Raw genomic sequence first — 72,089 nt, forward strand, 5'->3', positions numbered from 1 at the left:
CCGAACGGACGGCACCTCCGCGTTCAGCACACGTACAGCTCGATGATGATCTCGGCCTTCTTGATCCAGCAAGAGAGACGGAGAGGTAGAAGAGTTCTCCAGCAGCGTGACGGCACTCCGGAGGTTGGTGATGACCTTGTCTCAGCAGGGCTCCGCCCGAGCTCCGCAGAAACGCGATCTAGAGGAAAAACCGTGGAGGTATGTGGTCGGGCTGCCGTGGAAAAGTCGTCTCAAATCAGCCCTAAAACCTCCGTATATATAGGTGGGAGGGAGGGGACCTTGCCTTGGGGCTCAAGGAGCCCCAAGGGGGTCGGCCGAGTCCAAGGGGGGAGGACTCCCCCCCCCAAACCGAGTTGGACTTGGTTTGGTGGGAGGGAGTCCCCCTTCCTTCCCACCTCCTCCTTTTTTTTCTTTCTCTTTGATTTTTATCTCTATGGCGCATTGGGCACTTGTGGGCTGTCTCACCAGCCCACTAAGGGCTGGTGTGCCTCCCTCAAGGCCTATGGGCTTCCCCGGGGTGGGTCCCCCCCCCCCCGGTGAACTCCCGGAACCCATTCGTCATTCCCGGTACATTCCCGGTAACTCCGAAAACCTTCCGGTAATCAAATGAGGTCATCCTATATATCAATCTTCGTTTTCGGACCATTCCGGAAACCCTCGTGACTTCCGTGATCTCATCCGGGACTCCGAACAACATTCGGTAACCAACCATATAACTCAAATACGCATAAAACAACATGGAACCTTAAGTGTGCAGACCCTGCGGGTTCGAGAACTATGTAGACATGACCCGAGAGACTTTTCGGTCAATATCCAATAGCGGGACATGGATGCCCATATTGGATCCTACATATTCTACGAAGATCTTATCGTTTGAACCTCAGTGCCAAGGATTCATATAATCCCGTATGTTATTCCCTTTGTCCTTCGGTATGTTACTTGCCCGACATTTGATCGTCAGTATCCGCATACCTATTTCAATCTCGTTTACCGGCAAGTCTCTTTACTCGTTCCGTAATACAAGATCCCGCAACTTACACTAAGTTACATTGCTTGCAAGGCTTGTGTGTGATGTTGTATTACCGAGTGGGCCCCGAGATACCTCTCCGTAAAACGGAGTGACAAATCCCAGTCTTGATCCATACTAACTCAACTAACACCTTCGGAGATACCTGTAGAGCATCTTTATAGTCACCCAGTTACGTTGCGACGTTTGATACATACAAAGCATTCCTCCGGTGTCAGTGAGTTATATGTTCTCATGGTCATAGGAATAAATACTTGACACGCAGAAAACAGTAGCAACAAAATGACACGATCAACATGCTACGTCTATTAGTTTGGGTCTAGTCCATCACGTGATTCTCCTAATGACGTGATCCAGTTATCAAGCAACAACACCTTGTTCATAATCAGAAGACACTGACTATCTTTGATCAACTGGCTAGCCAACTAGAGGCTTGCTAGGGACGGTGTTTTGTCTATGTATCCACACATGTAAATGAGTCTTCATTCAATACAATTATAGCATGGATAATAAACGATTATCTTGATACAGGAATTATAATAATAACTATATTTATTATTGCCTCTAGGGCATAATTCCAACAGTCTCCCACTTGCACTAGAGTCAATAATCTAGCCCTCACATCACCATGTGAATTACATTGTAATAAATCTAACACCCATACAGTTCTGGTGTTGATCATGTTTTGGCCGTGGAAGAGGTTTAGTCAGCGGGTCTGCTACATTCAGATCCGTGTGCACTTTGCATATATTTACGTCCTCTTCCTCGACGTAGTCGTGGATGAGGTTGAAGCTTCGTTTGATGTGTCTGGTCTTCTTGTGAAACCGTGGTTCCTTTGCTAAGGCAATGGCACCAGTGTTGTCACAGAACAAGGTTATTGGATTCAGTGCGCTTGCCACCACTCGAAGATCCGTCATGAACTGCTTCATCCAGACACCCTCCTTAGCCGCCTCCGAGGCAGCCATGTACTCCGCTTCACATGTAGAATCTGCTACGACGCTTTGCTTGGAACTGCACCAACTTACTGCACCCCCATTAAGAATAAATACGTATCCGGTTTGCGACTTAGAGTCGTCCGGATCTGTGTCAAAGCTTGCATCGACGTAACCTTTTACGGCGAGCTCTTCGTCACCTCCATACACGAGAAACATATCCTTAGTCCTTTTCAGGTACTTCAGGATATTCTTGACCGCTGTCCAGTGATCCACTCCTGGATTACTCTGGAACCTACCTGCCATACTTATGGCCAGGCTAACATCCGGTCTAGTGCACAGCATTGCATACATGATAGAACCTATGGCTGAAGCATAGGGGACGGAGCACATATGCTCTCTATCTTCATCAGTTGCTGGGCACTGAGTCTTACTCAATCTCGTACCTTGTAGAACCGGCAAGAACCCTTTCTTGGACTGTTCCATTTTGAACCTCTTCAAAACTTTATCAAGGTATGTGCTTTGTGAAAGTCCTATCAGGCGTTTTGATCTATCCCTATAGATCTTAATGCCTAGAATGTAAGCAGCTTCTCCTAGGTCCTTCATAGAGAAACTTTTATTCAAGTAACCTTTTATGCTCTCCAAAAACTCTACGTTGTTTCCAATCAGTAATATGTCATCCACATATAATATTAGAAACGCCACAGAGCTCCCACTCACTTTCTTGTAAATACAAGATTCTCCAACCACTTGTATAAACCCAAATGCTTTGATCACCTCATCAAAGCATTTGTTCCAACTCCGAGATGCTTGCACCAGTCCATAAATGGATCGCTGGAGCTTGCACACCTTGTTTGCATTCTTAGGATCGACAAAACCTTCGGGTTGTATCATATACAACTCTTCCTTAAGGAAACCGTTAAGGAACGCCGTTTTGACATCCATCTGCCAGATTTCATAATCGAAAAATGCAGCTATTGCTAACATGATTCTGACGGACTTAAGCATCGCTACGGGTGAGAAAGTCTCATCGTAGTCAACTCCTGGAACTTGTGAAAAACCCTTTGCCACAAGTCGAGCTTTATAAACGGTGACATTGCCATCAGCGTCCGTCTTTTTCTTAAAGATCCATTTGTTCTGAATAGCCTTGCGGCCCTCAGGTAGTATCTCCAAAGTCCACACTTTGTTCTCATACATGGATCCTATCTCAGACTTCATGGCTTCTAGCCATTTATTGGAATCTCGGCCCACCATTGCTTCTTCATAATTTGCAGGTTCATTGTTGTCTAACAACATGATTGACAAGGCGGGATTACCGTACCACTCTGGAGCAGCACGTGATCTCGTCGACCTGCGTGGTTCAACAGAAACTTGAACTGGAGTTTCATGATCATCATCATTAACTTCCTCCTCAACCGGCGTCTCAATGACAGAGGTTTCCCCTTGCCCTGCGCCACCATCCAGAGGGATGAGAGGTTCGACAACCTCGTCAAGTTCTATCTTCCTCCCACTCAATTCTCTCGAGAGAAACTCCTTCTCGAGAAAAGCTCCGTTTTTAGCAACAAACACTTTGCCCTCGGATTTGAGATAGAAGGTGTACCCAACTGTCTCTTTTGGGTAACCTATGAAGACGCACTTTTCCGCTTTGGGTTCCAGCTTTTCAGGCTGAAGCTTTTTGACATAAGCATCGCATCCCCAAACTTTAAGAAACGACAACTTTGGCCTTTTGCCACACCACAGTTCGTATGGTGTCGTCTCAACGGATTTTGATGGTGCCCTATTTAAAGTGAATGCAGCTGTTTCTAATGCATAACCCCAAAATGATAACGGCAAATCAGTAAGAGACATCATAGACCGCACCATCTCTAATAGAGTACGATTACGACGTTCGGACACACCATTACGCTGTGGTGTTCCAGGCGGTGTTAACTGTGAAACAATTCCACACTGTCTTAAGTGAGCACCAAACTCGAAACTCAGATATTCACCCCCACGATCAAACCGCGGGAACTTGATCTTATTGTTACGATGATTTTCCACTTCACTCTGAAATTGCTTGAACTTTTCAAACGTTTCAGACTTGTGCTTCATCAAGCATACATAACCATATCTACTTAAATCGTCAGTGAAGGTGAGAAAATAACGATATCCCCCGCGTGCCTCCACGCTCATCGGACCACACACATCGGTATGTATGATTTCCAATAAGTCACTTACACGCTCCATTGTTCCGGAGAACGGAGTCTTAGTCATCTTGCCCATGAGGCATGGTTCGCACGTGTCAAGTGGATCAAAGTCAAGTGACTCCAAAAGTCCATCAGCATGGAGTTTCTTCATGCGCTTTACACCAATATGACCTAAGCGGCAGTGCCACAAAAATATGGCGCTATCATTGTTAACTCTAACTCTTTTGGTCTCAATGTTATGTATATGCGTATCTCTATCAAGATTCAATATGAACAATCCTTTCACATTCGGTGCATGACCATAAAAGATATTACTCATAGAAATAGAACAACCATTATCCTCTGACTTAAAAGAGTAACCGTCTTGCAATAAACAAGATCTAGATATAATGTTCATGCTCAACGCAGGCACTAAATAACAATGATTTAAGTTCATCACTAATCCTGACGGTAAACGAAGTGACACTGTGCCGACGGCGATTGCATCAACCTTGGAACCATTTTCTACGCGCATCGTCACTTCATCTTTCGCCAGCCTTCGCCTATTCCGCAGTTCCTGTTTCGAGTTGCAAATATGAGCAACAGAACCGGTATCGAATACCCAGGCACTACTACGAGAGCCGATTAAGTACACATCAATAACATGTATATCAAATATACCTGATTTTTCTTTGCCCGCCTTCTTATCTGTCAGATACTTGGGGCAATTGCGCTTCCAGTGACCCATACCCTTGCAATAGTAGCACTCTGTTTCCGGCTTAGGTCCAGCTTTGGGTTTCTTCGTCGGATTGGCAACAGGCTTGCCGCTCTTCTTCGGATTGCCCTTCTTGCCTTTGCCATTTCTCTTGAAACTAGTGGTCTTATTCACCATCAACACTTGATGCTCTTTACGGAGTTCAGACTCTGCGACTTTCAGCATCGCAAACAACTCGCCGGGAGACTTGTTCATCCCTTGCATGTTGTAGTTCAACACAAAGCCTTTATAGCTTGGCGGCAGTGATTGAAGGATTCTGTCAGTGATAGCTTCTTGCGGGAGTTCAATCCCCAGCTCAGCTAGACGGTTTGAGTACCCAGACATTTTGAGCACATGTTCACTGACAGACGAGTTTTCCTCCATCTTGCAGGCATAGAATTTATCGGAGGTCTCATACCTCTCGATCCGGGCGTTCTTCTGAAAGATAAACTCCAACTCCTGGAACATCTCAAATGCTCCATGACGCTCAAAGCGACGTTGAAGTCCCGGTTCTAAGCCATACAAGACTGCACATTGAACTATTGAGTAGTCCTCCTTACGTACTAACCAAGCGTTCTTAACATCCTGATCAGCCGTAGCGGGTGGTTCATCTCCTAACGCAGCATTAAGGACATAATCCTTCTTCCCAGCTTGTAAGATTAGCTTAAGATTACGAGCCCAGTCTACAAAGTTGCTTCCATCATCTTTCAACTTAGCTTTCTCTAGGAACGTATTAAAATTCAGGATGACTGTCGCGTGAGCCATGATCTACAACACAAATATATTCAAAGTGGACTTAGACTATGTTCAAGATAATTAGAGTTTAACTTAATCAAATTATTCGCTAAACTCCCACTCAAAAAGTACATCTCTCTAGTCATTTGAGTGGTTCATGATCCACTTGCACTAGCTCAAGTCCGATCATCACGTGAGTTGAGTATAGTTTCAGTGGTAAGCATCCCTATGCTAATCATATCATCTATATGATTCATGATCGACCTTTCGGTCTCATGTGTTCCGAGGCCATGTCTGCACATGCTAGGCTCGTCAAGCTTAACCCGAGTGTTCCGCGTGCGCAACTGTTTTGCACCCGTTGTATGTGAACGTTGAGTCTATCACACCCGATCATCACGTGGTGTCTCGAAACGACGAACTGTAGCAACGGTGCACAGTCGGGGAGAACACAATTTCGTCTTGAAATTTTAGTGAGAGATCACCTCATAATTCTACCGTCGTTCTAAGCAAAATAAGGTGCATAAAAGGATTAACATCACATGCAATTCATAAGTGACATGATATGGCCATCATCACGTGCTTCTTGATCTCCATCACCAAAGCACCGGCACGATCTTCTTGTCACCGACGCCACGCCATGATCTCCATCAACGTGTTGCCATCGGGGTTGTCGTGCTATTCATGCTATTACTACTAAAGCTACATCCTAGCAAAATAGTAAACGCATCTGCAAGCACACACGTTAGTATAAAGACAACCCTATGGCTCCTGCCGGTTGCCGTACCATCGACGTGCAAGTCGATATTTCTATTACAACATGATCATCTCATACATCCAATATATCACATCACATCATTGGCCATATCACATCACAAGCATACCCTGCAAAAACAAGTTAGACGTCCTCTAATTTTGTTGTTGCATGTTTTACGTGGTGACCGGGGGTATCTAGTAGGATCGCATCTTACTTACGCAAACACCACAACGGAGATATATGAGTTGCTATTTAACCTCATCCAAGGACCTCCTCGGTCAAATCCGATTCAATAAAGTTGGAGAAACCGACACTTGCCAGTCATCTTTGAGCAACGGGGTTACTCGTGACGATGAAACCAGTCTCTCGTAAGCATACGAGTAATGTCGGTCCAAGCCGCTTCAATCCAACAATACCGCGGAATCAAGAAAAGACTAAGGAGGGCAGCAAAACGCACATCACCGCCCACAAAAACTTTTGTGTTCTACTCGAGAAGACATCTACGCATGAACCTAGCTCATGATGTCACTGAAGGGTAACGTCGCACGGGAAACAAAAAATTTCCTACGCGCACGAAGACCTATCATGGTGATGTCCATCTACGAGAGGGGATGATGATCTACGTACCCTTGTAGATCGTACAGCAGAAGCGTTAGAGAACGCGGTCGATGTAGTGGAACGTCCTCACATCCCTCGATCCGCCCCGCGAACAATCCCGCGATCAGTCCCACGATCTAGTACCGAACGGACGGCACCTCCGCGTTCAACACACGTACAACTCGACGATGATCTCGGCCTTCTTGATCCAGCAAGAGAGACGGAGAGGTAGAAGAGTTCTCCGGCAGCATGACGGCGCTCCGGAGGTTGGTGATGACCTTGTCTCAGCAGGGCTCCGCCCGAGCTCCGCAGAAACGCGATCTAGAGGAAAAACCGTGGAGGTATGTGGTCGGGCTGCCGTGGAAAAGTCGTCTCAAATCAGCCCTAAAACCTCCGTATATATAGGTGGGAGGGACGGGACCTTGCCTTGGGGCTCAAGGAGCCCCAAGGGGGGTCGGCCGAGTCCAAGGGGGGAGGACTCCCCCCCAAACCGAGTTGGACTTGGTTTGGTGGGAGGGAGTCCCCCTTCCTTCCCACCTCCTCCTTTTTTTTCTTTCTCTTTGATTTTTATCTCTATGGCGCATTGGGCACTTGTGGGCTGTCTCACCAGCCCACTAAGGGCTGGTGTGCCTCCCTCAAGGCCTATGGGCTTCCCCGGGGTGGGTTCCCCCCCCCCCCCCCCCCGGTGAACTCCCGGAACCCATTCGTCATTCCCGGTACATTCCCGGTAACTTCGAAAACCTTCCGGTAATCAAATGAGGTCATCCTATATATCAATCTTCGTTTCCGGACCATTCCGAAAACCCTCGTGACGTCCGTGATCTCATCCGGGACTCCGAACAACATTCGGTAACCGACCATATAACTCAAATACGCATAAAACAACGTCGAACCTTAAGTGTGCAGACCCTGCGGGTTCGAGAACTATGTAGACATGACCCGAGAGACTTCTCGGTCAATATCCAATAGCGGGACCTGGATGCCCATATTGGATCCTACATATTCTACGAAGATCTTATCGTTTGAACCTCAGTGCCAAGGATTCATATAATCCCGTATGTTATTCCCTTTGTCCTTCGGTATGTTACTTGCCCGAGATTTGATCGTCAGTATCCGCATACCTATTTCAATATCGTTTACCGGCAAGTCTCTTTACTCGTTCCGTAATACAAGATCCCGCAACTTACACTAAGTTACATTGCTTGCAAGGCTTGTGTGTGATGTTGTATTACCGAGTGGGCCCCGAGATACCTCTCCGTCACACGGAGTGACAAATCCCAGTCTTGATCCATACTAACTCAACTAACACCTTCGGAGATACCTGTAGAACATCTTTATAGTCACCCAGTTACGTTGCGACATTTGATACACACAAAGCATTCCTCCGGTGTCAGTGAGTTATATGTTCTCATGGTCATAGGAATAAATACTTGACACGCAGAAAATAGTAGCAACAAAATGACACGATCAACATGCTACGTCTATTAGTTTGGGTCTAGTCCATCACGTGATTCTCCTAATGACGTGATCCAGTTATCAAGCAACAACACCTTGTTCATAATCAGAAGACACTGACTATCTTTGATCAACTGGCTAGCCAACTAGAGGCTTGCTAGGGACGGTGTTTTGTCTATGTATCCACACATGTAAATGAGTCTTCATTCAATACAATTATAGCATGGATAATAAACGATTATCTTGATACAGGAATTATAATAATAACTATATTTATTATTGCCTCTAGGGCATAATTCCAACAATCCGAGGCGCACGGCACCGAGGCGGGAGTAGCCCTTGGCCCAGTCGGGCCTGAGCGCGACGGTGCGGTCGGCGTCGACGAGTGCCTCCTTGTAGCGGCCGAGCGAGGCGTAGGCTGCCGAGCGGTTGGAGAAGAGGACGTGGTTGTCGGGGGCGGGCGCGATGGCGTCGCCGAAGTGGCCCGCCGCCTCCTCGAAGCGGCCCGCCGAGAACGCCACGTTGCCCCTGGCCTTGGCCTCGTCGCGATTGGGCCGGTTGGGTGCTTTCGCTTGGGTTGCGATCGATCGGGATGTGGAGACCCGTGGCCTAGAGGATCTGATGCCTTGTCGTGGCCTAGAAGATCCGATGACGACGGCGCCTAAGGACCCTAGATGGGATCGATGGCTAGCCCCCAACATCGCTGAGATGTGATGCCTCGCCGCGGCTATAAGATCCGATGACGGCCGCGTTCCCATGCCTCGTTGGCGTCAGCCTCGGCGGCGGGCACCTTGGGCGTGGGCAGTTCATCCGCCTGTGGTGGCTGCGGCGGAGATCTTTTTCGCGAGATCGAGAGGGTGGACGGATCGGGGGCGAGAGGTGGGGGAGACTAGGAGAGGGACGCGAGACGTGGGCCAAGAGCGGGCCGTGTGTTTTCTTAATCGTGCGAGGGAAGGCTGCGATGGAACTTGCGGAGGGAATTTTAGTGAACCGGATGTTTTTTGTATTTAATCGTCTGGTTAATCACTTGGTTTATGGAGTGATGAAAAAAATCGATGAGACTGCTAGCGGTGGAACTGCTAGCGAGGTCGAACCATCTGTCGTGGTTGAACCATCACGACGGCACATCATGCTATAATAGTAGAGATAGTTTCCAATCCCAACCATGGTGCACGTAAGCTTAGAAAAGCAGGACAAAGCCGATGGTTAGGCAGACGCCCCGCCCAAGCAGACAAATATCATAACACAGGAGCACGTGGCCATGGAACCAGCAGGAGTAAAAGGCGCCGACGGTCTCAGAACTTGTCTTGTGGATACACTTAAGTCACACTACATGCAAACCAAAAAAACCCGTCACAGAACTTGCGTTGCGGGTGCATCTAGGTCACACTGGCTATTTGGACCGGTCTGCCACCAGGTTTTCTTTTTTCGGAGGTCACGCGAGGCGCACGTGTGGCATGTGGGGGTTGTTTTTTTTTTTGCACAAAAGACCCTCCTCTCTTTGCTAATCACGTATCGGGAAAATAATGCACGCAACAAATCGCACGATCGCAAGGTAATCTGATGGAGAGAACCTAATGGATGACAGTGGTAGGGCGAGGGTTTCTCCTAACACTTGTGCTGATGAAGAGGTGAATTTTATCCGCCAGGCCCAGCGTCAACTCCCTGCATGCTGCACCAACATACGTACACGGTCATCACAGCAGAAACACAGCAGTAGCAGAAGACAGAGCAGCAACCACTAGTAGAAAATAGGGCTTTGGTTCGGGCCTGGCCAGCCCATTAGTCCCGGTTCTTCACGAACCGGGGCCCATGGGGGGCAATAGTCCCGGTTCATTAGCCCAGGGGCCGGCCGGGGCCTCGTGGGCATTGGTCCCGGTTCGTGTGGACCCATTTGTCCCGGTTCTAGGCACGAACCGAGACCAATGGGCCACGCTCCTGGCCCACATCCATTGGTACCGGTTCATGCCTTGAACCGGTTTAGAAGGGGGGGCTTTAGCTCCGGTTTATGCCACGAACAAATGTAATTCTATCATTTGTGTGTTGTGTTTCTATCATTTGTGTTATGTTTCTGCTAGTGTGTTGTGTCCTAGATATAATTCTATCATTTGTGCATTGTTGTGGACTTGAACAAATGTAATGTTCTGCCCAAGATGTAATGGATATCATGTGTTGTGTTAAACTTGTCACCACTGCCAACTAGGAACCTTTTCAGAGTTCATTTCAAATGCTTTTCAATTTCATGGTCTTATAGCTCAAAATAATCAGTAAATGCATGAAAAATAACAAATGAAGTCAGAAATGATTGTAAATTGATGATGTGGCTTTGAATGGTGCATTTTGAACACAGAAAAACTATGGAGTTTAGATAAGTTCAAAAAAATGAAATCCCTTTGTAACAGACGAGTTTCCGAAACCCTGACACTTCGAAAGAGATTGTCCGTTTTATACACGAAGTGCATCCAGTCTTTGTCGTAACCCTCTCAACTTTCTCGCACATGCTATGTGGGTGAAATGATGATACCATGCCAACTTGGAACCTTTTCAGAGTTCATTTCAAATGCTTTTCAATTTCATGGTCTTATAGCTCAAAATAATCAGTAAATGCATGAAAAATAACAAATGAAGTCAGAAAGGGTTGTAAATTGATGATGTAGCTTTGAATGGTGCATTTTGAACACAGAAAAACTATGGAGTTCAAATAAGTTCAAAAAAATGAAATCCCTTTGTAACACACGAGTTTCCGTATGAAACCCTGATACTTCGAAAGAGATTGTCTGTTTTGTACACGAAGTGCATCCATTTTTTGCCGTAACCCTCTCAACTTTCTCGCACATGCTATGTGGGTGAAATGATGATACCATGCCATCTTGGAACCTTTTCAGAGTTCATTTCAAATGCTTTTCAATTTCATGGTCTTATAGCTCAAAATAATCAGTAAATGCATGAAAAATAACAAATGAAGTCAGAAAGGGTTGTAAATTGATGATGTGGCTTTGAATGGTGCATTTTGAACACAGAAAAACTATGGAGTTCAAATAAGTTCAAAAAAATAAAATCCCTTTGTAACACACGAGTTTCCGTATGAAACCGTGATACTTCGAAAGAGATTGTCCATTTTTTACACGAAGTGCATCCAGTTTTTGTCGTAACCCTCTCAACTTTGTCGCACATGCTATGTGGGTGAAATGATGATACCATGCCAACTTGGAACCTTTTCAGAGTTCATTTCAAATGCTTTTCAATTTCATGGTCTTATACCTCAAAATAATCAGTAAATGCATGAAAAATAACAAATGAAGTCAGAAAGGGTTGTAAATTGATGATGTGGCTTTGAATGGTGCATTTTGAACATAGAAAAACTATGGAGTTCAAATAAGTTCAAAAAAATGAAATCCCTTTGTAATAGACGAGTTTCCGTATGAAACCTTGATACTTCGAAAGAGATTGTCTCTTTTGTACACGAAGTGCATCCAGTTTTTGCCGTAACCCTCTCAACTTTCTCGCACATGCTATGTGGGTGAAATCATGATACCATGCCAACTTGGAACCTTTTCAGAGTTCATTTCAAATGCTTTTCAATTTCATGGTCTTATAGCTCAAAATAATCAGTAAATGCATGAAAAATAACAAATGAAGTCAGAAATGATTGTAAATTGATGATGTGGCTTTGAATGGTGCATTTTGAACACAGAAAAACTATGGAGTTCAAATAAGTTCAAAAAAATAAAATCCCTTTGTAACACACGAGTTTCCGTATGAAACCGTGATACTTCGAAAGAGATTGTCCATTTTGTACACGAAGTGCATCCAGTTTTTGTCGTAACCCTCTCAACTTTCTCGCACATGCTATGTGGGTGAAATGATGATACCATGCCAACTTGGAACCTTTTCAGAGTTCATTTCAAATGCTTTTCAATTTCATGGTCTTATACCTCAAAATAATCAGTAAATGCATGGAAAATAACAAATGAAGTCAGAAAGGATTGTAAATTGATGATGTGGCTTTGAATGGTGCATTTTGAAGCAGAAAAACTATGAAGTTTATATAAGTTGAAAAAATGAAATCCCTTTGTAACAAACGAGTTTCCGTATAATATCCTGATACTTCGAAAGAGATTGTCCGTTTTGTACACGAAGTGCATCCAGTTTTTGTCGTAACCCTCTCAACTTTGTCGCACATGCTATGTGGGTGAAATGATGATACCATGCCAACTTGGAACATTTTCAGAGTTCATTTTAAATTCTTTTAAATTTCATGGTTTTATAGCTCAAAATAATCAGTAAATGCATGAAAAATAACAAATGAAGTCAGAAAGGGTTGTAAATTGATGATGTGGCTTTGAATGGTGCATTTTGAACACAGAAAAACTATGGAGTTCAAATAAGTTCAAAAAAATGAAATCCCTTTGTAATAGACTAGTTTCCGTATGAAACCTTGATACTTCGAAAGAGATTGTCTCTTTTGTACACGACGTGCATCCAGTTTTTGCCGTAACCCTCTCAACTTTCTCGCACATGCTATGTGGGTGAAATGATGATACCATGCCAACTTGGAACCTTTTCAGAGTTCATTTCAAATGCTTTTCAATTTCATGGTCTTATAGCTCAAAATAATCAGTAAATGCATGAAAAATAACAAATGAAGTCAGAAAGGGTTTTAAATTGATGATGTGGCTTTGAATGGTGCATTTTGAACACAGAAAAACTATGGAGTTCAAATAAGTTCAAAAAAATAAAATCCCTTTGTAACACACGAGTTTCCGTATGAAACCGTGATACTTCGAAAGAGATTGTCCATTTTGTACACGAAGTGCATCCAGTTTTTGTCGTAACCCTCTGAACTTTCTTGCACATGCTATGTGGGTGAAATGATGATACCATGCCAACTTGGAACCTTTTCAGAGTTCATTTCAAATGCTTTTCAATTTCATGGTCTTATACCTCAAAATAATCAGTAAATGCATGGAAAATAACAAATGAAGTCAGAAAGGATTGTAAATTGATGATGTGGCTTTGAATGGTGCATTTTGAACGCAGAAAAACTATGAAGTTTATATAAGTTGAAAAAAATGAAATCCCTTTGTAACAGACGAGTTTCCGTATAATATCGTGATACTTCGAAAGAGATTGTCCGTTTTGTACACGAAGTGCATCCAGTTTTTGACGTAACCCTCTCAACTTTGTCGCACATGCTATGTGGGTGAAATGATGATACCATGCCAACTTGGAACCTTTTTCAGAGTTCATTTCAAATGCTTTTAAATTTCATGGTTTTATAGCTCAAAATAATTAGTAAATGCATGAAAAATAACAAATGAAGTCAGAAAGGGTTGTAAATTGATGATGTGGCTTTGAATGGTGCATTTTGAACACAGAAAAACTATGGAGTTCAAATAAGTTCAAAAAAATGGAATCCCTTTGTAACACACGAGTTTTCGTATGAAACCCTAATACTTCGAAAGAGATTGTCCGTTTTGTACACGAAGTGCATCCATTTATTGCCGTAACCCTCTCAACTTTCTCGCACATGCTATGTGGGTGAAATGATGATACCATGCCAACTTGGAACCTTTTCAGAGTTTATTTCAAATGCTTTTCAATTTCATGGTCTTATAGCTCAAAATAATCAGTAAATGCATGAAAAATAACAAATGAAGTCAGAAAGGGTTGTAAATGGATGATGTGGCTTTGAATGGTGCATTTTGAACACAGAAAAACTATGGAGTTTAGATAAGTTCAAAAAGATGAAATCCCTTTGTAACAGACGAGTTTCCGTATGAAACCCTGATACTTCGAAAGAGATTGTCCGTTTTGTACACGAAGTGCATCCAGTTTTTGTCGTAACCCTCTCAACTGTCTCGCACATGCTATGTGGGTGAAATGATGATACCATGCCAACTTGGAACCTTTTCAGAGTTCATTTCAAATGCTTTTAAATTTCATGGTTTTATAGCTCAAAATAATTAGTAAATGCATGAAAAATAACAAATGAAGTCAGAAAGGGTTGTAAATTGATGATGTGGCTTTGAATGGTGCATTTTGAACACAGAAAAACTATGGAGTTCAAATAAGTTCAAAAAAATGGAATCCCTTTGTAACACACGAGTTTCCGTATGAAACCCTAATACTTCGAAAGAGATTGTCTGTTTTGTACACGAAGTGCATCCATTTTTTGCCGTAACCCTCTCAACTCTCTCGCACATGCTATGTGGGGTAAATGATGATACCATGCCAACTTGGAACCTTTTCAGAGTTCATTTCAAATGCTTTTCAATTTCATGGTCTTATAGATCAAAATAATCAGTAAATGCATGAAAAATAACAAATGAAGTCAGAAAGGGTTGTAAATTGATGATTTGGCTTTGAATGGTGCATTTTGAACCCAGAAAAACTATGGAGTTCAAATAAGTTCAAAAAATGAAATCCCTTTGTAATACTCGAGTTTCCGTATGAAACCCTGATACTTCGAAAGAGATTGTCCGTTTTGTACACGAAGTGCATCCATTTTTTGCCGTAACCCTCTCAACTTTCTCGCACATGCTATGTGGGTGAAATGATGATACCATGCCAACTTGGAACCTTTTCAGAGTTCATTTCAAATGCTTTTCAATTTCATGGTCTAATAGCTCAAAATAATCAGTAAATGCATGAAAAATAACAAATGAAGTCAGAAAGGGTTGTAAATTGATGATGTGGCTTTGAATGGTGCATTTTGAACACAGAAAAACTATGGAGTTCAAATAAGTTCAAAAAAATAAAATCCCTTTGTAACACACGAGTTTCCGTATGAAACCGTGATACTTCGAAAGAGATTGTCCATTTTGTACACGAAGTGCATCCAGTTTTTGTCGTAACCCTCTGAACTTTCTTGCACATGCTATGTGGGTGAAATGATGATACCATGCCAACTTGGAACCTTTTCAGAGTTCATTTCAAATGCTTTTCAATTTCATGGTCTTATACCTCAAAATAATCAGTAAATGCATGGAAAATAACAAATGAAGTCAGAAAGGATTGTAAATTGATGATGTGGCTTTGAATGGTGCATTTTGAACGCAGAAAAACTATGAAGTTTATATAAGTTGAAAAAAATGAAATCCCTTTGTAACAGACGAGTTTCCGTATAATATCGTGATACTTCGAAAGAGATTGTCCGTTTTGTACACGAAGTGCATCCAGTTTTTGACGTAACCCTCTCAACTTTGTCGCACATGCTATGTGGGTGAAATGATGATACCATGCCAACTTGGAACCTTTTTCAGAGTTCATTTCAAATGCTTTTAAATTTCATGGTTTTATAGCTCAAAATAATTAGTAAATGCATGAAAAATAACAAATGAAGTCAGAAAGGGTTGTAAATTGATGATGTGGCTTTGAATGGTGCATTTTGAACACAGAAAAACTATGGAGTTCAAATAAGTTCAAAAAAATGGAATCCCTTTGTAACACACGAGTTTTCGTATGAAACCCTAATACTTCGAAAGAGATTGTCCGTTTTGTACACGAAGTGCATCCATTTATTGCCGTAACCCTCTCAACTTTCTCGCACATGCTATGTGGGTGAAATGATGATACCATGCCAACTTGGAACCTTTTCAGAGTTTATTTCAAATGCTTTTCAATTTCATGGTCTTATAGCTCAAAATAATCAGTAAATGCATGAAAAATAACAAATGAAGTCAGAAAGGGTTGTAAATGGATGATGTGGCTTTGAATGGTGCATTTTGAACACAGAAAAACTATGGAGTTTAGATAAGTTCAAAAAGATGAAATCCCTTTGTAACAGACGAGTTTCCGTATGAAACCCTGATACTTCGAAAGAGATTGTCCGTTTTGTACACGAAGTGCATCCAGTTTTTGTCGTAACCCTCTCAACTGTCTCGCACATGCTATGTGGGTGAAATGATGATACCATGCCAACTTGGAACCTTTTCAGAGTTCATTTCAAATGCTTTTAAATTTCATGGTTTTATAGCTCAAAATAATTAGTAAATGCATGAAAAATAACAAATGAAGTCAGAAAGGGTTGTAAATTGATGATGTGGCTTTGAATGGTGCATTTTGAACACAGAAAAACTATGGAGTTCAAATAAGTTCAAAAAAATGGAATCCCTTTGTAACACACGAGTTTCCGTATGAAACCCTAATACTTCGAAAGAGATTGTCTGTTTTGTACACGAAGTGCATCCATTTTTTGCCGTAACCCTCTCAACTCTCTCGCACATGCTATGTGGGGTAAATGATGATACCATGCCAACTTGGAACCTTTTCAGAGTTCATTTCAAATGCTTTTCAATTTCATGGTCTTATAGATCAAAATAATCAGTAAATGCATGAAAAATAACAAATGAAGTCAGAAAGGGTTGTAAATTGATGATTTGGCTTTGAATGGTGCATTTTGAACCCAGAAAAACTATGGAGTTCAAATAAGTTCAAAAAATGAAATCCCTTTGTAATACTCGAGTTTCCGTATGAAACCCTGATACTTCGAAAGAGATTGTCCGTTTTGTACACGAAGTGCATCCATTTTTTGCCGTAACCCTCTCAACTTTCTCGCACATGCTATGTGGGTGAAATGATGATACCATGCCAACTTGGAACCTTTTCAGAGTTCATTTCAAATGCTTTTCAATTTCATGGTCTAATAGCTCAAAATAATCAGTAAATGCATGAAAAATAACAAATGAAGTCAGAAAGGGTTGTAAATTGATGATGTGGCTTTGAATGGTGCATTTTGAACACAGAAAAACTATGGAGTTCAAATAAGTTCAAAAAAATGAAATCCCTGTGTAACAGACGAGTTTCCGTATAAAACCATGATACTTCGAAAGAGATTGTCCGTTTTGTACACGAAGTGCATCCAGTTTTTGCCGTAACCCTCTCAACTCTCTCGCACATGCTATGTGGGTGAAATGATGATACCATGCCAACTTGGAACCTTTTCATAGTTCATTTGAGATGCTTTTCAATTTCATGGTCTTATAGCTCAAAATAATATGTAAATGCATGAAAAATAACAAATGACGTTAGAAAGGGTTGTAATTGATGATGTGGCTTTGAATGGTGCATTTTGAACACAGAAAAACTATGGAGTTCAAATAATTTAAAAAAAAATGAAATCCCTTTGTAAGAGACGAGTTTTCGTATGAAACCCTGATACTTCGAAAGAGATTGTCCGTTTTGTACCCGAAGTGCATCCAGTTTTTGTCGTAACCCTCTCAACTTTTCGCACATGCTATGTGGGTGAAATGATGATACCATGCCAACTTGGAACCTTTTCAAAGTTCATTTCAAATGCTTTTAAATTTCATGGTCTTATAACTCAAAATAATCAGTAAATGCATGAAAAATAACAAATGGAGTCAGAAAGGGTTGTAAATTGATGATGTGGCTTTGAATGGTGCATTTTGAACACAGAAAACCTATGGAGTTCAAATAAGTTCAAAAAAATGAAATCCCTTTGTAACACACGAGTTTCCGTATGAAACCGTGATACTTCGAAAGAGATTGTCTATTTCGTACACGAAGTGCATCTAGTTTTTGCCGTAACCCTCTCAACTTTCTCGCACATGCTATGTGGGTGAAATGATGATACCATGCCAACTTGGAACCTTTTCAGAGTTCATTTCAAATGCTTTTCAATTTCATGGTCTTATAGCTCAAAATAATCAGTAAATGCATGAAAAATAACAAATGAAGTCAGAAAGGGTTGTAATTGATGATGTGGCTTTGAATGGTGCATTTTGAACACAGAAAATTTATGGAGTTCAAATAATTTCAAAAAAAATGAAATCCCTTTGTAAGAGACGAGTTTTCGTATGAAACCTTGATACTTCGAAAGAGATTGTCCGTTTTGTACCCGAAGTGCATCCAGTTTTTGTCGTAACCCTCTCAACTTTCTCGCACATGCTATGTGGGTGAAATGATGATACCATGCCAACTTGGAACCTTTTCAGAGTTCATTTCAAATGCTTTTAAATTTCATGGTCTTATAACTCAAAACAATCAGTAAATGCATGAAAAATAACAAATGAAGTCAGAAAGTGTTGTAAATTGATGATGTGGCTTTGAATGGTGCATTTTGAACACAGAAAAACTATGGAGTTCAAATAAGTTCAAAAAAATGAAATCCCTTTGTAACACACGAGTTTCCGTATGAAACCGTGATACTTCGAAAGAGATTGTCTATTTCGTACACGAAGTGCATCCAATTTTTGTCGTAACCCTCTCAACTTTCTCGCACATGCTATGTGGGTGAAATGATGATACCATGCCAACTTGGAACCTTTTCAGAGTTCATTTCAAATGCTTTTCAATTTCATGGTCTTATAGCTCAAAATAATCAGGAAATGCATGAAAATAACAAATGAAGTCAGAAAGGTTGTAAATTGATGATGTGGCTTTGAATGGTTCATTTTGAACACAGAAAATCTATGGAGTTCAAATAAGTTCAAAAAAATGAAATCCCTTTGTAACAGACGACTTTCCGTAAGAAACCGTGATACTTCCGAACAGATTGTCCGTTTTGTACATGAAGTGCGTCGAGTTTTTTCCGTAACCCTATTTACTTTCTCGCACATGCTATGTGGGTGAAATGATGATACCATGCCAACTTGGAACCTTTTCAGAGTTCATTTCAAATGCTTTTCAATTTCATGGTCTTATAGCTCAAAATAATCAATAAATGCATGAAAAATAACAAATCAAGTCAGAAGGGTTGTAAATTGATGATGTGGCTTTGAATGGTGCATTTTGAACACAAAAGAACTATGGAGTTTAGATAAGTTCAAAAACATGAAATTCCTTTGTAACAAACGAGTTTCCGTATGAAACCCTCATACTTCGAAAGAGATTGTCCGTTTTGTACACGAAGTACATCCAGTTTTTGTCGTAACCCTCTCAACTTTCTCGCACATGCTATGTGGGTGAAATGATGATACCATGCCAACTTGGAACATTTTCAGAGTTCATTTGAAATGCTTTTAAATTCATGGTCTTATAGCTCAAAATAATCAGTAAATGCATGAAAAATAACAAATGAAGTCAGAAAGGGTTGTAAATTGATGATGTGGCTTTGAATGGTGCATTTTGAACACAGAAAAACTATGGAGTTCAAATAAGTTGAAAAAAATAAAATCCCTTTGTAACAGACGAGTTTCCGTATGAAAACCTGATACTTCGAAAGAGATTGTCTGTTTTGTACACGAAGTGCATCCAGTTTTTGCCGTAACCCTCTCAACTTTCTCGCACATGCCATGTGGGTGAAATGATGATACCATGCCAACTTGAACCTTTTCAGAGTTTAGTTCAAATGCTTTTCAATTTCATGGTCTTATAGCTCAAAATAATCAGTAAATGCATGAAAAATAACAAATGAAGTCAGAAAGGATTGTAAATTGATGATGTGGCTTTGAATGGTGCATTTTGAACATAGAAAAACTATTGAGTTCAAATAAGTTCAAAAAAATGAAATCCCTTTGTAACAGACGAGTTTCCGTATGAAACCCTGATACTTCGAAAGAGATTGTCCATTTTGTACACGAAGTGCATCCAGTTTTTGCCGTAACCCTCTCAACTTTCTCGCACATGCTATGTGGGTGAAATGATGATACCATGCCAACTTGGAACCTTTTGAGAGTTCAATTCAAATGCTTTTCAATTTCATGGTCTTATAGCTCAAAATAATCAGTAAATGCATGAAAAATAACAAATGAAGTCAGAAAGGGTTGTAAATTTATGATGTGGCTTTGAATGGTGCATTTTGAACACAGAAAAACTATGAAGTTCAAATAAGTTCAAAAAAATGAAATCCCTTTGTAACACACGAGTTTTCGTATGAAACCTTGATACTTCCAAAGAGATTGTTCGTTTTGTACACGAAGTGCATCCAGATTTTGCCTCTAGTATTATCCAAACTAAAATTATATAGAATTTTGTTACAAACTTTAATAGCAAAAAGAATTATCATAAAAGAAAATAAAAAAGTAATTAGAATTTTGTTCAAAACATTAAAAGCAAAAAGAATTATCATTAAAGAAAATAAATAAGTAATTAGAATTTTGTTACAAACTTTAATAGCAAAAATAATTATCGTAAAAGAAAATAAATAAGTACTTAGAAACAAAAAAGAAAGCAAAAAACATGATTTTTTTAAAAAAAAGTGCCACCTACATGGCCACCACGGCCTGCATACGACTAGAAACCCATTACTACGGCCAGGATGCAGGCCCGCAGTAGGCCCAATAGGCCCACAAGCACAGAGAGTGATTTGAGGCCCGTAAGCCTGCAGTAGAGAGGAGCTCGAAGTGGTTGGTTCGGCAGGGCTTATAAACCACTCCGAGCCCCTCTCGGCTAGCGAGGTGGGACTAAACATAGCACCGCACCACGCAAGGCCTTTGGTCCCGGTTGATGGCACCAACCGGGACTAAAGGGAGGCATTAGTACCGATTTGTGCCACCAACCGATACCAATGCCTCTGCTTCCCGCCCTTTGGGCTGCTGAAAAGAGACCTTTGGTCCCGGTTTGTGCCACCAACCGGTACCAATGCCTCTGCTTCCCGCTCTTTGGGCTGCTGAAAAGAGACCTTTGGTCCCGGTTGGTGCCACCAACCGGGCTAAAGGTGGGGCTATATAAGCGTCAGTTTAGAAATTTTGATCACTACCCCTCTCTCCATTCGATCCCGACGCCGCCAGGCTGCCCGTCTCGCCGTCGACGTCGTCGTCGCCCCGCGCCGTCCCGCGTCGCCCCGATGTCGTCCCGCCCCGCCCCGACCCCGTCCCACGCTGCCCCGCCCCGACGTCGTCCCGCGCCGCCCCGCGCCGCACCTCGCCGTCCCCGACACCGTCGCCGTGAGCAATTTTTTTTAAAAAAATAAGGTCAACTCAGATAGGTCCGGTGCTCTTTGTATGTTAACTCACGTAGCAGATCAATCTTCAGACTAGATGTAGGTCAACACAGGTTTACTTTATGGTCCGTGCATGGTATAGATTTAGGCTGCTCAACGTTTATGGTTGATATATTAAATAAATTGACTACAATTTGAGATTTAGTTTAAAATTTATGCTTCTGGCTAGATTATGTTTCTCTATTATTGTGTCTCAAGGTACTTCGATACTTATCCCGCAAAAAAGTATTTAAATACTTTATTTATGGATATATTTTTTATTTTTTTGCAAACGCTATTTTGAAATATAGCACGTTATTAGCGCGCTATAACTTGTGTAGCATTTGGAGAAGGGCCTCGCTATATTTTGTAGCACGCTATTTTTTTCACTGATATATATGCAAAGATCGAATATGTCAAATTTTTATGATTTTTTTCTGTTCATAGAATTTTTATGATTTTTTTCTGTTGTAATTTTGTTCATACAATTTTAATAATTTTTTTGTTCATAGTATTTTCTTTGTCAATTCATGTATATGTTCATATTGTGTATGTATAGGAAAATTATGCATGATCAAAGTCATTTATGAATATGTTCATATTTAGAATAGAGGAAAAAGGAAAAAATAAGAAGAGAAAGTGTTTAATATAATTAGTTAGAAAAATAATAGAACTATAGTTAAACTAGTTTATTTTTAGTAAGTACTACTTTATTTTATTTATAGTAAGTGTTTCATATATAGTTGAACTAGCTAGTTGATTTAATAAACTACTTTATTTTACTATATATAGAAGTAGTTTGTTTTTAGTAAGTACTACTTTATTTATTTATAGTAAGTGCTTAGTAGTTGAACTACTTGATTTAATTAATAAAACTACTTTATTTAACTATATATAGAAGTACTTCCCGCATCGACGTCGACTTGTTGTTATATATAATCGTGACACACTTTATTTAACTATGTATGATGATGATTAATTAGTAGGACTTGTTGTTATATATGATGATGCATGATGCAAGCATGAAGAGTTATTATATATAGATGTTCAATTCTTTCGATATATATAGTGTGTCACGATTATATTATTGTTTACACACATTTACCACATTAAAATAGGAAATGTCTGACGATGGATATTGGGAGTGTGAATATTGCGGCGACTCTCGGGGTATGTGCGACATGCCTCACCTGCGAGACGATAGGTTCTTCAGCATGAAGCTTGACGAGAACGGTGATATGTACCTCCCTTGCCATGCAAGAAGATATGTGTTGGAGAGGCTCGGTTTCGAAGACCACGAGAGAATTGAGACGAGGAGCGCTAAACTGAGGACTATACATGGTCACACATTTGTTATCCAAGTATTTAATTCAGTTTTTCAAACAGAATTTGGGTGCCCAAAGTGGGAAGATATTTGCAAGGCATGTGGATTTCACAAGGGAATGGAAATCACCTTCGATCTTCCTCCTGAAGATAATATGCCAGACAACATCGACATTTGGGTGGTTGTCGATGATATGCTTCCTGTTTTACCTCCATGTGAGTTTCTCGGTCATATTTGTCAAGTAATTTGCATTTATATTTATAAATAGTTGGTGTAGTCAACCTGTTTTCCTCTCGCAATTTACATGTCATGTGGTGTTCATCGTCTATTAAAAGTTTGGCCACACGTTGTAGGTTCCTAGTTATTGGGCCATAGTTTTAATTATATCATGTTACATGTTGTACAAACAACAACACAACCCAAATTGTCCTTTGAATGATCGTAGCACATGTGGTCGTTTTGAATGGTTTATATAATGCCCGCATCTTGTGGACAATTACAAAATTTCTAAGTATTTTTGAAACATTAAATTATTATAAAATTTGGGTGGTTGTCGATGATATGCTTCCTGTTTTACCTCCATGTGAAGTAATTTGCATTTATATTTAAAAATAGTTGGTGTTCATCTATATACTAAATTTGTTAAATTATAATTTACACCTTATTTCGTTGCTTCGATTGAATTACGAAAATTAATTGACACGACACACTACACGTATGGATCACATCTGACTTGGAAGGAGAAGGAAGATCTTCTCCACTTTCTTGTTGTTGGTGTTCTGGCTTCTAGGGATACCTTCCCGTATCATTTTGGAATTGGACAAAATTATTCATTTTACATGCCACTAATGCATAGCTTGAGTCCAGATGACATTCGCCGAAATGTCTTGGTAAGAGTTTCCTAATTAAGTACGCTCCACTATTGCATAAATGGTGTTGATTACATTGCTAACTAGGTTATTATTATATTCTTCAACAGCAATTGCCATATGATGTAGTGCCTCCGTTAATGGACCCAGAAGGTCAAATGAGAATTAGAAGCCCGCTGATGGCTGAGTTCTATGCTCCATACTTCATTAACTTCAAATCAAGATAAAAAAGACTCCAAATTGAAGCATGGAGAGAAATAAAGAAGGTTCGCAAGCCACAAGCTGGAGACCGTTGGATCTCTGTGATTCATCATGGAGCCATAGGTCTTATTATGTTTTATGACATTATATCTAAGAGCGATGACTAGGTCTTATAAGAGACAAGTTATTCTAGTTTACATTATTACTTGACATGATCGATTCATTAGGATGCATGATGCATATGATGACTATATATATATTACTAGATCATGGATGGCGCGCGTTGCTGCGCCCATCCATTTTAACAAAAAGATGGTAGGAATAGATATAAAAAAAGAGGATAAGAATAGATATGAAAAAATATATGGACAAAAAATGTCAAGTTCTTTTTTCAGGAATTCACATTATCGTCCCTCATTATAGGCAAGCAATGTTACCAAACAACCTCAATGTAATCAAAGCTATAAAAAAATCATTGACATAAAATGTTTTTGTTTTTCGTCTAGAAATTAGTTACAAGATTATTGAGAAAACATATAATCATGTAAACATATTTAAAATATATATTGGATGCGCCAATTATCCTATAAAACCCTCAACAACGCGTGAAAATGTGCAAATTCTCAATAAAGTTGAAGTTCATGTGACACTTATCGAAGATAATGAACTTTCCTACCATCTGGCTCCAAACTTTGCTCTGCTTTTGGCATTACCGCTCGGGTCGCCTTCTTCTCCGTATCACCCTTTCCTACACATATAGGATTCCATTCATTTTGCTCCGCACCCCAAAAGTCAAAATAGATGCAATTGAGTGTCAATGGAATGTCTGAATATTCTCCATATCTCCGAGTCAACTGAGTGTCCTGATTAGTAAACTCATCTAAGCTCACTTGTCATAAGTGGGTGGAGCTAGAATATTCAATTGTTTTCTTCCAAATCTGAACAACCAAACCAAGTTGTAAAGTGTCAGCTTGAATTAAAATTACTATAAATAGATTATTTATTTATTTATTTGCAGGGATACATACAAAACATTTCGATCGTGCAAGGAAGTAGTACTGCACCAAGACAAAAAAATGATGCATCTGACCATGAAGCAATGACTATCTGTCACACTGAAATTCAAGTTGCTTACGAATTTTGACACCCTCTTGTATCTTGATTGATTGAAGATTTGTGGTGGCAGTAATTCATTATGTTATATCAAGATGACTGATCCACAGAACAAAATACGGAGCTTTCAATAATTATAACCATAAACTACTTATACAAATACTGGAATATTCTAGGGGACATGGTAAGTAATAAAATTAATGTGGCAGCAAGCATGAATTTAAACAGTAAATCTTGTTCGGACACGGTTCCATTAAAAAAAAGGATCGTATCATGTTAACTTCTAACTCCAACAATGAAGATGGATAAAATAAAGAGAAAAAGATATACTATAATCAATAACAAACCATTTCCCATGTGAACCATTTCAGCTATATGCAAAGAAGTTAATTCAAGCCATATTCCTGAACTCAAAGAAAACTGACTTCCTCCTCTCCACCATCTTCCTCACAAAACAAAATGAAATCCCGATGACACATATGTTTTGAGCTTCTGGTGCACTGGGCAAACATCTTGCCCTTGCAAATGCACTGTAAAAATTATAGAGGTAAAAACTCAATCTAGAAGCAAAAATCATTAATCAAAGTAGAAAGGAAATAAGGAAATACCAAGCTTCCTTGCATGGCACCAACAACAAGACCCTTATATGGTCATAACCAATGAAGATCGACAAAACCAAACTGGCCGACGTACAACCTTAGCAAAAGAACATGGCCGTACATCATTCAAGAGTACATACATAGAACAAATAAATGATGGAGAAAGCTTGTGGTCGGTGTTGAGCACCCGCAACACTTGTTAGATGCAACTCGACAATGCACTTCCACACGTGCCACCTTCTTGAGCGTGTATAGAAATCCTTGCTGAACACCTGGATAGATTGCAAAGGAATTCAATATAAGTATCACAAGAACAAAACATACTGCAACCTGATAGAAACATCCAAAGTACAAAATCGAATTTTTTTATGTCTCTCAGGTTACAACCCAATCGGGGTCCTTTGATTTGAATGTGGAAATAAACCAGTGGCTAAAATATGCTAGATAATCCACAATCTAAATTGTAAGATTGAGACATGAGACATGAGCATACATTTCTATTGACATGGGACGATTCATTTAAAGAAGCTCACAGTCAAAAACATGCTACTGAGAATTAGACTATAGCAATTATCTCAGAAAGACGCGGATGCATGCCTGAGTTATTAATGGAAGTGGACATAATAAATCATATACATGGCAGATTGAATCAGAAAACATGCAAAAAAAGGAACACGAGTAGAAAATCTAGAAAGGTAAAAGCAAGATGACGCTGGACATTAATTTATGATTACTTTCTATTATCCTTGATTTGGTTGTCCAGAATCACCAAAAAAAATTGGTATAACGGCAGCAGGTTTGCGAGCACTATTATTGGCCTCTTTGTGTGTTCGCCATGGGGGATTTCAGCCTAGTGGGTGCTCCCTTACTTGAAAAATTGATGCGGCCGTCTCTCTTCCTCCTTGTTGCCAACATTGTACCACCCCACTCTGTCGCTACAGTTCCTGCGAGAGGGGAGAGAGAGGGGAATGTAGTCCTAGAGAACATATATAATGTTACGGAACCGTCATTTCATGAGTACAAGTGGAAAAGTAGTGACATCCAATGTCATTGACACCATAAACCAACATAATTTCAGTTGAAGACTATAGCAGAATTATGATCATCAATTCATCAGCGATGTTACAGTTAAAATTAGGTAACCAAATGAAACGCGGAAGATTTAGAGTACATAAACAGGAATTGCTACATATGTTCTATTACTTGTAAACCATATCATATATAAGGAGTAAAAGGGTGGGGAGAACATGGAGTTGGTCTCATTCACTGGAATATACTATTCCTATTAAAGGGACTAACATTTGGAAACAGAAGGGGTGCGGGATCACTGAAGGTGCACAAGGAAGCATAAATTTGACCTTGCGAGCAAGCAAGCAAACCAATTTACTTGTGAATAGTAATACTTGTCAGACCAACAATGGTTGCTAAGTTGCACTAACTGTCTACCACTGCAAGTCAAAATTCATTTTCACGCAGCATGCAACAAACATGTAGTGTATTGTTTGATCGGTGTCAGCATGCAAGTTTAACTCCCAGTCATCGTGGAATCATATCATCATAGCCACAAGAAAGTGACAAACCAAAGTGTAAGCGCTAAAACTAAAGATAAAGCGAGAAAACTCACAATATAACTGCTATCATTTTTGCAGCAGAACAACGCCTCAGTGGATCATGGGGAAGAAGCACACCTAGATCAGTAAGGGTATGAAAATAAATTGGGTATCCATCTCAGGAATTCACAAAAAAAGGCATGGCAACAAATCAACCATAGCATACAAGAGTATACAGAACTTCATAATCAAGGCACCGCTAGCTAGCACAAACCTGTAAAGAAATGAATTAGTAGACTAATTCACACACTGCTTTTCTCAGCTCTTTCCCGTCACCTCTCGGCCCCCATCACATCCAGATCCAACGAAAGAGGTAACTGTCAGCGTACAACATCGGACTGAAGCACATTTTAAAACCTGGACAAATCCATGTGTACAGGAAGCCTTGCATCCTTAGGCTAGGTAATTTTATAGGTGAGTGCGTAGTTTTGCCATCTAGGAACTGGCAAGGACAAAGTCGGAGAGGTAGAGCCTATGGGCGGAGGAGTGGACGTCCATGATGAGGTTGAAACCGGCAGCCACAGATACATCTGGAACACAACGGCGGCGGTGTCGGCGGCGGCGGATATGACTCGAGCTCGCTGGCGGCACCGGCGACTCGAGTAGTCGAGACTCAGGGTATTGGAGTTCTGAAGGAGTTCACATGTCGTTCGTGTCTGTAAAGTTGAGTGATTTTTGGTTGATGCCGCTTCACCCGAATGTTTTTGTTCGTGTCATGTGAGTTTGAAGTTTGGATGGTGCATTTTGTTAGAATAAATGTCGTTTTATTTTAGGTGAGTTTGTTTGAGTCTTCATGTCATTTAGTTTATTTTGTTGTCTAGTCTATGTAAGGAATATTATTTTCATATGAAATAAAGCTGATGGTCGTGTTGTTATATATATATATATATATATATATATATATATATATATATATATATATATATATATATATATATATATATATATATATATATATATATATGCTCATATTTGTACATTGTAATTTTTGATTCAATGTATATGAAGATTCTTGAATTTTCATTTCTTAGTAGACCATGAAATGATTTAGTAAAATGCAGTAGGTCGTTTGTAAATGTATTTAGTTACAAAAACTTTAAAGTACGTTAATAATATTATGGCTGGCAGTTTTATCCATTTAAGTGCTTGTTAATTGCAGCATTTTAACATAGCCGTAAACCATCTATTGAGTAACAGATTGTTTAATTTCCTAAAGATGGGGCAGCATTCCAAATCCCATCTGTATAGAAACTGAACAAATCGGAAAGAATAACAAATAACTTCAGTCTCAAAAAGATGAAATAATTTATGTCATAAGAACCTGAAATATCTTATTTTATGCAATCAATACATTATGTTATTAGCCATGGGTTTGAGAAGCATTACATGAAGATAAAGTACGAAAATGCGACAAAGAAAGTAAACAACTTGTTTATGTGCAGTTCTAAGAATGGAAAGATATACGATGAGAGAAATTTTGGATGACAAATAACAAGAGTAGAAACGGCAGTAAGGGCGAGCGTACCATTTTAGGTAAAGCTATCTAGTCCAACTTGGCAGCATTGGAGAAACCATTGAGCAGCACCCTCTCCTTGACAGGATAAGCATGAGAACCAGGATAGGCATCCATCTTGCACTTGACGATAGGCGAGTTCCCGCGGAGATGGATGACCAGCTTCACCAATATCCAGCTCTCGAACAAGAAGGCTAAGAAGCATCAGTGTTAACATCAAAAGAGCAACCCATGCAGCATCAAACCCACGATATTCCCACATGTTTCTTGTTCTGAATTAAGAGCCCTTGCACACATTCATCAAAATCACGACCTGATATCATCCCATCTAGCAGAGAAGTACATTTAACTGGATCTTTTACCACCCCTGCACTTGAGCTCAGACTGGTATGCCTAAGTGCACTATTTTGGTCTATGCATTTTCTGATGATGCCTTCTGTTAAGATCTTCAGCTTAGCGCACAGGGTCCGGTACCTCCTATAACCAGGTTTCCAAAATGGGGGAACCGCATACGAAGCCCAGAAGCATCCGTCTTTTGCAACAATCATCATAAGCTCCTCATATGCTGCAGCATCAGACCAATCAAAGAAGACATCACCAGAAAGAGTTGCACCGATGATGTTAAATGCCATATGTTGGGAAAAAGATCTGCAGTCCAGAGTCGCCAAAGTGATCCCTGTCAGTCGCCGCAGCCATGTCGAGCATTCCGCCGAACAGGTGGTGAGCACCGCGTGGGCGGAGTAAAATTAGCAGACCAGGATGCCGAATGCGGCATCACTGAATCGGGGGAAATCGTCTAGTAGATCAATATTGGAGTATCATCACAAACATCTCACCTCAACTCGCGGACAGCTGAAGGCGCCGGTCGCCGCCAACCGCGGGGAGCAGCCGAAGTGGGAGAGCAAGATGATATCTGCCGTTCACCGTTACTGGATGCTGGCAGATCTCAAGTCCTCCTCCCACGTGGTGCATGCCCACGAACCCTCGCCGGCTCTCCTCTCCATGCGGGATGGGTAGAGGCGAGGATAGAGCGGCCGAGGACTGTGAACCTTATGTTCCTTCGCACCTAGGGGGAGGGGAAAGCCGGAGGAACAGAGGAGGAAGGAGCGGCGGCTAGGATGCGGCCGCGGGCGCGAGGGATAGGGGTCGACGGCGCGCCGTAATCCCTCGCCACCACCCGTCGTCGACGTTTCTCGCGAGGGCGGCGGCTTCAGGAAGGCGGAGCCTAAAGGGCGGAGGGAAAGTGCCTCCCAGAAGTCGGAGCTCCGGCCGATGGCCTGGTCAGCAACGGTGGTTGTGTTTCCTGAGCAGAGCATCCCCTGGGTGGGATACATCAGGATAGGAAGGGAATGAATTCAGGGGTGGGAGCCCATTCGGTGGAGACCTGGAGCGTTGGGAGCCCATTCGGTGGAGACCTGGAGCGTTAAAGGGCCTCGCACGATCCATAGGGCCCAATCAACCAGGTTGCTTGAAAACGGTCACGGGAGCAGCGTCCCCAACTGACGTTGGCCCGCGCGCCAGTGCTGGATCGGACGGCAGTGCTGGATCGGACGGCCAGTGACGTGCAGATCAGAAAACGAACGGCCAGAAACGCAAAACGCTGAGAGGGCAGGGATTAGGTGCGGTTTTACTGTCCTTAATGATGTTTCTCTGTTTTATTTTATGTGTATCATATGATAACTTGGTATATGATTAAGTTGATGCTGAGTTGTTAGATGATCGATTATAATACTATTGCCATTCGACGAAAATGATATGAAATGATATAGTGTAAAAAAGATGTATATATGTGCATATAACTCGTGTCTACATTTTGTAAATAGGTTCGACAAAGCACAAGGATGACCAAGCACGGAGATATATAAGAGATGACACTTTTCTCTATTAGCTAGCTAATAACAACCTAAATTAACCCCTAAACCAGCCCCTTTAAAAAAAACCCAGCTCCAGCCAGGTGCTGACGCGTGGATGCCTTTTGGTCCCGGTTGGTGTCATCAACCGGGACTAAAGGCCCCCCTGCCTGGCCTGGCCGCAGCGGCCATGTGGAGGCCAACCTGTCCCGGTTCGTGTAAAAACTGGGACTAAAGGCAAAGGGCATTAGTAACGACCTTTTTGTCCCGGTTCCAAAACCGGGACAGAAGGCCCTTATGAACCGGGACAAAAGATCCTTTTTCTACTAGTGAACCAAAGCCTGAGGCGAGCTGAGAGTTCACAGAGGACGCATCAACTACCTTCCGCCTCTGAAAAGTCCATCACCTACTCGGATGCTCGCCGGCACGGCGCTCAAGAGCCTCTCCAGGTCGTCGCGACCGCATGTAAGAAGATCAGCGTCAAGGTGCCCGCCAAAGCCGGACACCTCTACGAGGTCAGCGACAAGATCGACTCGCCCCAGTCCAAAAGAAGAGGGTCTTTTGTGTAAAAAAAACAACCCCCATATGCCACACGTGCGCCTCGCGTGACCTTCGAAAAAAGAAAACCGGGTGGCAGACCGGTCCAAGTGGTCAGTGTGACCTAGATGCACTCGCAAGGCAAGTTCTGTGACGGGTTTTTCCGGTTTGCATGTAGTGTGACTTAAGTGTACCCACAAGACAAGTTCTTAGACCGCCAGCGCCTTTTACTCAACCAGCAGGGGTCGGTCGCCGTGGACTAATAGAGCGCGGCTTGCTGACGTGGGGACGTGCGGCGCAACAGAAGCGCCGCCCTCAAGGACTCAACACAGATCCGTTCGGTGTTCTCAGGATTCCCACGAAGATCAATCATGCGCGACGACAAGTGATTCGAGCGCATTAGGAGGCCACGATGCAACAGAGTTTGAAGCGGCGGATTAGGAGCCGACGCCCGAACCTTGTTCAAGATATCAATGTTATAAATTTTGGGTTTGTGGTCTATTCTTATTCTTTTGGGTTTATTCTTGGTGGGGTTCATAATTTACATATCTGAGTCTAAGGTGTAGGGATCCTTTTATACCGTTTTTTTAAGAGCCATCTTTTATACAGATAAAAAGTTTCTAGTATTTTTCACTAGTTTCCGGGATAAAGTACAAATCAAATTATCAACCACGATCATATTTGTCTGTTAACGAATTCTATCCGTTATGTCCCCAGATCACATGTTTGTGAGCAACGCGTCATAATAGAGTGTAAATTCCTCTAATTATGTAGATCAACATTAGGGCTGTAATCTAACTATATGATCTAGCTCCTTCCGATTATCACTGTGTCCTTGTAGTCTTTCTAATATAAATAGTATATTATACTCCACTGATAATCAACCAACATCCTTAAACATATAATTTAAGTATGTTCTAACAAATGATAATTTCATGATAATCATGTAAAGTAATTCCATGCATAAATACATGTATAATTTTATAACAAGGTATTTCAAATATTAGTAATTCCTAGTAACTTGAATGTAGTTATAGAACACATAATTCCAACATCGATATCATCCTTGCTAGTTGCTGAAGCCTTTGGTGTATGCACAATGACAAGATCTTAAGCCGCGGCTCACATTCAAGGATGGAAATATTACATGAAAAAGGAACTTACCAGGGCAATGCACAGAGCTAAACCAGCAAAGGCCACTAAGTTTCAGAACTGGATAGATAGTTTCAATTAATTTCTTTTGATGATTCCTAAAACTGGCATTGGTTAACCTCATTTTGAGGCATTTTGTACTTATATACTTCTATTATTAATGAAAATACCATAGAACAGTTGTTCTACGGTCAGCAGGTAAAGAGAAAACTATGCAAACATGTAGTGCCACTAGTGAAGTGAATCAACAGAAATATGACTAGAAGGTCCCTGATTGTTCGATCAACAGCGTGGTGCCATGCTAGCAGACAAGATGGCGAGCAAACATAAATCATGCTGGACAAGATAAGGCACGGCATGGCTTGCCACTTGCTGTTGACAAAGAGGTGGTGTGTGCCCTATTCACTGCATCCACCACCATTCATATCTGGCATGATATGAGTCGTTGAGTTGAGGGCAATGCGCCCATGTTGATTTTCCCCTAATCTGTTTGAATACCGCACCGCGATGCGCTCCGCCCATGATGAATAATTTGTAGGGACTGGCCCGGTTCGGCTAAGGCGATGATGGGACTGCGTATTCCGGCTTATACTTTTAGTTAATTTTGCTCCTTAGCTCTCACCGCAGTCAATGTACTCCACGCATGTTTACGCCCAACATGCGTTCATGTATCGCACGTATGTACCCGTATCATTTTGGCATTTTAATTTTTGCGAGAAAAAACTTTTAATCTATTCATCAACTCTCAAGATAGTACAAAGAAAATCAGAAGTAAAAAATACGTTCAGGTCCATAGACCATCTAACGACGACTAGAAACACTGAAGCGAGCCGAATGCGCGACGTCGTCATCGCCCCTCCTTCATCGGAGCCGCGCAAACCTTGTTGTAGTAGATAATCAAAAAGTCGTCATGCTAAGGTCACATATATAGGACCAGCGCACCAAAACAACAACCACCACCAAAGAAGAGAAGAGTAGATCGAAAGTATCCAACCTGTAGACACAAGAACATAAACGAATGAAGACCGGATCCACCGAAGACAAACGCCGACCGAATTTCATGAGATATGCCAGAGACAAACCACCACACATCCTCCGATGATGCCAGAAACATCATCGGAATGGAAGCTAAGCGGGGAAGACCTTATTTCATCTACAGAGAGCCGCATCCGCCTTGCATCTCTAAGTAGGACACAAACCCTAACAAAACTTAAAAAAAACTTCAGAAAGCGGAGCCCTCCCGTCGACAAAGACCGAGATCCACCACGCCTCCATAGTCCTAAGACCATAGAAGACGAGGTAGACTGGTGACGACATCGACGACACGCAGGAGAAACCCTAGCCTTGTGCTAGGGTACGAGCGGCCGGCCGCCGCTATACATATCGCATGACGTGGTACCCTTTGTTCCATCATTTTGGCATCGACGTCATGCTATACTTACATGGCATCCCCGACTCGAGAGACGTAGTTATTCTTGCAAGGGTTAATTTGGTAAATGCCACTCAAATTTTAGAAATTCCGAGAAATGCTACTGCAATTTCCAAACTTTGAGAAATGCCATTTTCAATGAAATTTTTCAAAGTCTGCGGTGGTGTTTTTCAAACTTTACAAAATTTGCAATGGCGTTTTTCAAAGTTTGGAAATTGCAACGTGTGTCTTGGAATCATTAAAATCCGAGTGGCATTTATCCAATTAACCCTTCTAGCAAAGCCTCCATACCTAGGAAGGTACATTTCAAGCATCTTCGTGCATCACTTTCTTCTAGTCGCCTAAACACTACTCGTAATAAACATACTCTTGTGAGCCTCTTCTCTGCTTAGGTTCCTAGGCCAGTCCCCATACATACTTCAAAGTCTTTAACATAGCAGACGGTTTGAACACCGTTGGATCTTCGATCCAATGGCCCATGTGCACCTGGAGCACGGAGCTCGCCATCCACGTCAAACAATCAAACTTCTTGGCCTCCTTCGTCACCAGAACCACACCATGAAGCTCTTCATCCTTGAGATCAATAAGGAACTGAGTGGACTGTGATGAAGGAAAGACAAGGGGATCGAGGGTCTCACATATATCCTTTATTCTTCTCCGTCATTGTCGATTCTCTCCTCGCCCCATATTAAACTAAGTTGTGTTCAAATAGTTGCATGTCTTCTCCATGTCTTATTAGTTTTGTGAAAACTAATGACCCATGCCACATAACCATCGACACAAATTGCATAAAACCATATGTTGTACACACTGCAAAAACATACAAACTTGGCATGTAACCGTCAATGAAATGAGGAAAATAAAATACCTTTTTTGCTTGCACTTGTATATCATGGATTTTTTAAAATGCATGGGTATTTAACTAAAATTCATCCGAACAATAGCCGTTAATTCAGAAAGCGAATCAACATGTGATTGGATACTTAGGAAGACAATGATATCCCCAGCCCGTCAGAGATCAAGTCCTAAATTTGATACCGACTCGTTCGCATTTTTCTGAATCTATTTACAGGCCTTCCGACAATGTGCGTTCAGTGAGAAATGTTCCCGTCGACTACAAAAGTGTCTGTGACGACTTCATCAATCTGAAGACGATGTGCCGACTCAGTCTCTCGAAGATATCGTAAAGGTAGGATCTGTGCGCGTTCTATCGATGGTAGGGTAGGTGTATGCGCGTATGTATGTTTGTACTGGGTTAAAAAAAACTATTCAGGAAAATACCAACTGTGACGTCAAAAAGAGAAAGCCAAGTGCCAGTTTTCGGACCTTTCCTTCCTGGCGGCTGGTCCAAACTCCTCTCCTCTCTTCTCCAGCACAAACATCCCTCTCCTCCGCTTGCCCTCCTTTCCTCTTCCTCTTCTTGGCCAGACGGACGGACACCCACCCACCCACCCACGCCGGATCGAGCGCCTCCTCCCGCCCCCGGTACCCATCCATCCGACCTTTTTGATCCGACCATTCTTGTTTATTCGCGTCCGCGAGATCCAAATCCGCTAGCTTTTACCGGAATCTGTGACCGTTTTCTCTGTCTCTCGATTTCGCGTCGTGGTGTCCAGCCGCCGCAAAATGGTATAACCCGTGACGGAATCGAGGGCGCGTGGGCGAAATTCTCGCATTCTTCCGCCGATTCGGAGTTTAGGTTTCTCGAAATTGCTCATGTTCAACCAAATGCACCCCCCTGGAGGTGGGGGTGGGGTGGGGGGGGGGGGGGGGAGGGGTGTTCCTTCAATTATTTTGTGTATGCCTGTAGGGTGTGCAGCAATCTGGTACCATGATGCAGTTTCTAGGTTAGATGATTCGCGTTGAAGGCCCCCGATTATTTCCTCACGGAGCAAATAGGTTCCGCTGATGTTTTCGTTGGCACTGAAGATATGTGGACACGGGCGGCATGCTGCCGTGATTTCTGAACCTTTACATGAGAAGAAAAAGAAATGCATTGTCTAGCTTGCTCGGAAGTAGGAGCATGGTCCGGCATAGATCCTTTTGTGGCGTTTGACCGAACATTATGTGCTTGCATGAATGCCTGCAGTTTCAGATTATTTTCTTTTTACAGGGCCAGGGTTACTGTTTCGATCAGCTGACGCTTTGTTCATGTTCAGATTGACCTGCAAAACACACTAGATTTTATGATCCAAGAACGTGTGGGGAGCTCCTAGAAGAAGAACCAAGTTGATCCTGCAAAATTGGGTAGCTGGTCCGGCAGGGCTGGCTTCAGAAGATCAGCCACGGCTCTAAGGAAAGGAACCCGCGTCACACCAAGAAGGGGAAGACAATGTGTCCATCGCTTTCCTAAGTTTCTGCTCGCATCGCCTTCTTTCCACGGTGGCCGTGGTGCCCTCCCATCTGCAGGGGGGCATCCTTCTGACCTCACCTACCTTGCTGGTGGTGGTGCTGCTGCACAAGTCTGAAGTAGGCTTTTAGCTTTGTAGTTAGTTGAGTTCGTAGTCTATATAATAAGAATTGTAAGTATGGTGTCGGCCACCAAACTAGAAGGTGGATATTCTTTTGACAGCAAGAACTCTCCTCTGGATCAACCTGAAGGTAAACAAAAGTGCTTTGAACTTCCAATTCTTTCATTTAGGAATGACTTTATAATATTCTTTAATCCTATAATCATGAATTTCTTCTTTTGCCTGTCTAAAACATTGTTCTTGCACCAAAATAAAATAAAATTAGTAGTATTATTTCTTGTCTAAGTATTTAGTTATCCTCTACTATTTTCTGGCACCAAAAACAATAGCAAAAAGGAAGAGCAGGTGTATGTAAACTTATCCGTTTGTTTTTCCACATATTTGAACTCTCTGCCAAGTTAGATAGTTATGCTATAGTTGAATTCATGATATGCTCCTGATTGATGCTACAATTGCAGTTTGGAATACTGAAATATCCCTAGATAATTTTACACAAGCACATTTTTTTTTTACAAAACCTAGCTGTGTACTTACCGTTAACCCTTTTAAAATAACAGCACATGTTCAGTTATATATTATTGTGGCATTGCAATTTTCATACATTTCTCTTTGATCTTCAGGTGTGAAGATACATCTTTACCGTCTTGGTATAGAACAGTGTGAACATGATGCCCTCAAAAGCTTTGCATGTGCTGGTCAAGGCAGCCCAAGTTTACTTGATACAATCATTCTTTCTCAGGTTTGTATTACCTGAGAGTTCACACAATCTTTATGAGTTATCATGGCACCATTTTTAATAGATGATTTTCTTTGTAACAGTGGGAGAACTTTGCTCAGAAGGGCCAGTTGGGATACGATGTTACTACTTGCGAACTTAAGGTGCTTCCTGGATCCCCCCCTAATTCTTGCGTTGTAGATAAAAGTAACTTTAAACATTTGCTTGTGCATGTTATACTTAACCTCTTCCCTTCCTCAGTTTCCACAATCAAACTGCAGAGTGGCATGCTAATACCAAATATTCCTGCAACACCGCCTATCAAATTGTTCACATTCCCACTGTCGCTGCCCTCATTGGAACAGCCTGACTTTCCTGTGCTGCCAGTCGTGATGGCTATGGGGGGATAGTATGGATGGGGATGTTAGGAAACATAGCAGTGGGAAATAAGAGAGAACGGAATGGGAAAGACTCAATAAACAGTAGTGGCTGCCACTTATAGTTATCCACATCTTAAAGCACATAACTATTCCATCTTAGGTGGCAGAAGTTTAACTTTAAAGAAATGTTGGGATTCTAGAAGTGTAAGCAACCAACCATCATTTTTCTTTTCTGCCAGACATACCATTGACAATCTGTTAAACTTATGTATTTCCTTTTCAAAAGCTTATTAAGCCATCAATCCTGTTAATGATATTGCCCTGAGCTTGACTGGAATAATTGGTTTTGAATGGTTGTACAGGTGATTGAAGGTCAAAGGGATTTTGTTATTCAGATGAATGATAAATGGAATTCATTTTCCCTCAAGAAATATGACAAGTTCGGCCTTCCTTTTGGATGCTTGAAGCCAAATTCTGGTAGAAGCTATGAGGAATTACTTTTGTGCATCGCAGAAGGAGAAAATAGTGAACCGGAGGTTGTTCCTTCGACTACACCCCCAAACAATGGAGTACTGCTGATTGCGAATGTACGCACCTTAACCCCTAACCCCTCCCCAACCCTCTGAATGTGAATATAGATACACGTGCTAGTTGCCATCTGCATCATGTTTTCCATTTCTGATGGACATCTTTTCCTGAAGGCATATCCTGTTGAATATGGTCACATTTTCTTGGTCCCAAATGCAACTAATCAGCTATCTTCCTTTTGGGATAAAAGGATGTTTGGGCTGATTACAAAGATTGCCTCTGAAGTAAACAGTGCAGCGTTCCGGGTTTTCTTTGATGATGGTACATCTATTGTGCCAAAGCACATGTTTTTTCAGGTAATACTGTCTAGTTCTAGTGCTTAATGTTTTGAACTTACTCGAAGTACATTACTATTCACCTGCCATCTGCTATACAGACCTGTCTACCCAATATTATGGGAGTAATCATTGAATTGTCTGGTGGTCTGATCTTCACTAAGCATTCAACTACAAGCATGCACTTAATGCTGTAATGCATTGTCACTGGCTTACAGCATACTTCAAAGCACTTTAATTGCTTCTAACCTTTTACTTTAACACACCACGATGAGTAAGATTTTAAAGGGAAGATTTGATCCGTGCAATTGTTTTATTGTTCTATTATTAATGAACCAAAATAAGTGAGTAGAATTTTTTTCCATAATAGGATATTGCTAGATACTAGAATTTCCAATTTGCAGTGGATGCTTAAGGAGAATCTCATGGTGTTATTTTTGCCAAATATTACAGGCCTGCTACTTTGCTAATCCTTTACCAGTGGAGTCTGCCTCAACTGTTGCATTATACGATGGGACAACCAGATCAGGCATTTGTGTGTCTGAAATAGTTGATTACCCTCTAAAAGCTATTGTGTTCACCAGCAACAATGTAAACGCACTTATCGATGTAGTCAGTGCAGCATGCTTAGCTTTGCATGAGAACAATACTGCACACAGCCTAATGATATCCAACAATGGAAGAAATGCTTTCTTATTCCCCCAGGTGAAACTCGCTAATACATTGTGTTCCATCTCTAAACAAATGTTTTATCAACCAAGTAACTGATAGGTTTAAATCTCTGGTGTTTGATTTTAGGTGAAAAATCTGGTCACTGGCTGCTATCTTTCTGCCTGGGAGTGCTGTGGCTACTTTGTTTATCACACCAAAGTTGATTTCGAGCAAGCTTCTGAGACTGGAATTTCCAATAGGATGGCTTCGTTCTCGTTCCAAGATGGTGACTTTGAAGACCTGAAAAAACTCTGTTGCGCTATAGCTGATGACCTTGTTACCTAAGCCTACGCTGTATGCAACCATCAACAGTTCGTGTGTCGGTTCATTATGTAAAATAACCCACAATGTAACTGCAACTATAGACGTCGTGTATCGTGCTCCTCCATTCCCTGTGTTTGGTGGTTTATGCCTAAATACTATGAAACATACAGTATGTCTGAAGACATCCGGGTTGATGAATAAAGCTTGCTGTTCTCCTCATGAATCAATTTCTGAACATTGCAAGGATTGTGCAATGATATTTCAGCTACTACATTTGCAGTTTACAGAAACAACTTTGCAGCATTTCTGTGAGACATTGAATTACTTCAGAACTGAACCTGTGATATAGCAGATGATTTGATTTGGTTCGGTCACAACATCTTGAGGCAGCATCAGATTTAGCAGGGCTTGTTGCAGAGACTAGGCAGCCACTGATGATGGAAGGGAAACACAGAAAATTGTACTGTATATGGTTGCAGCCGGTTTTCATTTCATGTCAGTTTGGACAGTAAGCTAGTTTCTCGTGTGTAACTATTTCCTATGCTGTCTAAGTTACATTTAGATCCTGATGAATTGGGCTAGATTCTGGTTTCATTCCCAAAGTTTATTTGCCACGACTTAACTTCCTTGCAAGATTTGATTTTGTACATTCATTTATTTTTCTCCAAAAATTCAAGTGGGCCTTTAATAAACCACTAAAACTGTTTTGAGGGTTTATTAATTCTCAATAAACTAAATGAGAAATTTAAGATGCAAATGAGGCCGAAATAAATCATTGCAATTGAGTCCAAACACAATTCAGCTTAAATAACTTGGATTTTTATGAAATATTACCGAGCAATATTTATATTTTTTGATAATGATGCTAGTTCGTTCTTGAAGAATATTTCAAATAAGGTTAGGAACAAACTTAAACAAGCCCGTAATAAGTTTCAATACCTTCAAAAATACAACGACGAACAAGGGCAATCAACTGTATTTATTGATTGGCTAATTTTATTTAGCATTCCAAATCTTGAACTATTTGGACGTTACAGAAGGCTCGCCTCAAGATCTTATTGCCCGTTGCTTCACATCCCGGAGCAACTTGAAGCAAAATCAGCATGGCATGAAGCAGACGCAGTAAACAAGTTCAGGATATTCATGGTCCGTGTCACACTCCCCATACCCGAAGCCCTCATGCTCGCAGTGCTTTGTGCATTGGTCACCCTTGCATTGCCGAGTAGGGTACGTCTGGCTTAACTCCCTGCACGGGCCTGCAGATGCTGCAGCAAAATATGGGCAACATTGTGCATAAAAACAACATGAGAAAACAAAACACTGAGAAACTACTATATTATTCAGACAGTTATTCCAGGCAAGGCTTAATTACCAGGAAGCAAGAGGAATGCCATGAGCAGAAATAAGCACAAGCTTGCCATCCTGACCTTGTGGACCTCCATGTCTCCAGGAATAATTAACACCCAAGCAAAGAAGGATGGAATTCCAAATAGGTTAACTTAGTAGTGCACCATTGTTCCCTTCTTCTAGAGATGGATGATGGAACCTTACAATAAACCAAACAGAAAAGGTTGTATTTATCTGGATGGTGCGGTTGTATATATCTTGATGATGCAGTGATGTGTTGTACACTGAAAAAGACACCACAGGTTTTTTTTTTTTTTTTTTTTTTTTTTTGCGGGATGACACCACATGTTGTTAGTTGGCTGGTGTGTGCGTGCGCGCGCGCGCACACACGCATGTGTGAAATGTTGCCTTTGTTGCTTAGGCGGAACCCTAAAAAACAGAAATTCGATTGACATATTTATCTGGATGATGCATGGTTTGTATCCACAAGATGCAACGACTTCATTGTACATGAAAAAAAAGACATTCACATGCGTGATAAAAGACACCCTTGGTAGTTGATACATGTGTGCGTTGTTGGTATGAGGTATTGCCTCATGTTTGTACTGCTTAAAATGGTTCATTTGTTGGTTATACGGAACCCTACAAAAAACCAAACAGAAAATGTCGTATTTACATGGATGATGCAATTGTATATATCTGAATGATGCAGCAATGTGTTATACATTGAAAAAAGGCACCGTGATAAAAGGCACCACGAGGTAGTTGATACATGCATGTTTTTATGTGAGGTATGTCACGATATTTGTACCACTCAAAATGGTGCCTTTGGATCTTACCAGTAGGAAAAAAAAAAACAGCATAGCGGGCATTGGATTTGGAAATAATGTTGCTGAGGTAAATATTATAAATTTATGAATCAATCTCTTAGTAATTAATACATGATATTGTTACCGATGTGAATGATCTCTGGGCTTAAAAGATCGTCTTCCGCAACATTTCCGCCAGACGTTGCATCACTTCATGAGGAGCCTACGCGATATAGCAGATGAATAATTTCCTTTTCTTCTAACTTTCTAAGGATAAACACACTGCCTAGTTGGTTGGTTCGAACTAGAAGATAATACTGTTCAGTCCCTGGATCTGATAATTTTGTTGCAAAAATAATTTAATCTCTATGTATGCTCAGATCTGTTAAATGTTAGTCCTTCAGGCCCCTGATTTGGGTACCCCATCTCTATGCCCAGAACAATTAAATGTGAAGTCCTCTAATTGTTCTTTTATCCTCAGTTTGCAGTTCTAATCGAGAGATGAGCAGTTGACAAAATCGTACTGTATAAATGAAGGGAACTTGTTACAGTTGCAACTTCTGCAACTTGTTACATGTTGCTTCACATCCTGAAGCATCACACCATGTCATGATGTAGTTGAAGGATGCAGCTGCGACCATCAGAGGACGATGCAGGAGATGGCATCCTTGTTGACGTGAGCATGGTTAAAGCAATCAGTTTACAACTGGCTGCTATCTTTCTGCCAGGGAATGATGTCGCTACTTTCCGTATCACACCACGGGCGATTTCCACTGAGGTTCTCAGGCTGGAATTTCCAACAGCATGGTGTCGTTCCCGTTCCAATATAGTGCCTTTGATGACCATCAACAATTTGTGTGACTGACTGTCCATTATGTGAAATTGCGCAGAATTTAACCGCAACTATAAACATCCTGTTTGGTGGTCCTAATTAAATTCCCGGTGTTTGGTGGTTTATGCCTAAATACTATGGAATATATGTCTGGAGACGTTCCGATTGATCAATAAAGCTTGCTGTTTCCCTCGTCATGAATTAATCTCAGGATATTAGCAGAATTATTGCAAATGTATACTCCCTCCCTCTTGGTTTATAAGTCATCTTACGAAAAACCAAATAATCCCAAAGCACTTAGGCGCGGTGCGTTAACTTCCACCTCGTTTTTTGTTTTTTGACATGAATAAAGGAATCAACCAATAAAAGACGTGTGTCACCTTTTCCTGCATTGTAGTCACCTTCGCCCCCTTTGGCATGAGTTGACCTCTCTATCTGCTTCTCCGCCAACGGATTTCCGACATCTATGGGGACCACACCTAGCCAACAAGACTTGCTCCACGATCATCATTGCTATCCTATGGAATATTTGGAAAAGAAGAAATGCCAAGGTTTTCAGAGGGGAGCTGCAACCTATTCACCTCATCGCTCGCTCGGTGACAGATGACATCATGCTCTGGTCGAATAGGTGCTCGAGTGAACAGTCCATGATCATTCTTCGGGATTGGTGTACCATGTTGTTTCACTTATCCGATAGATTGTAACTTATGAACATTGTAACCTCAAACCCTCCCTCCTCCCTCCTCTCCACCTCCCTTCTTGTGTAAATGTGTTTTGATTTATTAATGGTATGGTTCAGGCCGGCGTAAGCCCGCCGTAGCACCATAAAATAAAGAGACGTGGAGCGTGTATGTTTTTAATGACTTGAGACTAAATAGCACGACATGCACTGGTCAATTCATTGCATGCAATGGTATTAGTTGGCAAATTGACACTAATTTATCTTATTTTGATCTTCGTCTTGATCGCGGTACACAACCTAAGATGACTTATAAACCGAGACGGATGGAGTATTGATATTTCGGCTACTACTTTTTTGTAGTTACAGAAACAACTTTTGCATCCCCTCAACTTTTGTTATATCCCCTAAAAAACAACTTTTGCAGCATCTGTGTGAGACACTGAATCGTTTAGAAGCCAACCTGTGGATATAGCAGATGGTTTAATTTTCCATTTGATGTCGCTGTGCATAATTTTTTCATATGGTCTGACAGTTTAGTTGCAAGAACAACTGATATTTAGATGCCTCAAATTTATATAGCTCGTAACTGGAAGTTGATAAACTTTAGCAAGGAAACTTGCTGCGGTTACAGTTTGCGCATCAATACTTTTTTTGTGTGTGAAAATGCACGTCGACACTTTGATGCATCTTATTAGTTATTACTCGTTGCATCGGTCGCAACATCCTGAAGCAGCAGCAGCAGATTCAGCAGGGCTTGTTGCAGAGGCAGCGCAGCCAGTTGCATGCTCCTCCCTCGGTAAAACCCTCGATGCGGCAGTTGTCGGCGCACGCGCGTTCTTCGCAGAAGAGGATGGGGCTCCTCTTGCTCAGCTCCGTGCAGGTCTTGTTGCCCTCAGATGGCCCTTGAGCGGGATCAGGACGAATGGCAGCACATCCTTGCAAAAAGAAAAAAAGGATGTGAATAACTGGTATAAGCACTAGTATGTGTTAGTAGCATGAATCTTACACCTATTTTGGCATGCAGTTTATCACAATCCTCTCACTCACAGACCAGACCGGCAATAAACTGGTCTCAGAAAGCAATACTACTAGAACACCGAAAAAGGAAGCAAAGCATCATATTCTTCAGAATGAAAGAAGACAAGACTGAGGAAGGATGCAAATGCTTACCAGGAGGAAGTAGAAGTGGTGGCATGAGCAGCAGCAGCAAGTACAGGGCTGGTGGCACCTTGAGCTTGAGCGCCTCCATGCCTCTCGCTGGACAGAGAAAGGAAGGAAGAGGGCAAAATCAGAGGAGACGGTGCAGACGCAGATAGGTTGAGCTTGAGGTGCCGTGCCATCGATCACTCCCCTTCTTATATCTCTAAGATGTGCTTGTTAATGTATTTAATGTATATTCCCTCCCTTCTAGAATTCTTGTCTTAGATTTTTCTAGATATAAATATATCTAGTCACATTTTAGTATTTAGATACATCAATTTCTAAACAAACGCAAGACAAGAATTTTAGGACGGAGGGAGTATACATCAACATGTAATCTTGTAATTATAATTAACAGATTAGCCAGGGTAGCTTCCTAGTTAGATTGATCCTTAGGATCTCTTGTAATTATTGTAGACTTGGCAACCAAGATTGCTCTCTTAGAGCATCTTCAATAGATGATCCATATTTTGGTGATGTAAACCGGTAATGTAAAATGTTACGTCATTAAAAAGTGTTTTTTACATCTTTGAAAAGGAGGCAACTTTGAAAAGGAGGCAACTCCAACAAATGGTTCAAAATAAAGATGTAAAACAACAATTCAAACGGATGGTCCAAAATGAACAGCTGATGTAAAAAACAGCTGATGTACAGCCGCACATATTGCAAAAAATATCTAAAAATAACATAAACAATTATACATGTCCATAAAAAATTATACGAAGTTCTTTAAATCTACGAGATCAAATGAAACACAAATACAACATAGTTTTTCATAATACAACATAGTTTTTCACAAACAAATAATGAATTTATGCGGCCGACGGTTGGATTGGTAGCCGGTCACTGTTGCGGACGGCGACGCAGAGGAGAAGGGAGCTCGGCGGCCGACTAATAGGAGCTATACGGGCTGCCGGACGCCGGAGTCAGCGAATCCGGCCGCAGCTGCTTCCTGAATAGGAGGGCGACGGGGGAGGCAACGCGGGCGAGGGCGAGGGAGGCGATTTGGGGCGGTGGCGGCGATGGCGATTTGGGCGATGGCGGCGGCAATTTCCAACGGCTGGTGCTCGGGCGGGCGGGTGGTCGCGAGCGAGAAGGAAAATGAACGGACGGTTGGTGATTTCGCGGGCGGCCACGATTTTACATCAGATGTATCTTGTAATGCAAATTTGCATCACAAAGTGTTGTTTTTACATCTCCGGAAGGCGGTGATGTAATTTTTTTACATATGAACCATCTGTTGGAGAGCGTTTTTTTTCTTTCAGATATAGAAAAGTTAGGTATTTTTACGTAAGAACCGTCTATTAGAGATGCTCTTACTAATACTATGCAAGTCCATCAGGTTATTCCCACGGCAAACATATTCCATCTCTTTCAACTTGGTAACCGGAGCCCAGTCCCATCTTCTCGCCATGACCGGTACCAAAGCCGGCGCGCTCATCACCACCACTGCTGTCACGCTCGTCAGCACCACTGCCGGCGCAATCGTCTCCAGCCCAACCACGACCATGCCAGACCGATCTGAGCGAAAACTTCACAGGATGTGCATCTATATATACTTGGAGATCATGGATGTTCTTTTGTTGGAGTTTAGAGATTGTTGTAGTCGATGCCGGAAATTCTTGCACTTAAAATGATTGGTTATGCTATATGCTTGGATTTGTAGAAATAGCTAGAAGCGTCGTACCGGTTAGGGCGACGGTTTCGTGTTTATATAGCAGGCGCAACTCTGAGATATGCATACAAGTAGTTTGAATACAAGGAGATAGAGATAGAGTTATCCGGTTTAAACTAGAGATAGATCCTAACCGAATATCTATCCTAACTTGGTACACAAGTATCCTATCTACATACAATATTTCAGTCGGTTTAACATCCTCTCTTAATCACAACTTGGTCAAGTTGAGATTACGTTTAAACTCCTCAAAACTGCGAGTGGGCAAAGCTTTAGTAAAGCCATCTGCAACCTGATCTCTGGAGTGAATAAAACGAATATCCAATTGTTTGCTTGCAACTCTTTCCATGACAAAATGAAAATCAATTTCTATATGCTTTGTCCTGGCATGAAATACTGGATTAGCTGCAAGATAAGTGGCTCCAAGATTGTCACACCACAAGCATGGGGCTTGAGTCAGTTTAACTCCAAGCTCTCTAAGTAAGGACTGAACCCAAATAATTTCAGCTGTAGCATTTGCCAAAGCTTTGTACTCTGCCTCTGTGCTAGATCTAGATACTGTTGCTTGTTTCTTTGCACACCAAGAAATAAGATTAGGTCCAAAGAATACAGCAAAACCACCAGTTGATCGCCTGTCATCCACACAACCTGCCCAATCTGAATCAGAAAATGCACTGACTAGGGTAGATGAAGATTTGCTGAATAAGACCAGTGCCCAAGGTATTTTTCACATATCTAACTATACGCTTGGCAACAGTCCAATGAATATCAGTGGGAGCATGAAGGAACTGACAGACTTTATTAACAGCAAAGGAAATATCTGGCCTTGTAAGAGTCAAGTACTGAAGTGCACCTACCAGACTTCTGTAGTTAGTGCTATCCTCTTGATTCAAAAGAATTCCTTCTGTAAGAGCCAGTTTTTCAGAGCTAGATAAGGGTGTTGGTGATGGTTTGCATCCCTGTAACCCAGCTCTTTTTACTAGATCAATAGCATACTTTTCTTGAGATAGATGAAGGTCATTTCCATTTTTCTTGACCTCAATTCCCAAGAAATAATGCAAGTCTCCTAGATCTTTCAAAGCAAATTCAGTTTTTAAATCTTTCAGAAGGCCTGCAACTGCCTCATTGGAAGAGCTAGTAACAATGATGTCATCAACATAGATAAGCACAAATATATATGTGTTTGACTGCTTGTAAATAAACAATGATGTATCAGACTTAGATGGAGCAAATCCAAGAGTTTGTAATTTGTGACTGAGGCGTGAGTACCAAGCCCTAGGAGCTTGTTTCAATCCATAGAGAGCTTTATCAAGTTTGCACACATGATAAGGTGAAGTTTTGTCTTCAAACCCAGGAGGTTGTCTCATATACACATCCTCTTCCAGAACACCATGAAGAAACGCATTCTGCACATCTAGTTGTTTAAGACACCATCCCTTGGAAACAACAATGGATAAAACAAGGCGAATGGTTGCTGCTTTTACAATAGGGCTAAAGGTATCTTCATAATCTATACCATATCTTTGTTTGAAACCCTTTGCAACAAGCCTAGCTTTGTAACGATCTATAGTTCCATCAGACTTTCTTTTGATCCTGAAAACCCACTTGCAATCAATTAAATTTTTACCTTGCTGTGGGGGAACAAGATGCCATGTTTTATTTCTCTGAAGAGCCATGTGCTCCTCCTCCATTGCTTGTTTCCATCGAGTGTCATCAAAAGCCTCTTGAAGGGTACGAGGTTCACCTGTGGAGCATGCCAAACCAAACTTTGTACAGCCTTAATTACCCCTTTTTGGAGACGTGTCTGTGGCGGTGAGGAAAGATCAGCATCGTTTTCTGCTGATGGAGATGCCGGTACAGAGGATCCTGGAGCTGATCCTCTCTGGACAGTATCCTCCTCGAGGTGCGCGTCGGCACCAGGAGGAGAAGTTGCTGCTGGGGCAGACGTGGCGCGCCTCACGTAGACGTGGCTCGGGGCAGTTGGCCAGCGAGCGAGGGGAGGCTGCATGGGCACCGCAGAAGATCCGCCCGCGCCAGCCCCAGGCGAAGGCTGCATGGGCGCAGGGGATCCAGCCGCGCCGGGCCCAGTCGGCTGTAGGGGAACCGCGGCCCACGTGTCGTCGACAGGAGAGCAGGCAAGGCCATCGAGGGGGATCCCGACAACCTGCGGCTGCACAGATCCCGGAGAAGATGCGCCAGGCTGCTGTTGCTGCTGCGGTTCCGATCCCGAGGGGGATTTGCTCCCCGGCGGGAGGCACATGCGATAATGCACTGGATTTTCATCCGTTTGCACTGGTGCAGCCGTATTTGCACCTGAATTTTTTTCTGCAGCATCACAATTCTGAGAGAAACTTGTAAGAGGGTTAGTGAACATTGGATCAGCACAATTATTTTCCCCTGGAAGAAGAAGGATTTCTTGGCGAAGTAGTGCACCGGCGTTGGGGTTGAGATCAACAAAAGGGAATTTTGTTTCATCAAACACTACATCTCGAGAAATATAGACCCTACCAGTGGAGACATCAAGGCATTTGACACCTTTGTGTTGGGCACTGTACCCAATGAAGATACACTGTTTGGAGCGGAACATGAGCTTGCGATTATTGTATGGTCTAAGGTTTGGCCAACAAGCACAACCAAAAACACAAAGGGAATTGTATGCTGGTTTGACATGAAGGAGTTTTCGGTGGGAGTTTCATAGTTGATAACTCTACTAGGCATAATGTTGATGAGGTGCACGGCAGTAAGAAAAGCTTCATCCCAATATTTTAGGGGCATGGATGCACGTGCAAGTAGGGCAAGCCCTACCTCAACAATGTGTCTATGCTTGCGTTCAGCAGACCCATTTTGTTGATGAGCATGTGGGCAAGAAACATGGTGAGATATACCTAGTTTTTGGAAGAAGGAATTTAATTTTTCATATTCCCCTCCCCAATCTGATTGGACAGCAATAATCTTGCTATCAAATTTGCGTTCAACGAGTGCTTGAAAGTTTTGAAAGACTTGGAATACATCGGATCGTTTCTTAAGAAGATAGATCCATGAGTATTTGCTATAGTCATCAATAAAGCTAACATAATAAGTGTATCGCCCAACAGAGGAGGGTGCAGGACCCCAAACATCAGAAAAGATAAGCTGCAATGGTTTTGTGGACACACTTGTAGAAATAGGATAGGGTAATTGATGGCTCTTGGCCTTTTGACACGAATCACAAATTGTTTCAGAATTATGCTCTTCAACACATGAGAGCTTATTTTTCCTAAGCACACGTTGAACTAATGGGAAAGATGCATGCCCTAAACGATCATGCCACCTTGTTGAGGACAATTTCACGACACCACACACACGCTTATTGAGCCTTCTAAACTCGGGAATCAACGGGTAGAGTCCTCACACGCATCTACCTCTGTATAGGATTTTCTTCGTGGCCTGATCCTTGATCAAAAAGAAAAATGGGTGAAACTCGAGGAAGACATGATTGTCAAGTGCAATGCGATGAACAGAGAGAAGGATCATTGAGGCTTTGGGTACATGCAAGATTTTTCTGAGATGGAGTTTTCGATGGGGGGTTTTAATAATTGAGTGACCAATGTGACTAATTCTCATACCTTCTCCGTTTGCGGCATGGATTTGATCTTGGCCACGGTACTTCTCCCGCATGGTTACTTTCTCCAACTCGCCGGTGATGTGGTTAGTTGCACCACTATCCACGTACCAGTTTGTATCGACCCCATACGAGGCCTCAGCTCCGCCGGCGACCTTGTCATCCTGAGATGAATTGCCGTCATCTTCAAAGCGGTACCAACAGTCCTTGGCCGAGTGCCCCGGTTTGCCACAGATCTGGCACCGGATGGCATCTGGCCGTGACTTGTTGTTGGAGTTACGACAGCCCCTTGTGTTGGTGTAGGAGGGCCTATCGTTGCTGTTGTTGTTGCTGCGGGGGTTTGCGCCATCGCGGTTGTTGTCGTTGGTGCTTTTCCCTTTGCGTGGCGATCCACGGTAGCGAGAGTTGCCACTGCCTCGACCACGTGAAGCAACATTGGCAGAGGATTTGAATCCACTGCCAGAGCCTGTGCCCTGGTAGAGCGCGACACGCTGGTCGAAGTTGCTCATCTGGGCATAGAGCTCTTCGAAGGAGACCGGCGTGGTGCGTACGTCGAGGGCAGAGACAAGCGGCTGGTACTCCATGTCGAGTCCAGCGAGGATGTACGAGATCAACTCGTCATCGGGAAGAGGTTTCCCCGCCACGGCAAGTTCGTCGGCGAGTGATCGCATATGCCCGAAGTAGGCGGCCACCGTTTGCGTCCCCTTCTGTGCATTGGCCAGAGAGATGCGGATGTTGTTCACCTTGGACAGCGACTGGGAGGAAAACATGCTAGCCAGTGCTGTCCAAAGTTCATGCGCATGGGAGATTGATGTGACCTGCACCAGAACCTCTTTAGACAGATTGTTCAACAGGTAACCTAGTACCTGTTGATCCTCTCGAAACCAGATGGAGTGGAGAGGGTTGACGATGGAGGTGTCCTTCCCGTCCTTGTCCTTGGTGACGACCTCCCTGGCTGGCTCCGGTGTGGCTCCATCCACATATCCGAAGTAACCAACACCTCTGAGCTGCGGCACGATCTGGGCTCGCCATAGGATGTAGTTTGCTCGGGTAAGCCGCTCGGTGACTTGGCCAGAGAGACCAGAGTTGGCGGTGGCGGAGGTGGCCATGATAGCTGTGGCTAAACTGTAGATGTGATGGAAGAGATGGGCTCTGATTACCATGTAGAAATAGCTAGAAGCATCGTACAGGTTAGGGCGACGGTTTCGTGTTTATATAGCAGGCGCAACCCTGAGATATGCATACAAGTAGTTTGAATACAAGGAGATAGAGATAGAGTTATTCGGTTTAAACTAGAGATAGATCCTAACCGAATATCTATCCTAACTTGGTACACAAGTATCCTATCTACATACAATATCTCAATCGGTTTAACAGGATTGTGGCAAATACTATATATATAACACCTGAGCAAGAAACGCAGAGTGTCATTTGTATATTCTTCAAATCAGATAGATGTTGTTTTTCAGGCAAAAGGACATAAGAGGATATATCCAGCTATAGGCTAGTAATGCCATCAATCAATACCTTCTTATTGCCGTCCACGGACGGTTGAACAAGAAATCAGAAATAAAAGGTATTGATTTCTTCTTATTGCCGGTCACCTTTTATTTCTAGCTTGAAACAACATCTATTGCCGGTCACCTTTTATTTCTATCAATACCTTCTTATTGCGCCATAGATGTTGTTTCAAGCTTGGACTTAATTTGCACGTGCACATAGATAGATCATACTAGATTAATAGAAATTTCTTTTCAACGGGAACGGAATGAAAACGACGGGAACACGCGATCCATTTCCACAAGCTGACCAATCACTTAACAAGCAGTTAAAAAAAAGAGGATACAGATGAAAATTGTTACAGCTACAACTTGCATGAATCGCGCCGTCGACGACGGCTCGCCTTAGCAACCATCTCTATTACACTCCCAAAGGCCGAAGCAATGCGCCATCGATGCTCAGCAGCGGTTGTTGCAGAAGCAGAATGCCTTGTAGGGGTCGAAGTAGCTGCCCTCGCACACCCCGTTATCGTTGCCCTCCGTTTGGCAGTGCTCCATGCATCGTTCGGCCGCGCAGTTGGGAGAAGTATAGGTCTTGCTCAGCTCCCTGCAAGTCATCCCTTGCGAGCCTGCATGCGGTGAAAGAAAAAAAGAAGACAACATAACATTATCAGATTTTCTCTTCTTCTTTGCAGTATATATATTAGTCTGCGGATGATAAGAAGACTACAACTTGTTTCAGGCAAGGCTTACCAGGGAGTAAGAGGAGCGGCATGATCAGCAGCAGCAAGCACATGCCAGGCACCTTGATCTTGGGTACCCCCATTGCCATGTCTCCAGGAACAATAAACACCCAAGGAATTAATGAAGGAAGGAGGGAAGGGGGGGGGGGGGAGAAGGCGCAGATCCAAACAGGTGAGTGTTGTCTCTTCTTATAGCCAGCCAAGGATGATGAGACCTTACAAAAGAAGAGGGAATAGGTGAGTGCGCGATGCATTTACTGCTGCATAATCCAAAATGTAGTGTTGTGCATTGGAAAACAATTTGCTGGAAATTTAGTACTAAAACTAGGAGTATATGGATCATTTAAAGCCATATGCAGAAAAGATATGGCAACAGCTCATGCTCCTCTCACACGCTCCTCATTTGACCAGAATAGGAGAGGTTTTAAGATGGCCCCTCTTAATTACCTTCTAAGCGAGGAGTATTATTGACCAGAATAAGAGATAATTTAAGATGGTCTCTCTTATTACCTTCTAAGGATCCCCCAGCGCCGCAATCCCCTGTCGCCCCCCTCCCCATCCTCTCTCCTACGCTGCGGCGGCTGCCATGCCCCGGCAGGTGGACGATGGTCGCCCGCGCCTCAAGCGCCGGGCGGAGGACCGCGGCGGGGGTTGTCCGACCGACCACTGGCGCCCCTCCTCAGAGGCGAGTCGCCGTGAGGCCAACCTACGTCACTCCATGCTGAAGGGCAAGGCCGTCGCTCCCGGTGACGCAACTGACCGATGGGACTCCAGGTCTCGAGACCCTTCCCCCGACCACTGGCGGTCGCGGGATCGGCGCTGCACTTCTCGAGGCCGCAGATCTATGTTCCGAGTGAGATCCCCTCCTCGCCAAGATTCATCGCCGCCCCGGTGCTACAACCATCCACACCACCATCCTCAACTCCCTCCCATCGACAAGTCCAACCGCAACCAAAATGGCAAGGGGAACTTCGTGAAGAATAAGAAGGCCTTCCCTAGGGCACAAGGTGGTGCCGGGCTATCCTCTTCGGTCCTGCCCCTCTCCTTGGCGGTGGGCACTCCGCAGCAGGATCCAGCGACATCGAGTGCTCCTGTCGCGACCTACTTTAACTGCGGGGAGGACGGAAACTACCAAGTAGGGTGTCCGAATCCACCCTCCCGCTACCTCTACAAGCGTCCGAGTTGCCCGACCCTCTTATGCCCGTACGAGTCGATTGAGGGTGAGTTGATGTTATATGGCCATGGGATTACGGGCATGGGCTTCTTTCATATGGAGGTGGAAGAGATCGAAGCCTCCACCCCGCCTCTCACTGCTCTCATTTCAATCTTGGGCGACAAGACGGCGTCTCCGGCCACCATCACCGACGAGCTGAGACACCTCTTCCGTCCAGATTGGGATTGGGCGGTGACCCCTATATCCGACCGTGAGTTCACAACAGTGTTTCCGAACCCGATTAGCTTGCGCTATGCCACTCATAGTGCGGGCCTCACGCTCGCACTCAACAAGATCAATGTCAACATCTCCGTTCCAACAGTGGATCCTCTGGCGGCAGTTGTGCTTGAGACGGTTTGGCTACAAATTCGTGGTCTCCCGCCTATTGCCAAGAAGGAACGGGTGATCCGCAACATGTCGAGGATCCTTGGCAAGATCATTGTGGTAGATGAGCTATCGTTGTTCAAGGGTGATGTAGTCCGTGTCAAGGTCAAGACGGTTGATTCTTCCAAGCTCCAAGCCACGGTTCGTGTTTTCTTCAATGACATTGGCTATGATCTTCGCGTCTCTGTTGAGGGGGCAGTCCATGGGGGATCTTATGGCCCGGAGGGAGCTGGCGACTCCGGTGGAGACCAGGGCAGTGGACGTGGAGGTGGACGAGATAGCCACCACCGTCGCCATGGCTTGTACCTGGGCTCCGAGGAGGAAGATGATGAGCTCTCGGACCCAGACAATTCCTCCAAGCGTTCAGCTCACATGACTTCCAAGGTCGGGACTTCTCCAACCACTTCAGAGATTGAGGCCATTGCGGTCATGCTGGAGGAGGGATCTACTACCCCATACGGTTCTTCACTGCGATGGTCTTGCTCACCTTCCCTCTACCTCCCGGCCGATGCCTATGAGTCCAATGACACAAAAAATGTCGGTCTGGACGTTCTCCCACCATCTTCTCCATCGCCTGGTGGATCCCTAGTGATGGTGGTCTCACCTGGTCTCGACCGGGAGGCCACTGAGGTGGTGCAGCCTGCTCTACCGTCTACTAAGTTGCCTGTGGTGCCAGCTTCAGTGGGAGGTGGCTTGGAGGAGGACGCCCCTAGGAGGCTGATGATGTCGACTCCTCTTCCGTCGCGTGTGGTCAGCCTCAACACCGTCGACTTCTGTACGCAAGAGCGCCCACCTGGAGTCGTCCCCTCACAGCTTAGGTTCTTCTCCCAACACAATGGAGAAGGTCGTGCGTCGCGCTGTCGCCAGGAACCTCGACACAGGTTCGGCCTCACAATCACCCCTCCTATTGATGTTCATTTTGATGATGTTGGTGGTGTCTCCGATTTCTCGACGTTACTTGGAGTGCCTCTCGGACACTTAGCGAAGTTAGCTTAAGATTTAGTGAGTGTCTTTCATGGTGAGAAGGGGCCTCTCTTGGAAAAAATCGCATCATCTAGGATAAGGAAATCCTAGATGGCAAGCTAGTGGCAACGAGGGCGGGTGTCGCAACTTCTATGGACAATGTTCCTCCCCGGTCAGGCCCGTCCATTTCTACAGTCGTCGTGGCTATTGAGGAACCCCCATGACCTCATAGTTGCGCCATGTTGCTACTTCCATTGTAGTGTCCAGGGAGGACCCCTTAGTTGAATAATGTGATCCCTCTTTTGGAACATGCGGGGCTTTGGCCATAATGGCCGCCGTAGGCAACTTACATATGAGAGGAAAATATTGACATAGTGGCAATTTAGGAAACGATGTGGACGGAGTTCTCCTTATCAGAACTGGAACATCTTAGTAGACAACTATTCACATGGCATTGGCTACCGTCTAGTGGGACAGCTTGCCACTTAGGTGGCATTGTTCTAGGTGTGAAGTATGACATGTTTGAGGTAGGTGTCATGGACTGCAGAGAATTCTTGTGAGCATGGAGTTGTGGGAGAGGGCGATTAACCTCAAATATGAAATAATTGTGGTCTACGACCCTGCAGACCACAATCGATCCCCAACCTTCTTGCAAGAGATCCACTCTAAAATCTCAGCGCCTCAGCTCCCAATGATTGTGGGAGGTGACTTGAATCTCATTTACTTGGCGTCAGATAAAAGCAATGCTAGAGTAGACCCCTCGAACATGCGGTGCTTTAACGATTGTGTTGCGTACCTAGTCATCCGGGAGATGGATCACACGAGGGCAGATTCCCATTGGGGCTTGGAGGGGGATCCCCTCTCACAATTTATGTTCAACTTGGTGGTTGACGCTCTCGCGGCCATCCTAGATGTGGCGAAACTTGCGGGGCATATTCAAGGAATATGCCCCCATCTTATTGGTCGAGGTGGGATTACACCCCTCCAATACCCCGATGATACCATACTAATGGTGGAGGTTTCGGACGTGGATATCCAAAATATCAAATTGCCGCTTCTCTGTTTTCAGGAGATGTTGGGCCTAACCGTCAAATTCAGCGAGAGTGAGCTAATAGTGCTAGGATACTCTCACAAGGAGAAACATGATATTGCAAACTGGCTAAACTGTCGGCTAGGGGCCTTCCCGACTACATACCCAGGGATGTGAATTAGTGATTCCATGCTATTAGTGAAGGACCTTGCCCTCGGTGGCCAAGGTTCAACATAGGGTCATACCTTGGCAAGGCCGCTGGCTACTGAAAGAAGCCAGAGTAGCTAGTGCTCATTAACTCTTCGATTATCATCCTTCTCACGTACTTGATGGGATTCTATAGCCTTCATGAATCCCGTCATCATGATATCACAAAAATACCAATCTTGGTTCTTCTAGGGGGCAGAGGCTGGTAAGAAAAAATACCACATGGTTAAATGGTCCTAAATTTCTAAACCAAAGGACTAAGGCGCTCTGGGGATAATCTTCTCCAAGAAGATGAATATTGCCCTCTTATCCAAATGGCCTTGGTGGATTGCAACCGGAGAAGGGTTCTCTGGTTGGACATAATCCGAGTGAAATATCTTTGGGGTCAACCCCTTGCGTTCGCCCAACGGACATGAGGTTCCCAATTTTGGCAATCTTCTATCTAGTTGCTTCTGGTCTCCAGATTGGGTCTTGCATCACGGTTGCTCGGGGACGAATACACTATTCTGGTAGGACCGATGGTCGGGTGACCAACCTTTTGTATCCGGGTTCCCCAAATATTCAGTATTTGTGCACTCTCGTATGTGCCAGTTGAAGCAGTCCTTGTGAACCTCGCTAATCTTCCCTTCTAGCGGATTCTTGGTTCAGTCGAGAGGGGCCAATGGGAGGATCTTCTCGAGTGTATAGCGCGCCACACCCCTTCCTTGGATCAAGTTACCATGGGTTGGCATCTTGAACCAAATGGGGTTTTCTTCTCCCGGTCGATGTATAGAGCCTTGATGGCTACACTAAATTCATAGGACTTGAACCACATTTGGGATATTAAACTACTTCTCAAGATTTTGATTTTCCTATGGCAATTAGTTCATGGTCGTCTCCCTTCGGGGAGTGAGGTGCTTAAACGTAATGGCCTAGGGGAGGGGCAATGCCCCTTATGTGAGGTCCTTGGGGACTCTAATCACATCGTATTCACTTGTCTCTCGGTACTGTTTCTCTGGAGTTGCCTGTGTGAGATGGTGGGCGGTAGTTGGAACCATGCCAACTTTCCATACTTGTTTAGGGAGGTCCAATCCCACCACTCTTCCATTTATCTGTCCCTTTTGTGTTAGTAGGGGTACTAGCTTGGACTTTATGAAATGTGTGTAATAAGCTTGTTATTGAGCGTGTGATACCACTAAGGGTGATTGATCCTATCTACAAATTGTGTGGTTTCCTACAGCTATAACAACCGCTAAGCAAGCGACACGCTCAGGAGAGCATCGACAGGATCTCATCCAGCCTTCACTCCATCGCCTCACGTCTTGCGTCGACACCTCCTTCACCGCTTCCACCGGCACCACATCCGCATCCCGAGACAGTTTATTTTCCTAGCTTCATCTTAGGGGATGTTGTGTTGAGTCCCAATAGGACTATTTATATTATTTTATGTATTCTTGCAACTTGGACGTCTATGTGTATGCACTTTGTGGTTGGTCATTACTTTATAATATAAAGCGGGGGAAACTCTTTACCGTCATTACCTTCTAAGAGAGAATTTAAGATGGGAACAACTTATACTCCTCTCACACACTCCTCATTCCTCTATTTTTTTGTATTGTAAATGTTGATAATTTAGACCTAATATGCAGAGTAAAAAGGAACAAAGGTGGTATAAGTGATCTCATGTCGTGGGCATGGATTGTCTGAAAATGATGAAGTTGATCTAGTTATGAGGTTGGGTTATGCAATTAATGATGTGTTGTACTCAAATGTATTCATAATATTAGAATTCAATTACTATGATCATCATTATTATTTTCATCGGTATTGTTATTCAGTCCCCATGCCACTCTCAAGGGGCGACTCAGGTGGCGCCCTAGCCAAGCCGCTGCCGCCACCCAGCTCCTCGACGTCTCAAGAGAGAGCTGGCACGCAAGCCTTCCGAGTGCCCGATGACGACGGTTGCGAGGATCTCGTTTCGTTCATGCTTTTCACCCATTATCTCCTCGTCTCGGTATCCATGACGTTGTTTCATCGCGATTGGGTGGCACCCTGGCAGGCGACCGCAACTTTGTTGGGGGGGGGGGGCGTGCTCACATAATCCTCTCTACGCTCCTCCTCTCGGTTCCCCTCTAATCCTTGGCTACTTTATCCTTGCAGATGTAGATCTGAGGTGGTCATGGTGGATCTGGTCGCGTGGGGTGTCATCCTCTCCGCCCTCGTGTTGTGAGGCACAACCTTGCTGTCATGGGTGATCGAATCCTCTATGAGCCCCTCGTTCAGATCAAGGGGGGTCGAATCTAGAGCCCTCCTCAGAGCGTCTCCATGGCTGTCTGGCAGGTGGATTGTCCTCTGTCCAAGCTTCGGGATGTAGGGCGGTGTGTTGGGGTGGCCCTGCATTGTGCTCCGGCAGGGTGGCCATGGTCGGGGTCACGTGCCCACTTTTGCCGGTTCGCTTGACAGGGGCCGATGGTCTTCTTGGGGCGACGAGCTTGCACTCTTCCTCAATGATGTGGTCATGTTGTAGTGCCTAGGGAGATTGTCACGCCAGCAAAAACTGCGCAAGTCCTTGGCCGTCACTGGCGATGATGTTGTCTATGAATGATGTGCTTCTCCTCGGAGGCGTTGTTTTCCTCCCCTCCTCCCTAGGACATCCGACATTCTTCGTGCTTCCGTGTCTGCCCTTCCTCAGTGGATCTTTCGGTGGTGTCCTTGTTGGAAATATGCCCTAGAGGCAATAATAAAATGGTTATTATCATATTTCCTTGTTCATGATAATCGTCTATTGTTCATGCTATAATTGTATTAACAGGAAACAGTAATACATGTGTGAATAAATAGATCATAATGTGTCCCTAGCAAGCCTCTAGTTGGCTAGCTCGTTAGTCAATAGATGATCATGGTTTCCTGATCATGGGCATTAGATGTCATTGATAACGGGATCACATCATTGGGAGAATGATGTGATGGACAAGACCCAATCCTAAGCATAGCACTAGATCATATTGTTCGTATGCTAAAGCTTTTCTAATGTCAAGTATCTTTTCCTTTGACCGTGAGATTGTGCAACTCCCGGATACCGTAGGAGTGCTTTGGGTGTATCAAACGTCACAACGTAACTGGGTGACTATAAAGGTGCACTACGGGTATCTCCGAAAGTGTCTGTTGGGTTGGTACGAATCGAGATCGGGATTTGTCACTCCGTGTGACGGAGAGGTATCTTTGGGCCCACTCGGTAGAACATCATCATGAGCTCAATGTGACTAAGGAGTTAGTCACACGATGATGTGCTACGGAACGAGTAAAGAGACTTACCGGTAATGATATTGAACAAGGTATAGGTATACCGACGATCGAATCTCGGGCAAGTTCTATACCGACAGACAAAGGGAACCGTATACGAGATTAATTGAATCCTTGACATCGTGGTTCATCCAATGAGATCATCGTGGAGCAAGTGGGAGCCACCATGGGTATCCAGACCCCGCTGATGGTTATTGGCCGGAGAGGCGTCTCGGTAATGTCTGCCTGTCTCCCGAACACGTAGGGTCTACACACTTAAGGTTCGATGACGCTAGGGTTATAGGGAATTGCTATAGGAGGTTACCGAAAGTTGTTCGGAGTCCCGGATGAGATCCCGGCGTCACGAGGAGCTCCCGAATGGTCCGGAGGTAAAGATTGATATATAGGACGGATGGTTTTGGATACCGGAAGTGTTTCGGGCATCACCGGTAACGTACCGGGACCACCGGAGGTGGCCCCGAGGGTCCACCGAAGGGGGGCAACGACCCCGGGAGGTAAGGTGGGCGAAGTGGGGATGGGAACCAGCCCCTAGGTGGGCTGGTGCGCCTCCCCACTCAGCCCAATGCGTGGGGAGAGAAAAGGGGGGGAGGGCAAACCCTAAGCCAGGTGGGCCTAAGGCCCACCAGGTGGTGCGCCACCCCCTCCCCACCCTAGCCGCCGGCCCCCTTTCCCATCTGTTGGCTGCCGGCCCCTAGGGAGGGAACCCTAGGGGTGGCGCAGCCCCTCCCCCTCCTCCTATAAATAGAGAGGGGTTTTGGCCCTTGAGAGAAAGACTTTTGCCTCTCCCACGGCGCAACCCTGCCCTTCTTTCTCCTCCTCTCTGCCGGTGCTTGGCGAAGCCCTGCCGAGAGACCTCGTCTCTCCATCGACACCATGCCGTCGTGCTGCTGGAGTTCTTCCCAACCTCTCCCTCCTCCTTGCTGGATCAAGGTGCGGGAGAGGTCACCGGGCTGCACTTGTGTTGAACGCGGAGGTGCCGTAGTTCGGCACTAGATCGGAATCACACCGCGATCCGAATCGCTGCGAGTACAACTCCATCAACCGCGTTCTAGTAACGCTTCCGCTTAGCGATCTTCAAAGGTATGAAGATGCTCTTACCCCTCTCTCGTTGCTGGTCTATCCATAGGAAGATCTGAATATGCCTAGGAAAATTTTGAATTTATGCTACGTTACCCAAAAGTGGTATCAGAGCCAGGTTTTCTATGTGTAGATTCTATGCACGAGTGGAACACAAAAGTTGTGGGCGATGATGTGTCAATTTGCTTGCCGCTACTAGTCTTATTCTTTTCCGACGGTATTGTGGGATGAAGCGGCCCGGACCAACTTTACACGTACACTTACGTGAGACTGGTTCCACCGACAGACATGCACACCGTGCATAAAGGTGGCTAGCAAGTGTGTGTCTCTCCTACTCTAGTTGGATTGGATTTGATGAAAAGGGTCCTTATGAAGGGTAAATAGCTTTGGCATATCATCGTTGTGGCTGTCACGTAGGTAAGAAGACGTTCTTGCTAGAAACCCAAATCAGCCACGTAAAACTTGCAACAACAATTAGAGGACGTCTAACTTGTTTTTGCAGGGTTTGACATGTGATGTGATATGGCCAAAGTTGTGATGTTGCATGTATGATGTATGAGATGATCATGTTATTGTAATAGGTTTCACGACTTGCATGTCGATGAGTATGACAACCGACAGGAGCCATAGGAGTTGTCTTAATTTATTGTATGAGATGCAACGCCATGTGCTTACTACTTTTACTTCATTGCTAACGGTTAGCTATAGTAGTAGTAATAGTAGTAGTTGGCGTGACGACTTCACGGAGACACGATGATGGAGATCATGATGATGGAGATCATGGTGTCACGCCGGTGACGATGATGATCATGCGATGCCCGAAGATGGAGATCGAAAGGGCGAAGATGATAATGGCCATATCATGTCACTATATGATTGCATTGTGATGTTTATCATGTTTTACATCTTATTGCTTAGAACGACGGTAGCATAATAAGATGATCCCTCTCAAAATTTCAAGAACATATTCCCCTAAGTGTGCACTGTTGCGAAGGTTCATTGTCTCGAAGCACCACGTGATGATCGGGTGTGATAGATTCTAACGTTCGCATACAACGGGTGTAAGCCAGATTTACACACGCGAAACACCTAGGTTGTCTCGACGAGCTTAGCATGTACAGACATGACCTCGAATACAAGACCGAAAGGTCGAACATGAGTCGTATGGTTGAATACGATCAACATGAAGTTGCTCACCATGGTGACTAGTCCGTCTCACGTGATGATCGGACACGGGTTAGTCAACATGGATCATGTATCACTTAGATGACTAGAGGGATGTCGATTTAAGTGGGAGTTCATACTTAATTTGATTAAGTGAACTTAATTGTCATGAACTTTGTCTAAAAGTTGTCTTTATAAATATTGTAGATGGCCAACGTCAACCTCAATTTCAACGCATTCCTAGAGAAAAACAAGCTGAAAGATGATGGTAGCAACTATGCAGACTGGGTTCGCAACTTGAAGCTCATCCTTGAAGCAGCTAAAAAGGCTTATGTCCTTGATGCGCCGCTAGGTGACCCTCCCGCTCCCGCAGCAGCCCATGACATTCTGAACGTCTGGCAAACGCGGAGTGATGACTACTCTCTAGTTAGGTGTGGAATGTTATACAATTTAGAAACGGGGCTCCAAAGGCGTTTTGAGCAACACGGAGCGTATGAGATATTCCACGAGCTGAAGCTAGTTTTTCAAGCTCATGCCCGTGTCGAGAGATATGAAGTCTCCGACAAATTCTTTAGCTATAAGATGGAGGAGAACAGTTCTTTCAGTGAGCACATACTCAAAATGTCTGGGTTACACGATCGTCTGACTTCACTTGGTGTCGAACTTCCGGATGACGCTATAATCGACAGAATCCTCCAGTCTCTCCCACCAAGCTACAAAGGCTTTGTGCTTAACTACAACACGCAAGGGATGGAAAATACCATTCCCGAGTTGTACTCGATGCACAAGTCTGCAGAAGTAGAAATCAAGAAAGAGCATCAAGTGTTGATGGTCAACAAGACCACTAGTTTCAAGAAAGGCAAGGGTAAGAGAACTTCAAGAAAGACGGCAAAGCTGTTGCCGCGCCCGGTAAGCCAGATGCCGGGAAGAAGAAAAAGAATGGACCCAAGCCTGAGACTGAGTGCTTCTATTGCAAGGGAAAAGGTCACTGGAAGCGGAACTGCCCCAAATACTTAGCGGACAAGAAGGCCAGCAACGTTAAAGGTATATGTGATATACATGTTATTGATGTGTACCTTACCAGCGCTCGTAGTAGCTCCTGGGTATTTGATACCGGTGCTGTTGCTCACATTTGCAACTCAAAGCAGGAACTGCGGAATAAGCGGAGACTGGCCAAGGACGAGGTGACGATGCGCGTCGGGAATGGTTCAAAAGTCGATGTGATCACCGTCGGCACGCTACCTCTACATCTACCATCGGGATTAGTTTTAAACCTTAATAATTGTTATTTAGTACCAGCTTTGAGCATGAATATTGTATCAGGGTCTTGCTTAATGCGAGACGGCTACTCATTTAAGTCAGAGAATAATGGTTGTTCTATTTATATGAGTGATATGTTTTATGGTCATGCTCCGCTGGTGAATGGTTTGTTCTTGATGAATCTCGATCGTGATGTTACATATATTCATAGTGTGAGTACCAAAAGATGTAAAGTTGATAATGATAGTCCCACATACTTGTGGCACTACCGCCTTGGTCATATCGGCGTTAAGCGCATGAAGAAGCTCCATACTGATGGACTATTAGAGTCTCTTGATTTTGAATCATTTGACACATGCGAACTGTGCCTCATGGGCAAGATGACTAAGACTCCATTCTCAGGAATAATGGAGAGAGCAACTGACTTATTGGAAATAATACATACTGATGTGTGTGGTCCAATGAACGTTGAAGCTCGCGGTGGCTATCGTTATGTTCTCACTCTCACCGATGATTTGAGTAGGTATGGGTATATCTACTTGATGAAGCACAAATCTGAGACATTTGAAAAGTTCAAGGAATTTCAGAGTAAGGTCGAGAATCAACGTGACAGAAAAATCAAGTGTCCATGATCTGATCGTGGAGGAGAATATTTGAGTCACGAGTTTGGCACACACCTAAAGAAGTGTGGAATTGTTTCACAACTGACGCCGCCTAGCACACCGCAACGCAACGGAGTGTCTGAACGTCGTAATCGCACTTTATTAGATATGGTACGATCTATGATGTCTCTTACCGACCTACCGCTATCATTTTGGGGATACGCATTAGAAACCGCAGCATTCACTTTAAATAGGGCACCGTCTAAATCCGTTGAGACGACACCGTATGAACTATGGTTTAGCAAGAAACCTAAGTTGTAGTTTCTTAAAGTTTGGGGCTGCGATGCTTATGTGAAGAAACTTCAACCAGAAAAGCTCGAACCCAAAGCGGAGAAATGCGTATTCATAGGATACCATAAGGAAACTATTGGGTATACCTTCTATCTTAGATCCGAAGGTAAGACCTTTGTTGCCAAGAACGGATCCTTTCTAGAGAAAGAGTTTCTCTCGAAAGAAGTAAGTGGGAGGAAGGTTGAACTTGATGAGGTAATTACACCCCTCTCGAACAGGATAGTAGCGCAGCGCGGGAAGTTGTTCCTATGGCACCTACACCAACTGAAGAGGAAGTTAATGATGATGATCATGAAGCTTCGGATCAAGTTACTACTGAACCGCGAAGGTCCACAAGGGCACGCTCCGCACCAGAGTGGTACGACAACCCTGTGATGGAAATCATGTTGTTAGACAATGGTGAACCTTCGAACTATGAAGAAGCGATGGCGGGCCCGGATTCCAACAAATGGCTTGAGGCTATGAAATCCGATATAGGATCCATGTATGAGAACAAAGTATGGACTTTGGTGGACTTTCCCAATGACCGGGGAGCCATAGAAAATAAATGGATCTTCAAGAAGAAGACTGATGCAAACGGTAAGGTAACCGTTTACAAAGCTCGACTTGTCGCAAAGGGTTTTTGACAAATTCAAGGAGTTGACTACGAAGAGAATTTCTCTCCCGTAGCGAAGCTGAAATCAGTCCGAATCATGTTAGCAATTGCCGCCTTTTATGATTATGAAATTTGGCAAATGGACGTCAAAACAGCGTTCCTTAACGGAAACCTTAAGGAAGAGTTGTATATGATGCAACCAGAAGGTTTTGTCGACCCTAAGGGTGCTAACAAAGTGTGCAAGCTCCAGCGCTCCATCTATGGGCTGGTGCAAGTATCTCGGAGTTGGAACATTTGCTTTAATGAGGTGATTAAAGCGTTTGGGTTCATACATGTTTACGGAGAAGCTTGTCTGTACAAGAAAGTGAGTGGGATCTCTCTAGCTTTCCTCATACTGTATGTGGATGACATATTATTGATGGGGAATGATATAGAGATGTTGGAGAGCATAAAGGCCTATTTGAACAAGAGTTTTTCAATGAAGGACCTTGGATAAGCTGCATACATATTAGGCATCAAGATCTATAGAGATAGATCAAGACGTCTCATAGGTCTTTCGCAAAGTACATACCTTGACAAGATATTGAAGAAGTTCAATATGGAAAACTCAAAGAAAGGGTTCTTGCCAGTTTTGCAAGGTATGAGATTGAGTAGGATTCAGTCGCTGACCACGGCAGCAGATAGAGAGAAGATGAGTTCTGTCCCCTACGCTTCAGCCGTGGGCTCTCTTATGTACGCCATGCTGTGTACCAGACCTGATATAAACCTTGCCATAAGTTTGGTAGGGAGGTACCAAAGTGATCCCGGTATGGAACACTGGACATCGGTCAAGAATATCCTTAAGTACCTGAAAAGGACTAAGGAAATTTTTCTCGTTTATGGAGGTGACGAAGAGCTCGTCGTAAAGGGTTACGTCAACGCTAGCTTCGACACAGATCCGGATGACTCCAAGTCACAGACCGGATACGTATATGTGTTGAATGGTGGGGCAGTGAGCTGGTGCAGCAGCAAGCAAGAAGTCATGGCAGCATCTACAAGTGAAGCGGAGTACATAGCTGCTTGAGAAGCAGCTCATGAAGGAATTTGGATGAAGGAGCTCATCATCGACCTTGGAGTGGTTCCAAGCGCGTCGGGTCCAATGACACTCTTCTGTGATAACAGTTGGGTAACGTAGCATAAATTCAAAATTTTCCTACGCATATTCAGATCTTCCTATGGAGAGACCAGCAAGGAGAGAGGGGTAAGAGCATCTTCATACCTTTGAAGATATATAAGCGGAAGCGTTGCTAGAACGCGGTCGATGGAGTCGTACTCGTAGCGATTCCGATCTAGTGCCGAACAACGGCACCTCCGCGTTCAACACACGTGCAGCCCGGTGACGCCTCCCGCACCTTGATCCAGCAAGGAGGAGGGAGAGGTTGGGGAAGAAGTGCAGCAACACGACGGCGTGGTGTCGATGGAGAGACGAGGTCTCCCAGCAAGGCTTCGCCAAGCACCGGCGGAGAGGAGGAGGAAGAAGAGCAGGGCTGCGCCGAGAGAGAGGGAAAAACCGTGTGTCTCAATGGCCAAAAGTGCCCGATATATATAGGGGGAGGGGAGAGGGGGTGCCACCCCTAGGGTTCCCACCCTAGGGGGTGCGGCAGCCCCCCAGATGGGAGGTGCGGCGGCCAGAAGGGGGAGGAGGGGGTGGCGCACCATCTAGTGGGCCTTAGGCCCACCTGGCCTAGGGTTTGCCCCCTCCTTTTCTCTCCCTTGCGCAATGGGCTGAGTGAGGAGGCGCACCAGCCCACCTAGGGGCTGGTTCCCACCCCCACTTGGCCCACCTTAGCTCCCGGGGTCGTTGCCCCCCCTTCGGTGGTCCCTCGGGGCCACCTCCGGTGGTCCCGGTGGTCCCGGTACGTTACCGGTGATGCCCGAAACATTTCCGGTATCCAAAAGCATCCGTCCTATATATCAATCTTTACCTCCGGACCATTCCGGAGCTCCTCGTGACGTCAGGGATCTCATCCGGGACTCTGAACAACTTTCGGTAACCTCGTATAACAATTCCCTATAACCGTAGCTTCATCGAACCTTATGTGTGTAGACCCTACGGGTTCGGGAGACACGCAGACATGACCGAGACACCTCTTTGGCCAATAACCATCAGCGGGGTCTGGATACCCATGGTGGCTCCCACTTGCTCCACGATGATCTCATCGGATGAACCGCGATGTCAAGGATTCAATCAATCCCGTATACGATTCCCTTTGTCTGTCGGTATAGAACTTGCCCGAGATTCGATCGTCGGTATACCTATACCTTGTTCAATCTCGTTACCGGTAAGTCTCTTTACTCGTTCCATAGCACGTCATCGTGTGACTAACTCCTTAGTCACATTGAGCTCATGATGATGTTCTACCGAGTGGGCCCAGAGATACCTCTCCGTCACACGGAGTGACAAATCCCGATCTCGATTCGTACCAACCCAACAGACACTTTCGGAGGTACCCGTAGTGCACCTTTATAGTCACCCAGTTACGTTGTGACGTTTGATACACCCAAAGCACTCCTACGGTATCCGGGAGTTGCACAATCTCACGGTCGAAGGAAAAGATACTTGACATTAGAAAAGCGTTAGCATACGAACAATACGATGTAGTGCTAGGCTTAGGATTGGGTCTTGTCCATCACATCATTCTCCCAATGATGTGATCCCGTTATCAATGACATCCAATGCCCATGATCAGGAAACCATGATCATCTATTTACTAACGAGCTAGCCAACTAGAGGCTTGCTAGGGACACATTGTGATCTATTTATTCACACATGTATTACTATTTCCTGTTAATACAATTATAGCATGAACAATAGACGATTATCATGAACAAGGAAATATGATAATAACCATTTTATTATTGCCTCTAGGGCATATTTCCAACAGTCTCCCACTTGCACTAGAGTCAATAATCTAGTTACATTGTGATGTATCGAACACCCATAGCATTATGGTGTTGATCATGTTTTGCTCGTGGAAGAGGTTTAGTCAACGGGTCTGCAATATTCAGATCCGTGTGTACTTTACAAATATCTATCACTCCACTCTGGACATGGTCCTGGATGGAGTTGTAGCGGTGCTTGATGTGCTTCGTCTTCCGGTGAAACCTGGGCTCCTTGGCTATGGCAATGGCTCCAGTGTTATGACAGAAGAGTGTCATAGGACCCGACGCACTTGGAACCACTCCAAGGTCGGTGATGAGCTCCTTCATCCAAATTCCTTCATGAGCCGCTTCTGAAGCACCTATGTACTCCGCTTCACATGTAGATGCTGCCATGACTTCTTGCTTGCTGCTGCACCAGCTCACTGCCCCGCCATTCAACACATATACGTATCCGGTCTGTGACATAGAGTCATCCGGATCTGTGTCGAAGCTAGCGTCGACGTAACCCTTTATGACGAGCTCTTCGTCATCTTCATAAACGAGAAACATTTCCTTAGTCCTTTTCAGGTACTTAAGGATATTCTTGACCGATGTCCATTGTTCCGTACCGGGATCACTTTGGTACCTCCCTACCAAACTTATGGCAAGGTTTATATCAGGTCTGGTACACAGCATGGCATACATTAGAGAGCCCACGGCTGAAGCGTAGGGGACATAACTCATCTTCTCTCTATCTGCTGCCGTGGTCGGCGACTGAGTCTTACTCAATCTCATACCTTGCAAAACTGGCAAGAACCCTTTCTTTGAGTTTTCCATATTGAACTTCTTCAATATCTTGTCAAGGTATGTACTTTGCGAAAGACCTATGAGGCGTCTCGATCTATCTCTATAGATCTTGATGCCTAATATGTATGCAGCTTCTCCAAGGTCCTTCATTAAAAAACTCTTGTTCAAATAGGCCTTTATGCTCTCAAACATCTCTATATTATTCCCCATCAATAATATGTCATCCACATACAGTATGAGGAAAGCTACAGAGCTCCCACTCACTTTCTTGTACAGACAGGCTTCTCCGTAAACCTGTATGAACCCAAATGCTTTAATCACCTCATTAAAGCAAATGTTCCAACTCCGAGATGCTTGCACCAGCCCATAGATGGAGCGCTGGAGCCTGCATACTTTGTTAGCACCCTTAGGGTCGACAAAACCTTCTGGTTGCATCATATACAACTCTTCCTTAAGGTTCCCGTGAAGGAACGCTGTTTTGACGTCCATTTGTCAAATTTCATAATCATAAAAAGCGGCAATTGCTAACATGATTCGGACTGATTTCAGCTTCGCTACGGGAGAGAAAGTCTCTTCGTAGTCAACTCCTTGAATTTGTCGAAAACCCTTTGCGACAAGTCGAGCTTTGTAAACGGTTACATTACCGTTTGCATCAGTCTTCTTCTTGAAGATCCATTTATTTTCTATGGCTCGCCGGTCATTGGCAAGTCCACCAAAGTCCATACTTTGTTCTCATACATGGATCCTATCTCGGATTTCATAGCCTTAAGCCATTTGTTGGAATCCGGGCCTGCCATTGCTTCTTCATAGTTCAAAGGTTCACTGTTGTCTAACAACATGATTTCCATCACAGGGTTGCCGTACCACTCTGGTGCGGAGCGTGCCCTTGTGGACCTTCGCGGTTCAGTAGTAACTTGATCCGAAGCTTCATGATCATCATCATTAACTTCCTCTTCAGTCGGTGTAGGCACCACAAGAACAACTTCCCGCGCTGCGCTACTTTCCTGTTCGAGAGGGGGTGTAATTACCTCATCAAGTTCTACCTTCCTCCCACTTACTTCTTTCGAGAGAAACTCTTTCTCTAGAAAGGATCCGTTCTTGGCAACAAAGGTTTTACCTTCGGATCTAAGATAGAAGGTATACCCAATAGTTTCCTTAGGGTATCCTATGAATACACATTTCTCCGCTTTGGGTTCGAGCTTTTCTGGTTGAAGTTTCTTCACATAAGCATCGCAACCCCAAACTTTAAGAAACGACAACTTAGGTTTCTTGCCAAACCATAGTTCGTACGGTGTCGTCTCAACGGATTTAGACGGTGCCCTATTTAAACTGAATGCTGCAGTTTCTAATGCGTATCCCCAAAATGATAGCGGTAAGTCGGTAATAGACATCATAGATCGTACCATATCTAATAAAGTGCGATTACGACGTTCAGACACTCCGTTGCGTTGCGGTGTGCCAGGCGGCTTTAGTTGTGAAACGATTCCACACTTCCTTAGGTGTGTGCCAAACTCGTGACTCAAATATTCTCCTCCACGATCAGATCGTAGACATTTAATTTTTCTGTCACGTTGATTCTCAACCTCATTCTGAAATTCCTTGAACTTTTCAAACGTCTCAGATTTGTGCTTCATCAAGTAGATATACCCATACCTACTCAAATCATCGGTGAGAGTGAGAACATAACGATAACCACCGCGAGCTTCAACGTTCATTGGACCACACACATCAGTATGTATTATTTCCAATAAGTCGGTTGCTCTCTCCATTATTCCTGAGAATGGAGTCTTAGTCATCTTGCCCATGAGGCACGGTTCGCACGTGTCAAATGATTCAAAGTCAAGAGACTATAATAGTCCATCAGTATGGAGCTTCTTCATGCGCTTAACGCCGATATGACCAAGGCGGCAGTGCCACAAGTATGTGGGACTATCATTATCAACTTTGCATCTTTTGGTACTCACACTATGAATATGTGTAACATCACGATCGAGATTCATCAAGAATAAACCATTCACCAGCGGAGCATGACCATAAAACATATCACTCATATAAATAGAACAACCATTATTCTCTGACTTAAATGAGTAGCCGTCTCGCATTAAGCAAGACCCTGATACAATGTTCATGCTTAAAGCTGGTACTAAATAACAATTATTAAGGTTTAAAACTAATCCCGACGGTAGATGTAGAGGTAGCGTGCCGACGGCGAGCACATCGACCTTTGAACCATTCCCGACGCGCATCGTCACCTCGTCCTTGGCCAGTCTCCGCTTATTCCGCAGTTCCTGCTTTGAGTTGCAAATGTGAGCAACAACACCGGTATCAAATACCCAGGAGCTACTACGAGCGCTGGTAAGGTACACATCAATAACATGTATATCACATATACCTTTAACGTTGCCGGCCTTCTTGTCCGCTAAGTATTTGGGGCAGTTCCGCTTCCAGTGACCCTTTCCCTTGCAATAGAAGCACTCAGTCTCGGGCTTGGGGTCCGTTCTTTTTATTCTTCCCGGCATCTGGCTTACCGGGCGCGGCAACAACTTTGCCGTCTTTCTTGAAGTTCTTCTTACCCCTGCCTTTCTTGAAACTAGTGGTCTTGTTGACCATCAACACTTGATGCTCCTTCTTGATTTCTACTTCTACAGACTTGAGCATCGAGTACAACTCGGGAATGGTCTTCTCCATCCCTTGCATGTTGTAGTTAAGCACAAAGCCTTTGTAGCTTGGTGGGAGAGACTGGAGGATTCTGTCAATTATAGCATCATCCGGAAGTTCGACTCCAAGTGAAGTCAGACGACCGTGTAACCCACACATTTTGAGTATGTGCTCACTGACAGAACTGTTCTCCTCCATCTTACAGCTAAAGAACTTGTCGGAGACTTCATATCTCTCGACACGGGCATGAGCTTGAAAAACTAGCTTCAGCTCCTGGAACATCTCATATGCTCCGTGTTGCTCAAAACGCCTTTGGAGCCCCGTTTCTAAATTGTATAACATTCCACACCTAACTAGAGAGTAGTCATCACTCCGCGTTTGCCAGACGTTCAGAATGTCATGGGCTGCTGCGGGAGCGGGAGGGTCACCTAGCGGCGCATCAAGGACATAAGCCTTTTTAGCTGCTTCAAGGATGAGCTTCAAGTTGCGAACCCAGTCCGCATAGTTGCTACCATCATCTTTCAGCTTGTTTTTCTCTAGGAATGCGTTGAAATTGAGGTTGACGTTGGCCATCTACAATATTTATAAAGACAACTTTTAGACAAAGTTCATGACAATTAAGTTCACTTAATCAAATTAAGTATGAACTCCCACTTAAATCGACATCCCTCTAGTCATCTAAGTGATACATGATCCATGTTGACTAACCCGTGTCCGATCATCACGTGAGACGGGCTAGTCACCATGGTGAGCAACTTCATGTTGATCGTATTCAACCATACGACTCATGTTCGACCTTTCGGTCTCTTGTATTCGAGGTCATGTCTGTACATGCTAAGCTCGTCGAGACAACCTAGGTGTTTCGCGTGTGTAAATCTGGCTTACACCCGTTGTATGCGAACGTTAGAATCTATCACACCCGATCATCACGTGGTGCTTCGAGACAACGAACCTTCGCAACAGTGCACACATAGGGGAATACGTTCTTGAAATTTTGAGAGGGATCATCTTATTATGCTACCGTCGTTCTAAGCAATAAGATGTAAAACATGATAAACATCACAATGCAATCATATAGTGACATGATATGGCCATTATCATCTTCGCCCTTTCGATCTCCATCTTCGGGCATCGCATGATCATCATCGTCACCGGCGTGACACCATGATCTCCATCATCATGATCTCCATCATCGTGTCTCCGTGAAGTCGTCACGCCAACTACTACTATCACTACTAATATAGCTAACCGTTTAGCAATGAAGTAAAAGTAGTAAGCACATGGCGTTGCATCTCATACAATAAATTAAGACAACTCCTATGGCTCCTGCCGGTTGTCATACTCATCGACATGCAAGTCGTGAAACCTATTACAATAACATGATCATCTCATACATCATACATGCAACATCACAACTTTGGCCATATCACATCACATGTCAAACCCTGCAAAAACAAGTTAGACGTCCTCTAATTGTTGTTGCAAGTTTTACGTGGCTGATTTGGGTTTCTAGCAAGAACGCCTTCTTACCTACGTGACAGCCACAACGATGATATGCCAAAGCTATTTACCCTTCATAAGGACCCTTTTCATCAAATCCAATCCGACTAGAGTAGGAGAGACAGACACCCGCTAGCCACCTTTATGCACGATGTGCATGTCTGTCGGTGCAACCAGTCTCACGTAAGTGTACGTGTAAAGTCGGTCCGGGCCGCTTCATCCCACAATACCACCGGAAAAGAATAAGACTAGTGGCGGCAAGCAAATTGACAAATCATCGCCCACAACTTTTGTGTTCTACTCGGGCATAGAATCTACGCATAGAAAACCTGGCTCTGATACCACTGTTGGGTAACGTAGCATAAAGTCAAAATTTTCCTACGCATATTCAGATCTTCCTATGGAGAGACCAGCAAGGAGAGAGGGGTAAGAGCATCTTCATACCTTTGAAGATCGCTAAGAGGAAGTGTTGCTAGAACGCGGTTGATGGAGTCGTACTCGTAGCGATTCCGATCTAGTGTCGAACAACGGCACCTCCGCGTTCAACACACGTGCAGCCCGGTGACGTCTCCCGCACCTTGATCCAGCAAGGAGGAGGGAGAGGTTGGGGAAGAAGTCCAGAAACACAACGGCGTGGTGTCGATGGAGAGACGAGGTCTCCCGGCAGGGCTTCGCCAAGCACCGCCGGAGAGGAGGAGGAAGAAGAGCAGGGCTGCGCCGAGAGAGAGGGAAAAACCGTGTGTCTCAATGGCCAAAAGTGCCCGATATATATAGGGGGAGGGGAGAGGGGGTGCCACCCCT

At 43.7% G+C, this 72,089-nt stretch overlaps 3 protein-coding genes, 1 long non-coding RNA gene and 1 pseudogene across 4 annotated transcripts; 2 read left to right on the forward strand and 3 right to left on the reverse strand.

Moving 5' to 3' along the window:
- Positions 1 to 24,236: 24,236 nt before the first annotated feature.
- LOC123398962 lies at positions 24,237 to 25,679 on the reverse strand. Its single transcript, XR_006610296.1, has 2 exons — positions 25,552 to 25,679; positions 24,237 to 24,447 (listed from the first exon to the last, which is right to left on the reverse strand). It is a non-coding gene; the product is annotated as an uncharacterized LOC123398962 (long non-coding RNA).
- A 9,147-nt stretch (positions 25,680 to 34,826) lies between these two features.
- On the forward strand, positions 34,827 to 39,125 carry LOC123452817 (GDP-L-galactose phosphorylase 1-like). Its single transcript, XM_045129539.1, has 8 exons — positions 34,827 to 34,987; positions 35,662 to 36,103; positions 36,594 to 36,712; positions 36,793 to 36,852; positions 37,431 to 37,655; positions 37,770 to 37,952; positions 38,385 to 38,636; positions 38,730 to 39,125. The coding sequence occupies exons 2-8, from the start codon at positions 36,031 to 36,033 to the stop codon at positions 38,925 to 38,927; spliced, it is 1,110 nt and encodes a 369-aa protein (XP_044985474.1). The 5' UTR covers positions 34,827 to 34,987; positions 35,662 to 36,030; the 3' UTR covers positions 38,928 to 39,125.
- Positions 39,126 to 43,119: 3,994 nt separating this feature from the next.
- LOC123398309 (defensin J1-1-like) lies at positions 43,120 to 43,890 on the reverse strand. Its single transcript, XM_045092787.1, has 2 exons — positions 43,747 to 43,890; positions 43,120 to 43,511 (listed from the first exon to the last, which is right to left on the reverse strand). The coding sequence occupies exons 1-2, from the start codon at positions 43,823 to 43,825 to the stop codon at positions 43,321 to 43,323; spliced, it is 270 nt and encodes an 89-aa protein (XP_044948722.1). The 5' UTR covers positions 43,826 to 43,890; the 3' UTR covers positions 43,120 to 43,320.
- A 5,665-nt stretch (positions 43,891 to 49,555) lies between these two features.
- On the reverse strand, positions 49,556 to 49,684 carry LOC123400567 (annotated as a pseudogene).
- A 2,155-nt stretch (positions 49,685 to 51,839) lies between these two features.
- LOC123397949 lies at positions 51,840 to 56,594 on the forward strand. Its single transcript, XM_045092459.1, has 2 exons — positions 51,840 to 53,772; positions 56,311 to 56,594. The coding sequence occupies exons 1-2, from the start codon at positions 51,881 to 51,883 to the stop codon at positions 56,324 to 56,326; spliced, it is 1,908 nt and encodes a 635-aa protein (XP_044948394.1). The 5' UTR covers positions 51,840 to 51,880; the 3' UTR covers positions 56,327 to 56,594.
- Positions 56,595 to 72,089: the final 15,495 nt, after the last annotated feature.

Source organism: Hordeum vulgare, chromosome 5H, assembly GCF_904849725.1.
Source record: "Hordeum vulgare subsp. vulgare chromosome 5H, MorexV3_pseudomolecules_assembly, whole genome shotgun sequence".
Taxonomy (NCBI): Eukaryota; Viridiplantae; Streptophyta; class Magnoliopsida; order Poales; family Poaceae; genus Hordeum; species Hordeum vulgare.

Coding starts and splice junctions, on each gene's coding strand:
- LOC123452817 (XM_045129539.1), top strand. CDS start 36,031: ATGGTGTCGGCCACCAAACTAGAAGGTGGATATTCTTTTGACAGCAAG. Junction 36,853..37,430: donor TTACTACTTGCGAACTTAAG/GTGCTTCCTGGA, acceptor ATGGTTGTACAG/GTGATTGAAGGTCAAAGGGA. Junction 38,637..38,729: donor ATGCTTTCTTATTCCCCCAG/GTGAAACTCGCT, acceptor GTTTGATTTTAG/GTGAAAAATCTGGTCACTGG.
- LOC123398309 (XM_045092787.1), bottom strand. CDS start 43,825: ATGGAGGCGCTCAAGCTCAAGGTGCCACCAGCCCTGTACTTGCTGCTG. Junction 43,512..43,746: donor ACCACTTCTACTTCCTCCTG/GTAAGCATTTGC, acceptor TCTTTTTGCAAG/GATGTGCTGCCATTCGTCCT.
- LOC123397949 (XM_045092459.1), top strand. CDS start 51,881: ATGCCCCGGCAGGTGGACGATGGTCGCCCGCGCCTCAAGCGCCGGGCG.